At 32.1% G+C, this 72089-nt stretch overlaps 7 protein-coding genes across 8 annotated transcripts in view; 3 read left to right on the top strand and 4 right to left on the bottom strand.

The window, feature by feature from the left end:
• LOC107910514 (paladin) overlaps nucleotides 1-7776 on the top strand; it is a 10676-nt gene extending 2900 nt beyond the window's left edge. For both annotated transcript variants that reach the window (XM_016838372.2, XM_041098238.1), the window contains exons 6-19: nucleotides 22-120; nucleotides 918-1044; nucleotides 1992-2125; nucleotides 2210-2269; nucleotides 2485-2720; nucleotides 3422-3851; nucleotides 4360-4683; nucleotides 4785-5387; nucleotides 5492-5665; nucleotides 5880-6107; nucleotides 6199-6482; nucleotides 6768-7055; nucleotides 7309-7431; nucleotides 7522-7776. In XM_016838372.2, the coding sequence (XP_016693861.1) occupies nucleotides 22-120; nucleotides 918-1044; nucleotides 1992-2125; nucleotides 2210-2269; nucleotides 2485-2720; nucleotides 3422-3851; nucleotides 4360-4683; nucleotides 4785-5387; nucleotides 5492-5665; nucleotides 5880-6107; nucleotides 6199-6482; nucleotides 6768-7055; nucleotides 7309-7431; nucleotides 7522-7654 (3243 nt within the window). In that variant the 3' untranslated portion in view covers nucleotides 7655-7776. The remainder of the gene's footprint in view (nucleotides 1-21; nucleotides 121-917; nucleotides 1045-1991; nucleotides 2126-2209; nucleotides 2270-2484; nucleotides 2721-3421; nucleotides 3852-4359; nucleotides 4684-4784; nucleotides 5388-5491; nucleotides 5666-5879; nucleotides 6108-6198; nucleotides 6483-6767; nucleotides 7056-7308; nucleotides 7432-7521) is intronic.
• An 8775-nt stretch (nucleotides 7777-16551) lies between these two features.
• Nucleotides 16552-18410, top strand: LOC107910524 (putative expansin-A17). Its single transcript, XM_041098237.1, has 2 exons — nucleotides 16552-17895; nucleotides 17979-18410. Exons 1-2 carry the CDS (start codon nucleotides 17543-17545, stop codon nucleotides 18286-18288), a joined length of 663 nt encoding a protein of 220 aa, XP_040954171.1. The 5' UTR covers nucleotides 16552-17542; the 3' UTR covers nucleotides 18289-18410.
• Nucleotides 18411-30567: 12157 nt separating this feature from the next.
• Nucleotides 30568-31829, bottom strand: LOC107910533 (germin-like protein subfamily 2 member 4). Its single transcript, XM_016838390.2, has 2 exons — nucleotides 31412-31829; nucleotides 30568-31322 (listed from the first exon to the last, which is right to left on the bottom strand). Exons 1-2 carry the CDS (start codon nucleotides 31518-31520, stop codon nucleotides 30775-30777), a joined length of 657 nt encoding a protein of 218 aa, XP_016693879.1. The 5' UTR covers nucleotides 31521-31829; the 3' UTR covers nucleotides 30568-30774.
• A 3855-nt stretch (nucleotides 31830-35684) lies between these two features.
• Nucleotides 35685-37193, bottom strand: LOC107918271 (uncharacterized). Its single transcript, XM_016847795.2, has 4 exons — nucleotides 36977-37193; nucleotides 36651-36868; nucleotides 36065-36232; nucleotides 35685-35989 (listed from the first exon to the last, which is right to left on the bottom strand). The coding sequence occupies exons 1-4, from the start codon at nucleotides 37014-37016 to the stop codon at nucleotides 35780-35782; spliced, it is 636 nt and encodes a 211-aa protein (XP_016703284.1). The 5' UTR covers nucleotides 37017-37193; the 3' UTR covers nucleotides 35685-35779.
• A 2286-nt stretch (nucleotides 37194-39479) lies between these two features.
• Nucleotides 39480-41787, top strand: LOC107910542 (peptidyl-prolyl cis-trans isomerase A1). The gene is made up of 7 exons (XM_016838402.2): nucleotides 39480-39876; nucleotides 39955-40140; nucleotides 40313-40454; nucleotides 40547-40635; nucleotides 40730-40784; nucleotides 40920-41005; nucleotides 41394-41787. The coding sequence occupies exons 1-7, from the start codon at nucleotides 39823-39825 to the stop codon at nucleotides 41547-41549; spliced, it is 768 nt and encodes a 255-aa protein (XP_016693891.2). The 5' UTR covers nucleotides 39480-39822; the 3' UTR covers nucleotides 41550-41787.
• A 771-nt stretch (nucleotides 41788-42558) lies between these two features.
• On the bottom strand, nucleotides 42559-43143 carry LOC107907005 (uncharacterized). The gene has a single exon (XM_016834196.2). It carries the CDS (start codon nucleotides 43141-43143, stop codon nucleotides 42559-42561), a length of 585 nt encoding a protein of 194 aa, XP_016689685.2.
• Nucleotides 43144-64795: 21652 nt separating this feature from the next.
• On the bottom strand, nucleotides 64796-66926 carry LOC107907024 (transcription factor MYB61). The gene is made up of 3 exons (XM_016834218.2): nucleotides 66388-66926; nucleotides 66177-66306; nucleotides 64796-66074 (listed from the first exon to the last, which is right to left on the bottom strand). Exons 1-3 carry the CDS (start codon nucleotides 66518-66520, stop codon nucleotides 65111-65113), a joined length of 1227 nt encoding a protein of 408 aa, XP_016689707.2. The 5' UTR covers nucleotides 66521-66926; the 3' UTR covers nucleotides 64796-65110.
• Nucleotides 66927-72089: the final 5163 nt, after the last annotated feature.

Here is a 72089-nt window from a genome sequence, read left to right as displayed (position 1 = left end):
TTTGGGATTTTACCGGTATAGGTGTATGAAGAATTGCAACTCAAAGGGTACCTGGTTGACTATGAGCGTGTGCCTATAACAGATGAAAAATCACCGAAGGAGATGGATTTTGATATTCTGGTGAGTTCCATGTTGTTGACCTCCTTCTGCTTGCTGATTTGAGTAAATTGAACTTTTGTTTGCTTTTGGGGTTCATTTACTTTGTTACATACATCCTACTAAATTTCCGCTAATACATGGACACCCAAATGTCATCACCTCAACTTTTATTTATATAAAAACTTGGGGTAATATGGACAACTCTTCTGATCAGTTTATTTTCTAACTGTGAAGTTTTGTCTTATTTCGGCCCAGTAATACAGTATAACTGCAGCTTATCTTTAATTCAATGGTGGAGGGCTTTTGAGAGATTAAATTTTCTGAGTTTTGCACTTGGGTTGTCTCATTGAAAATCAGAGCATACTATTCCTCACTCTCTGTTTAGCTCAGTGACTTAAATAAAAACAAATTGAATGCTGCAAAACAATTCAAATAGCTAATAAATTTCTAGTTCTTGATGAATTTATTAGATGCTTCTCCTTTTAAGAAAGAAGTAGGATAGTAGGGAGAAGCTTATATACTTTCATGTTTTACATGATATCAGGAATACGGTAACTCAAATTTTGGTTTTAGATTTTTAACTAAAGATCATCATAGAAGTGACTGTATTTGGTGTTTGGGTATTTTTTATATGGAAGCCTTGGATATGACCATGGCGATATTTTTCTGTTTGGCAAAATTCGTGAAAATTGTGACTTCAAAATGATGGTTATATTTAATTTTGCTCATAAGGATACTTGGATATGAAGAAAATCTTGTGGTTTTGTTATCATTGAATATATAAGCATTAACATCTGAGCTTTCCTTTCTGTTTCCAGGTTAATAAACTTTCTCAAGCTGATATAAGGACAGAGGTTATTTTTAATTGTCAAATGGGACGAGGAAGAACTACTACTGGCATGGTGATTGCAACATTGGTTTATCTCAATAGAATTGGGGCTTCTGGTAGTGGTGTCTCCTTTTTTTTATGCAATTTTAGTACGAACATGCCACACATTTTCTACTATTTATGTCATCCCTGTTATCAACATAAATATCTTTACATTGCTGTATTGCTATATTCAGATTTTTGTACTTGGAAGTTTCTCATTGCATATGTTTTGTTTGCACTGGTTTTATTATGCCTATGCCGACTTCATAAGAAATATACTAAGACATACTTCACTGATTTAACTCGGCCAAATCCTTGTAACATTTGTGACTGAAATAGATTAGATGTTGGAAAAAAGAAGGGGATTCCTCAACTTTTCTCCCTTTGCATTGGTCAATAAAATCTAACCAGTGTGTAAATTGTCCTTGAATGTGTACAGAGGCAGAAAAGCTTTCAAGAGGGATTTACAAGGGAGCTATCTGATTCAGTTTTTGTTGTATTAAGTTTTTTTATTTATTTAAAATCTTTTGTTTTCTTCTTTGAGATTCACTTTTGTTAAGAGTTAAAGGTGAGGCTAATTGAGCTTAGGAGCCATAGAGAACCAGAGTAGCATAGAGAAAGAGGAGTATGTGATTGACTAATCTGGTATTGTTGACTGGAACCTGAAAAAAGAAAACCTTTATGAGCTATGAAGCTATCTTGTTCTCTATCAAATGGACTGGCATGGAGCTTTGTTTTGTCCTCAATTAAATAGTCTAGATGAAGCTGCAATAGTGGGACACAGAGTCCTTTTGATCAAAAAAATAAAAATAAAACCTTGCAAGATAATTCTCCAGATTGAAACAGAGGTACTAGGATCTTCTGATTAAATCATTACTAGTTGTGCATCAACTTTGTTATTTGTTATATTCATCAAACTGCTTTATGAACGGCCTTGGAAGATTATTTGACTTGTATGTACTTCATGTTTGTAATGTAGGTTATTCTGATTTTTTTAATGTTCTTATATCTAATAACTTAGGCATTCCAAGAACCAATTCAATAGGGCGAGTTTCTGAGTCTGGTTCTAATGTCACTGACAATCTGCCCAATTCCAAGGAAGCAATTCGGAGAGGAGAATATACAGTCATAAGAAGCCTGATTCGGGTCCTAGAGGTATTTAATACTACTACATGCTCTTGGTTGATTCTTTAACATTCTATTGGGTCTTTTTTCTTATAAATAGTGACATTCCTTTAGGGTGGTGTCGAAGGGAAAAGACAAGTGGACAAGGTCATTGACAAATGTGCTTCAATGCAGGTATGGCTTTCGAAGTATCCCATTTCATTCAGGTTTAGCTTCCAAGTTACTGCTCTAAAATTAATGGAAGTCTTTGTTTGAGATATAGCTTATATCAAACAAACAATTCCTTCCTTCCTTGATACAAGATTTTTTTGTCTTTATCTGCAAAGCTTATTAAGTTTGATCATAGGTCAATACGACTCACAGATGTGTTGCTTTAAATGCAAGTACAGAACTTAAGAGAAGCGATTGCCACTTATCGTAATAGTATACTTCGTCAGCCGGATGAGATGAAGAGGGAAGCATCACTTTCATTTTTTATGGAGTACTTGGAGAGATATTACTTTCTTATATGCTTTGCTGTATACATTCATTCAGAGAGAGCAGCTCTCCATTCTAGTTCCTCTAATCATACCAGTTTTGCTGACTGGATGAAGGCAAGGCCAGAGCTATATAGCATTATTCGCAGGTAATGCTATAAATGAAAATCTTAAAAGAAGTTTCCTGTTTTAATTTCTGGACTTATGCTAAGCCGTCTATATTGAGCAGACATTTTCAGAGTCATGATTGAGAATTGATTAATAGCAATGCATCTGCAGAAGCTGAGCTGCCTGGACAAATAAAATTTGCCTTGTTTTTATCATCAATTCTTACCATTTTATTTCCAGTTATGATAATGTGATAAAGCATTATGAATATTGTGTAGTTGCTCTGATACTTCATGCCATTGCCTTCTAAACTTTCAGTTGGAGCTATTTTAACTACTGCCTGTAGAATAAGTTGCTTTGTTGGTTAAACTGCAAGACTGATTCTAATTCAGCAATTTGATGCTGAATTCATGCGGATTAACCAGCAACAAGTTGCTTCTTCCAGATCCCCCCCCCCCCCCCCCCCCCGCCTTTTTTTTTCCTTCTTTCTTCATTCTTCCAGGAACTGTTTTAGTAAAGAAAGGAACCAAGAAGGGTAAAATGCATTTGTAGCAACTGAATATGCTTAAGAAAATGTTGTTGGTTGAATACTAAAATACTAAACTTGACCAGCATTGTTAAAAGTGATTTTCGCATCCTCAATGTAATACTAAATTTGTTTTCAATTCAAATTTAAAAGAAAACTATCCCAAGTATGGTTTTGTCATTGGTGCATTCATTAATCGACAACGTATTGTTTCAGGCTGTTGCGAAGGGATCCAATGCGTGCTCTTGGATATGCAAGTTTGAAGCCGTCTTTGAAAAAGATTGTTGAATCTGCTGATGGTCACCCTCTTGAAGTGGGTTTAGTTGCTGCTCTCAGAAGTGGTGAGGTTCTTGGGAGCCAGACTGTTCTAAAAAGTGACCATTGTCCTGGTTGTCAAAATGTAAGCTTACCTGAGAGAGTAGAGGGTGCTCCTAATTTCAGAGAAGTTCCTGCGTTTCCAGTTTATGGCGTTGCAAATCCAACAATTGATGGAATTCGATCTGTCATTCGAAGAATTGGCAGCTCCAAAGGTGGTCGTCCAGTTTTTTGGCACAATATGCGGGAAGAACCTGTCATCTACATTAATGGAAAGCCATTTGTTCTCCGTGAGATCGAAAGACCCTATAAGAACATGTTGGAATACTCGGTAAATTATGTTTAACTACAAAAACAACTTGGAATACATGGAAAATTGTTTATTCTTGCTATATGTGATCAAATTTTGTTAGATCTATGTGGAGGAGCTTTGGGGTTAGGCACATATGAAGTAGAAAGGACACTGGTGCAGGCACTAACTTATTGCATTTATGTGTCATCATGAGATAGCAGAGATGTATGCTTTTTAATCCAAAAGGTGGTAAAATCATATGGACCTTCCTATTACTTCCTAGTGGGCATCTGGAACATGCCATTAAGGAATTAAACTGGACCATGCTCCTAGAATGGACAAAACTGAAAGTTTGCGAGGAATATAATCATTTGATCGTCAGAAATTGATTTGAATAATGGTACTTATACCTAAAGCAAACATGGTTTTCTCCAAAAGAGTACCTCTTTCTTTGTTCTGTGCAGATTGTTTTTGAATCCCCCCTGCCCCAAGTACTTTGGAAGAAAAGGGCCACTTCTAACTGGAGTCTTAATTGATCTGCTTTCAGGGAATTGATCGTGAGAGAGTGGAGAGAATGGAAGCTCGATTGAAGGAAGATATCCTTCGAGAAGCTGAACGCTATGATGGTGCTATAATGGTTATTCATGAGACAGATGATGGGCAAATATTTGATGCTTGGGAACATGTCAACTCTGATTCTTTACAAACTCCACTAGAGGTTTTTAAATGCTTAGAGGATGATGGTTTTCCCATTAAGTATGCACGTGTGCCCATTACTGATGGCAAAGCTCCCAAAAGTTCTGACTTTGATACTCTAGCTGCAAACATTGCTTCTGCTTCAAAGGATACTGCTTTTATATTCAATTGCCAGGTATTTCATTGTTTGAATGGATTTGCAGGTGCTTATTAAGTTTTTCTGTTTGCTTCTTTGCCCTGCTTTCCTAAATGTGATTGTTCCCTCTCCTTTTGTAGATGGGAAGAGGGAGGACAACTACTGGTGCTGTAATAGCTTGCCTTGTTAAGCTTCGTATTAGTTACGGGAGACCGATTAAAGTCCTGCTTGATGAGGTGAAGCATGAACAGCCAGATGGAAGCTCTTCAAGTGGTGAAGAAAGTGAAAGTAATGCCACTAGATTGACCTCTAGCACTGTTGAAGTAAGAACTAGAAATGAGCAAGGCTATGCATTTGGCATAGATGATATCCTATTGCTGTGGAAGATAACAAGATTATTCGATAATGGGGTGGAGTGCCGTGAGGCCTTAGATGCAATTATTGATAGATGTTCAGCACTCCAGAACATACGACAAGCAGTTCTACAGTACCGGAAGGTATTCAACCAACAGCATGTTGAACTAAGGGTGAGGAGAGTAGCACTGAACCGTGGAGCTGAGTACTTGGAGCGGTACTTCCGTTTAATTGCTTTTTCTGCATATCTTGGAAGTGAAGCATTTGATGGGTTTTGTGGACAAGGAGAATGCATGATGACATTTAAGAGTTGGTTGCATCAAAGACCAGAGGTCCAGGCAATGAAATGGAGTATTAGATTAAGGCCTGGGCGATTTTTTAATGTCCCTGTAAATCTTCTTCACTGTCTAGAATCAAGTCAAAGGCTTAATGAATTCATTGTTTAATATCATTGATTATGCCTGTATAACTGATTTTGGTTTTCTGCATGCAGGAGGAGTTGAGAGCGCCACATGAATCCCAACATGGTGATGCTGTGATGGAGGCCATTGTGAAGGCACGTAACGGTTCTGTTTTAGGAAAAGGTTCTATACTTAAAATGTACTTCTTTCCTGGTCAGATAACTTCCAGCCGCATCCAAATTCATGGTGCACCTCATGTTTTTAAGGTATGCTCAAAAGAAAGAGACTTTCTTGAGACTGGTATGCCTTAGGCTGTCTAATTGTTTAGGTCATTATAGCATTGGGTATATTAGATTTCTAGGTGTTAGTGATGTACACAACAAACATGCATGTTCTTGGTTCTAAGTTATATAAGATAATAAAATTTATTAAACATTTGCAAAGTCCTTATGTTCTATCCCTTTGAACCTATTTGTACAGGTCAATGGATACCCTGTTTATAGCATGGCAACTCCAACAATTATTGGTGCTAAAGAGATGCTAGCATATCTTGGTGCCAAGTCCAATGCAAGAGTTGCTGGTCAGAAAGTGGTAATAACTGATCTGAGGGAGGAGGCGGTTGTTTACATTCATGGCACACCATTTGTACTGAGGGAGTTAAATAAGCCTGTTGATACCCTAAAGCATGTTGGAATTACTGGCCCTGTGGTATGTCATCATGAATGATGTTTACTGTTTATTGTAAATTATTTAACACCAATTACTTACGCCAATTCCTTGCATTGTGATCATTATGCAGGTGGAAAACATGGAGGCACGACTAAAGGAAGATATATTGTCTGAGGTTAGACAGTCTGGTGGCCGAATGCTTTTACATCGTGAAGAATATTGCCCATCTTCAAATCAGTCCAGTGTTGTAGGGTACTGGGAAAACATCTTTCCTGATGATGTGAAGACACCTGCTGAAGTTTATGCTGCTCTAAAAGATGAGGGTTATAATATAGCATATAGAAGGATACCTTTAACTAGAGAGAGAGAGGCTTTAGCTTCTGACGTGGATGAAATCCAGAACTGTCGAGATGAGTAAGTATCAGTTTATCTAGCTAGTGCTTCTTTCATTTTCTGCAGTTATTCTTACAGTGGCTTCACCATTGTAGTTTTTTTTACAATATTCACCAATGTAGTTTTAAATAGCCAACAACATCCAGTTTTTTTTTTGTCAAGACTAGATTTGTTTACATCAGGACAACTTTAGTCATTATGAAACCAAGCACTTAAAAAAGTAGGATTATTTTCTTGATTGCTATTGCTTGAGTGGTTCCTTTGAATTTAATCATTGTTGAGAAGCTGCAATAATGTCTTGTACAGGTCCTCAGCATGTTACCTTTACGTATCGCACACCGGATTTGGAGGGGTTGCATACACAATGGCAATTATCTGCTGCAGACTTGATGCCGAGGTGAACTTTGGGACATCCACCGTCACACAAACAATGGTTAATGGAGATCCATATTCTACACCTGAAGAAAGCTTGCCATCCTGGACTTCTGAAGAAGAAGCGCGAAGGATGGGTGATTACCGTGACATACTAAGCCTTACTAGAGTTCTCATGCATGGTCCCAAAAGCAAAGCAGATGTTGATATCATTATTGAAAGGTCTGCCTCATATCTTTTCCCGCTTTATTTAGCTTTAATATAAATTGAAATGAAGTTTTTCTTCTCACCATATTACAACAATACCGGCAGTATGCATAAATAAAGTTAGTGATTCAGATGGTCCTTGGAGGTAAAATGATGGATCCAGTTTAACAAGCCTCTCTTGTTATTTGTTTGATTTTTATTTAATTTCATTTTGCTACATTATTTCCCTCTTTGATGGTGCTGAGAGTTAGTTCCAATTCTTGTGAAGGTGTGCTGGTGCAGGGCATATACGAGATGATATCCTTCACTATAGTAAGGAACTTGAGGTAGTCCCGGATGATGATGATGAGCACCGAGCATACCTCATGGATATGGGTATTAAAGCTTTAAGGTTAGTGTTTGCATAGTTGCATCTAAGCAATAGGATTTTACTGCCTTCATCAAGTGGTTTGCCAATTAATATTTGCTATCTTTATTGCAGGCGTTACTTTTTCCTCGTAACATTCCGGTCATACCTATATTGCAAGTCTCCAACAGAGACAAAATTCACATCTTGGATGGATGCAAGGCCAGAACTTGGACATCTTTGTAATAATCTTAGAATTGATAAATAATTTGGCATACCATAGTTGCCTTCAAAATGTCAAATGTATATTTGTATTTATGTATGCATGTATGTATGTAGACTGTATAGGTCTCAATGCCTATGAATTATTGCCCTATCCAGTTTTTACCATCTTCACCGGTGTATGATTGATTGCTTTTTATATGAATATGATGAGGGTTAGTAATTTGATGAGAAACTTCATCACTGGGACCTTTGAATTAGGGGACTTAGCAGGTTAAAAACTCATTGGATCGTAAGGTAAAATCACCGAGAGTGTGCACTTTGCATCATCTTTGTGAAACTTGAAAATGATCCCTTTAACTTCCTACTACTGTTTTTGATCCTTGAAAAGTAACAAGGCAGTCCACCTCTTTGATTTTTCTAAAAAAAAAAACATATCTTTTAAGGTTAAAATTTCTATCAATTAAGTATTTTGATTGTATTTTTATTTTTACTTATTTCCATTACTTGCCACATTAGTATTGTTTCACCTTGCGAAAATTGGTATTTTCCTTTTAAAAATTCTTAAATATCATTGCAAAATTATAAAATTTCATAAAAGATTATAAAAACATTGCAATTATTAAAAAATTATAAAAATATATAAAAAGTGCAAAAAATTATAAATATTATTTAAAAAAACAAAAAATTATATAAGATTACAAAAAAATTATAAAAAAATTTACAATTTTATGTAGTGCATTTGTCATTTGCCCTCAATCCATTTGCATCTTAAAACCCTCAATCTTTCATTGTCCATCACTTTTTATTTTAGAGAAACCTTTTTATATATATAATCCTTTCACAATCATCATTTTATGATCAATATCAACAAAAAACATCAATATCACAAAAGAAAATAGTGAAAACAAAGCTGAAAAATGTTGGCATTATCATTGCTTGCGGTAACACCGTCATTGATGATGGTGTTGTATTGTTAAAATTAACGATAGCTAGTAAAATGGGAAAATTTTGGGTTTTATAATTTTTCATAAAGTTTTAATTTGTTTTATTATTTTTGTAATCTTAAATAATTCTAACAATTTTTATAGTTTTTAAATGATTTTTTATATTTTTCGTAATTTTATATAAATTTTATAGTTTATTTTTAATATTTTTCTTTCTTTATTTTTTGTATATTTTTATAATGATTTGTCATTTTTATAATTTTCTATATATTTTTAAATAATTTTTTACAATGTTTTATGAATTTTGATTATTTTATAACATATGACAAAATCTTGATGTGACAAGTAACAAAAAAAATACTTAAAAAAATAAAAAAAGAAAGACAATGGTTATACTTTAACAACCGTTATTGCTCAAAAAAACACTGAGCCATTGGAAAGTTTAATTGATGAGAATTTTAATGTTAAAGAAGTGAAGTAGGGTTAATTGAAATTAAAAAAAAAAAGAAAAGAAAATGAAGGAAGTAAGTTGTGATCCAAAATGAGTGGTTTCATTACATATTCTGTTCAGAAACTGTTGAGTTCCACAATATTGACGCAGCGGTCCCACTCTTTTTATTTGTCATTAGAAAGGAGTAATATGATATACATTCCTATTACTTGCCAAAGTTAAAATATCTCTTCTATTTGATTGGTTAAGTAGACACTCCGAATCATACTTTCTTCTATATACTTACAATTTCATGGAGTGATGACATGTAATCACCCATGTGCATGTGCCATGATATAAGCTTCTACTTATCATCTGCAAATTCATCATGGCGGTTGCATGCAATGTAACTGCTAGCTGCTATATGTGGACATGAATTATATATGCTTGGGTTTTTCTTGAGGGAGTTGACTACGAATTTTCTTATTGCACTTGCAGAATATAATATCTATTTGTTCTTCGAACCCATTTTAAAAGTTCCTCTTGTTATTTTATATTTGCAAGCTCATATGTACCACAACGTACCACGGATAGTATAATATTTAGTGCTTTCTTCTTATTGTAACGTGAATGTTTTTGTCGGTGTATTTTCTTCACTGTCCTTCCAACTCTGAGCACTATTAATGCAGGGATCTGTCCATATAGATTATATTCTTCTGATTCCCCCCCCCCCATAATTTAGACACTGAGATAAAAGCTTTGTGTTATTATGGTTGATCTTTATACGCAATTTTAATAACCAAATAAATCTATTTTGGAAAAGGAAAATTTAATGATAAAATTTATTTAACTTGCCAAGCTAATCCATTGAGAAGCAACAAGTTCATAATGACTGCCACATGGGTTTGAGTATAAAATGAGGACTTCCATATATATATATATATGAATATGATATCATGCATGAATTACGGTTCTTTTAATCATTTAATAAGGAATGTGGGATAGGTTCATTTAGGGCTAGTTTGGATGGGCGGTGTGTTTACCTCCGGTGAGGTTAAAAACAGCGGTGGCGGTGAGATTAGTTACTGTAGCGGTGAGATTGGGTACTGTAGCGGTGATATTAGAAATAATTGTGGAGTGTGTGTTTGGATTCAAACGCAGCTGTAGCGGTGAGGTGAGAATGAAAAATGACTATTAAGGACATCAGATTAGAATTGATATATAATAGAAGTTATTTAAATTATTTTACTTTTTTAAAATTATTAAAATATGCAAATTCATTTAATAAAATATTAAAATGTATCTTCCAATATTTTAATGAATTATATAATTAATTTAAATTAATTATTAGATAAAATGATAATTATTTTTAATTTTTTTATAGTTATAATTAAATTTTTTTATAACAATGATAAATATTATTTTCATAAATAATAACATTATACTTGGATCTAATTTTGAAGTATCTAAACGGATGATTTTTAATAAAAAAAATATAGTAACATAAGACATAACAAGTTTCATTATTACTAGAAATTAGGTTATGATACAAAATGTGTTTACAAATATTGATTCATTAAACTAGTTGCAATGGTTTCCCTTAACATTGTGATTTCAAGGTCACTTTCTATGTTAGAAGAACTCGATTCACCTCTGTTAAACTGGCTTGAAGAGACTGGCATGTCCGGTATATTCTCAAATTCTCGAAAATCCTCATCATTTGACCAAGCATGTCTTCGAATGTAATTATGCAAAACCATTGTTGCAATAACTATTAAAACTTGCTTGTCGAATGAATAACTTGGAATATCTCTTAATATTGGTTATTTTTTTTTCCACACTCCAAATGTTCGTTCAATCACAGAGCGTAACGAAGAATGGGCATGATTAAAGATTTCTTTTTTTTTTTCCAGATATTTGATGATTACCTCGACGAAAATCAGGTAAATGATATCGTTCCCCCCTATATGGACCTAGAAAACCTGCCATTTGTGGATATCCAGAATCCACAAGATAATATTTTCCTGCAAAAAAAGTAAAACATAATATCAAGTTTAAAAATAAATTAAAAATTTTAATATTTTTATGTAAAAAGTAATTAAAAAATTAAAGTTCGACCTGGTGGAGGGTGTGGAAACTTCAACTCTTGCTTTCTAAGTGCTTGCAAAAAAATTCTACTATCATGTGCTGTTCCTTCCCAACCAGGAAATGCAAAAATAAAGCACATGTTGAAGTCACAAGCTGCCATAATATTTTGAGTTGGTTCACCTTTCCGTCCGATATAAGGTATTTGAGAAGAAGGCGAAATGCATGCTTTTATGTGTGTTCCATCTATGGCCCCAATACAATCCTTTAAAATAAATACAAGTAATGAGATAAAAGTTAGAAATAATTTATGTTTTAAAAATATAAAGATTGTGTAAATTTTACCTTAAAGTGAGGCCAATATCTTGTATCATGTCAAATATGGTTCGGTACTTCCTCGAATTGACCTTCAATGGGTTTAATCGTGTCTATTCCCATTCGAGCAAATATATGCAACATATCAGTAAAAATTCGACTAACAGTTTCCCCAGATCGTTGAAATCGCTCTGTTGCATTTGAATTTGATTCTCTATTTCCAAGCATGTACAATGATAATGCTAACTTCTCCATCGCCGATACTTTCCCATTCTTTAAGCCATAATTTGTTTGCAAATCATGAACAATCTGTGAAATATATTTTTTGGCATCCTAAAACTAATCATGCAACGATCATCGTGCCCATTTAATACTTCGTCCACCCACATTTGACCAGTATAATTTGAATCCATACGCGGTTGCATAGTGAAATAAGTTTCATGGTGTACCAATACACTGCTTAACACATATTCTTCCTCATTATGATAATTGTTGTGCTCAACTTGGGTAACAATTGTGGCTATTCTTCGTTGAGCTTCTTCACTTAATTCAGAGGTATCATAATTCATATCAAAACTATTATACATATTGTTAAATTCATCCATAACCTGAAAAAGTAATCAAATGAAAATAAATCCTTTAAAATCTCGTGACATTCTATACAACACAGAAACTTGATTAAAAGCATAACATAAAAATACCAAACATAAAAAGTAGCATACATTAGTTTTACATATAAAAAAGTAGTATAGTTATATTACAATAATATTTCTAAGGAGCTGATGGTGGAGGTGGTTGATGGTATGGTTGGAAGGGAAATGAGGATGTTGCTACCAAGGATGAAAATGATGCAATTGGATTTTGTTCAACATACTCACGTCGAAGCCACCAAACCCTATCATCTGGATCTAAGTTCAAAAACATTTCTCGTTTCACCGGTATTTGGAACATTTTGGTGGCAAAATAGTATAGTTCATCTCTTTTTGGAATTTCATCTCCCAAAGCACGCAAAGCATCCATTGCATTTGAAATAGTATATTGAGAGTGAGGAAAAATAATTTCATTCACTGACTTCCTTGGACTAGCCATTCTCTCAAACAATTTCTCAATCTGAGTAGTTAATGTATTTCTTGATGATTTTCTACTTGAACTTGATTTTTTCCCTTACCGTGTACAGCCCCAAGTGTTTGTTTTCTTCGATTAGGGATTTCATGAGAACGGTTTGATGGTACCTCATCAGGGGGAATACCTTCATTCTCGTTACTATGTTCATCTGAATCACCAAATCCCTCATAAGGTGCATCATCTCCCATAGGAACCCCACTTGGAAGAACACCAGACGAAGGTGCCCATGCGTTCTCTCCGGTGGCTACAATGCCACCAAACATTTGCTACATTAACTCATTCAATCGTGGCTCAATTCCTTTCTTCTTAAATCCTTTAAAATCAGGATTTTCCTATATAAAATGCTAAATGTTAAATGTTATACTAAGATTTTTATAATTGTAAATTATTAATTTCAATAAACTTTATACATTAAAATAATGATAAAGTTAACACTAACCTGTATTTTTGCAGCCCACCATTCTTCGGTAGCATCGACCGTCTTTTTAGATGGACACCATCCAATACCTGTAGATTCCTTAAGCAACTCCCTCCATAACCTCCATTCCTTTTTTAATGTATCCCACTTATTTTTCAATTGAGGTTTTCCATAATTTTTTTGTGTTTTTGCTTGAAAAAGAGCAATGACATTTTCCCATCCTTTTGAGTTTAGATGAGTTGTCGGTCTATTGCCAGCATTGACTTCATTCACGCAAAGTTCACAAAATATCAACGTCAACTCATCATCCTAAACAGCTTTTGTTGCTAAGCTACTATCTCCCTCCACAAAATTTCGTGTCTTTACCATCTATTATTATTTTGATTTTAAATGTCAATAGACATAAAACCATAAATATATAATTAGATATAAAAGCAGTGGTGATTAATTTCATTGGAAATGTATAACTCTTTAGAAATAAGTCCTACATCATTACACTAAGGGAATATTCGTACTCTAATCACAAGTAATGCAAAATAGCTTTTGTGTTTATCTGCTATTTGAGTTAAAAGTCTTTTATTCTCTATTACTTGTGTACTTAATTTTATCTACCTTTTCCTTTCAATTTTAATTGCTTGTTGATGATGTTCAAGAGGCTAGTATTGGCTAATGAAGTTTGCAAAGTCCTTATTGCATGCAAGGTAGCAAAAATTTAAAAGCAATTGGCTTTACATGTCAGCCACATGCACTTGCATATGCATACATACATGTACCGAATTTGCCAATAAGGGCTCAGTAGCTTTTGTTTTTTTCGTATATGCTTTCCATTATGTTATCATTGCTTAAGCACTTAAAGTTTATGTATGAAAATACAGTAACTTGAACAAACAAACTAATATAATGTATGAAAATACTTATCCTTCAAAATTTTTTTATGAACCTCTAAGTTGTAACCTTTAATAAAAATGTTGGTTAAAACCTTTAATATATGAAAGTGGAGAGTTGCAAATTTTTTAATTGACTACTTTATATTTTTTTAAATTTTTAAAATTTTAAATACAATGCAATTTCTCCATTCCCATCTCCCCTCTTCCACCGTTCCCTCCTCCCATTTCCTATTCCCATGTAATACCCATTCCAATTTCCCATTCCACCGTGCCGTCCTCCCATTTCCCATTCCCATCTCCCCTCTTCCATCGATTCCCCTCTTCCACCGTGCCCTCCTCCCATTTCCCATTCCCATGCAATACCCATTCCCATTTCCCATTCCCATTCCCATTCCCATTTCCCATTCCCATTCCCATTATCAACAATACCAACAGCAGTAGCAGCAATAACAGAAACAACAACAAGGGTGTAAATCGGATGAGGTTAAAACGATCTGGGTTGGTGACCTTGTTCATTGGATGGATGAAACTTTTCTCCACGGTTGCTTCTCTCATACCGGCGAGGTATAAGCAAATACAATAGTGTGGTTATAGCATGAAATTGATAGATGCATGTATTGTCATGAATCTTACACTAGATCTTTTTTTTGTTTTATGTTTTGAGGAATCTGTTGGTTTTAGTACTTTGCTGCCTTTTTTGTTTGCGGGGTTTAAAGATAAGTTAAGGTTTGAGGTTTTTTACTAATATTTGTGGTTTATGTTTTTAATGTAATTACAGTTTTAGAAAATAATCTGCCTTTATGGCCTAAAACTTTTTGCCCAGAACATTAAAGCTAATTAATTTAAAGACAAGTATTGTTTTTAATTGAAGCTAAACAGATGAATAGACCGTATAGTTGATTGCCATTATAAAATAAAATTGGATAATTGCCAAAAGTCAATTTAAGCTGTGTTGTAGACTGCCTGGATGATTAGCTTTTGGTTAAAAGCAGTTTACATCTCGTTTCATAAACATGGAAATTTAATAATAAGAAAAAAGACCTCTTATTTCACATCAAAACTTTGCTGCTGATGCTTTCAAGAAAAAGAACAAGCTTTGCAGTAGTAGGAATCATAGTTGTTAGAAAACTAGACATGTAATGACTTTTCATGTTGGGTGTTAATTAGGGGAGATAGGCTGGATTACGAAATCAATTATGCTTAAAATTCATTTTCCCTGCTACATGGACTCCTCCTCAACACTCGGAATTTTTGTTTAATATAGGCTTTTTAATGTAGATAACTTGTTGAACACATAAAATAGGATCCTTTTGTTTTTGTTTAATATAGGCTTTGGATCAGGTGTCTTAGCTCGCTTTGTTGTGGAGTGGGAATCGGGTAAAGAAGGTTGCACAATGCATGTGTCTCCTGATCAACTTTGGCCTCATACCAAGGTTCGATTTTTTTCTTATTTTGTTTTTTTCCTCTTTCTTTTAAAATAATTTCCTCAATTCTTTTCTCATACTATTTTACTTATGTTCCTTAGTATCATTTGTCAGCCACTTTGTTTCTTCAACATTTCTTTTCTTATGTCATATTAAAAATTTCATGGATTAAGATGCTATGTTGGCTCATTTTGCTGCTTGGTATGGTATCATTTATTTCCTGAATTTTTTAGAATTACTTGTGCCATGGTGGTTTACTTCTATGCTCGAGTAAAATCTTTTATACCTTTGTTAGCTTTTGTTTTTTTTTAAGATTTGCTGATTCTTAGCACATATAGATCAATTTTTTCATCCTTTTTCTTTTTATGCTTTACTTCATTCTAGTACTTCGGCAAACTCATAGATTTTACATGTTCTATAATTTTTGTTAACATCATTAGAAAATCTGAAATGCATCACTGCAATTGTTAAGGTGTATTCTGTTAATATTATCTATTATTTCTGTCTCGATGCTTAAGGCCTGGTATGTTGAAGTTATCTCCATTCCTTATTTTTTGGCAGATTTGTTACTGGAAATTATAGGTTGTAATGACTTTTTGGAGTCCTTTTACTTGATTTATTTTCCATTCATCTTTCTAAAGGACTTAATAATGCAGGTATTTTTAGCTTTTGGATTTGTGCATAAGATTAATACCTTTGAGAAGACAGCTGAATTTCAGGTCAATGAATTAAATCTCCTTCTTCCTAGATTGATTGGTTTGCAATTTTTATCATTTATAGCTTGTTTGCAGTTTTTGATCTGTTTAATTACTTGACTAGTGTTCTTTGTTTATATATAGTCAGGGATATATATATTGAATGGGGACTGATGCTATTGAAGTAGGGGAGACTCCATTTGACTCCTATCCTAGTTCCTTTGAGGTACTATTTTCGACTTTCTTTCACTTTTTTTTTCTGTTCTAACTTTGAATCTATTGTATAATTTGATCGTTATCGGGAATAATTACATGCATTTGTTTGTGTTTTTTCTTTGCTTAAGCAAGTGTTAAAAGCCTTGGAAATTCGATTTGTGCCCTACAAGCTTTAAGTTATAATGTTTTTGAGTTTAGATGTTTAGGTAATTTCATTGTGTATGACTTAAAATTATAGTTAGTAATAATATTACTGTAAACCATGCTAAATTATAGGTCCAAAGATCAAAAGATAAAATGTTGCTACCTATGGGATAAGGTCAATATATCATTTAGAACCAGGCTACTCAAAAGAAAAGCAATAACAATAACAACAATAATAACAGTGAGTGATAGCAAACCATCTCACCTTAAAGGAAGAATAACACTTTCTAACCAACCGTCCAAATGTAGACTTCCCCTGTCAATAGAGAAAAAAGGTAAATGTTGAGCATGAGAAAATAGAGGGAAAAAAACACAAGATATCTCTAACTTGTTAGTTTGATAGAGGAAACATAATATCCTAAGCTCCCACAACCAAGAACAAAGTAAAAAAGAGGGGAGAAACTAGCAAAAACGAGGGACAAACCAGTAAACAAGGGAGAAACCAGTAAGAACGATGGGAGATTTCTGCTGTTTTGTTCCCAAATCTGAAAACAAATAAGATTGGGAAAGAAATTAGTTTAACATCTAAGGATAAAATGGTAAATTAATAAATTAAAGTAATGGTATTATTGTCTCCTAAATATGTCTATTGCCCCAGCTTGTCCTAACTGCTGCTTTATCCACCAGTCAGCCCAAGGCTGTCCAGTGCAGTAGAAATCTCTCACTGTGCTGGCAGCCAACACATCCAAAGGCTGTCTCAGTTGACTCCAGTGCAGTCAGACTGATATTAAAGGAGAAAAAATCCACCGCACTATTGTGCGTTGCCATCCAAAGGGGGCCTTAGTCAACAAAATTGCAATGATAGCTTAATCTTTAAAAAATTCCATCAATAATTGTTTTATACATCAAAGGTCTAACAGTGACTAAATATCTAAGATTTTACTCTTAATTTGCAACATCGAATTCTCTTAACTTTACATTCTTCATCATTTAAAGGAAACAAAACCATTGTATTTAGATGGAGAGTGCCTATCTATTCATTACAGCCTTATTCCTAGTGGGTTTATTTTCCACTCAAACAGATGCTGCTGCAACTTGGTTCTCAGCCCATGCAACATTCTACGGTGGGAGTGATGCTTCTGGTACAATGGGTAAGTTTTTAACCCTTTTCTATTTTCTTTTAAAACTATACTGGTCTCAAGGTATATATACACGTCAATATAAAGAGCTCTTGATCTTGAACTAAGGATGATTATTAATGCTATGTGGGTTTTTTTAGGTGGAGCTTGTGGCTATGATAATCTTTATACAAATGGTTATGGAACAAAATTAGCTGCACTCAGTACAGCTTTGTTTAACGATGGCAAGTCATGCGGAGGGTGCTATCAGATAGTTTGTGATGCTAAAAAAGCACCTCAATGGTGTCTCAAGAGTAGATACATTACCATCACTGCTACCAACTTCTGTCCTCCCAATTATGCACTCCCAAGTGACAATGGTGGTTGGTGTAATCCTCCCCGTCCGTATTTCGACATGTCTCAACCTGCATTCGAGACCATTGCCAAATACAAGGCTGGAATTGTACCAATCCTCTATAGGAAGTATGTTCAAAAGTTTATTCTTTTATTAAAAAAACTTGGAATTTTAAGCATTATCTCTCAATAATTTGTTTTGTGCTTGGCAGGGTTAAATGCGAGAGAAGTGGAGGCCTTACATTCACCATCAATGGAAGAAACTATTTTGAGCTAGTGTTGATATCAAATGTAGGGGGTGCTGGGGAGATTTCCAAGGTGTGGATAAAGGGTTCTAAAACAAATAAATGGGAAACCATGTCCAGAAACTGGGGAGCCAACTGGCAGAGCTTAAGCTATCTCAATGGTCAGAGCTTATCCTTCAGGGTTCAAGTTAGTAATAGAAGGATTCGAACAGCTCTGAATGTGATGCCTTCCAATTGGCAATTTGGACAGTCTTTCAAAAGCAACATCCAGTTTTAGACTTTCCTTAATTAGTACCTACCTCTCTTATGTATTTTTCTTTGATTTAGATTGTGGCTTAGCCTAGTGGTTTACAAAACATTATATATATATGCCATCTATTGAAAAATCTATGTATTGCAATGTTACTATAGGCCTTGTATTGTTACAAGTAACAGTTTTATACAGTCAAATTTCCCAATTATTTACTAGCTAGACATGGTGCTTGAAATTTAAACCCTAATAAAACATTGAAAAAAAATCAAATTAATGAAAATTCATCAAGAACAAGCGACGAAAATAAACCACCAATTTAAGTAAAAGGAAAAATGCCAAAGAGGATTTTCAGTTGTAATGTTTGATGATGATTTCAAAAACTGCGAAAGAGATTATACTTTTGTGTTGAGGAGAGGTAACAAACACCTAATACTCACCGACCAAAATCCCTCTCTAAAACAATCCTAATTGAAATTATTTTAGTTTTCTTAAATAATTACTTAATTTCAAATGGGTCTACATCTATATAGTATTCTTTTTGTACAATTTAAATATCTATAAGATCAAAACCTTACCAGGAAAATTCAATGGGACAAAATCTCGGTTAAGGAAAAAAGAGTACAACGCGTATTTACTCCCTATCATGAAAACATCACATAATATCTCATATTTTACATATTCAACATTGGATATTAGCTTTTCAAATGACCATTTGAACGTATTTGCTAAGAATTTGTATCACCATTCTTTTGAAAGTTATGAGTGAGGAAAATTTTGGAGAAATATATTTTGGTTTCTTCAGGAGTTTCAACAATAATCATAATAAACTTTAATCATGATACTTCTATAAAAATACAAATATGTATTTTAGATCATTTTATAATCTTCCTTCAACTACTATTCACTAAGTTAAATTTATCATATATGTTCAAATTATTTCAATTTATATAAATGAATAATTTTTCAAGAATTTAAATATGCTTCTAGCATTCTAAATCCTTCAAGGATTTTAATATAAACTTTACTATATATTGATTCATAAAAGATTGTAACAACAACCATTATACGTAAGTTAAATCTTTTATGAATTGCCAATTTAATTATATATCTAAAAGTTATTGTATCCACCACAAAATAATATTATAGCTTTTCATAATCAATGTCAGGACTTAGCGAAAAACTTCATATTTTATTTCGTTTTTGCAAAACTACTTCATTTATACCCTCATACTTTAAGATATTTTGACTATTGGTCTAAAAACTCCACGAATTTAATTGTACTTGAGTTGTGTCTTTTTATTTTTGACCAATCCATTCCATATCTATATTTCTTAATAGATTTATTCAAGATTCTCTTTTTATTTCGTTATTTCAACAATAATATTGCATGCAAAACCATTACCAACCACTTTTATTATCGATTTCACATTTTTCGAATTAACATAACTTATCGAGATTTCTTTATTTTCACTATTTTAATCTTCAGTTTCAGGTACTTGAATCTCTTCTAGAATTTTAGTTATTAGTTATGTCTTGGGTTTCTTATAGAGCATCTACCTCCATTATATGACCATCTAGAAGAATTTTTATCTTTGAAACTGATTAACCTATAATTTATTCTAACTGATTGTCCTACTGGGATTCAAATTAGAATATTAGATGATATATAACATTTGGTTATTCTCATTAAGTTTGTAAATACTTAACTTGTAATAAAGTAAGTTATCTTTTTAGAAATTCTAGTTCAAATTACTCTCCATAAGGATCTAGATAATTATAACTCATTACAAGTAGTGATTTCATTCAGCTATTATTTCTCTCCCCTAATGTAGGAAAAACTATCAAATCAAAATAGTTATTACAAATCATGTCATAATTGAATCTCCAATACATTCAAAACATCTAATAATACAAGGAGACTCATAATTAATATATGTTCCCAACTTTCTTTGAAGACTGACTCATCTTTTTGTGTTGTGGTGGATTAATTAGAACATATACGCATTAAAAAATTATAAGATACGAAATGTTTAGCTCTTGACCAAAAACCAATTGTAATGGGGAGTATTTATAACTTATTGGTTTGGTGCGTGCAACACGTAAATCAACATAGTCTCATGTTGAAATAAGAAGTTTAGTTCTTATAAGTAGTGGTTTAGATATTAATCAAAGACGTTGTTCAATCAATAATTTCTCTACAAGCTTTTAAGAAAGTTTTTTCAACTCAATCAATAAAAGACTGAGATATAAGCTCATCAACTTTAGCAATATGAATTATCTTAACTGCATAATTTGAAATTAATTATTTAAACAAACAATCTTGCAAACGACAGGTTTCAAGTTGATAATCCATATGAGATTATTTTGTAGATACATCTACCAAAATCATATAATATCAAAACCATCCACATGGTAGATGAATGAGCCCATATTTATTTCAGAAATGCAAGACATTAAATCTCAACTTTAGCTAGTGTGTTTCTAATAAACAATTTTCATTGAGAACAAGTAGCAAATGAGAATTCTTTAAATTAAATAATATTTTGGTTCTTTAATGAATGTATATATGAATTATCAATTAATTTTTGCATCATATATGATCCGGGATGGTCTAATTGGTCACACCAAGTAGTAAATGTATTTGTATCAATAAATCAATAAACTTCTGATTTACTTTAACATGCATTTCAATTGTGCTAATAATGTCAATATAAATTGTGACAAATTGATAATTTTACTGTAATTCCTTTTACATAGAAGGACTATTGTGACATTTACTATTGGAAATGTCTAAATCAATGTGAAGTCTATAATGTCACTAAATTAACAAAATAAATATAATTTTCAAACAATTATATGCAATATTCGCTTCAGGGAATATGCCAAAATCTTCAAATGTCCAAATTGACTTTAATGATAAAAAAAAATGATTATAAAATTTATTATATTTATTGCAAACACTCACTTTAAGGAATGTGCAAAAATAAAATAATTTAGACAATAATGTAAGCATATATCATATTTATTACCAATAAAATTATATAGATATCATCTGCTTCAAGGAATGATAAATTAATATAAATAATTGAGCATTCTATACTAAGAATAAATATTTGACAACATTTTGATTCATTCATCTCCTTCTTATCTATTTGTTAATAATGACAATAAGTTAAATTTTCATAATTGTTATGTATTGCCATATTCACTTCAGGGCATGGAGCAGAACTGGTGGAATAAATAACTTGTTATTTTGTTTAGCCATGAGAAGATATGAGATCAATTCAAAATACTTTTAAAGTCCATTTAACAAGAGTTTTGTATAATCAGTTAACTACCAAGAATAACTAGCTAAGTCATGTATAGAAACAAGTCTAAATTAAATATATGAATAAAAGTCACATCTCAAACATAAAAATATGACATAATGAAAAAGTAGCATTTTTTCTTTCATAGTCATCATTGTAAACATGCATGAAATTTAATTCAAAATCCAATCATTCATGTAACAACTCGTTTTCAATGAAATCGGAATAGTGGTTTCAGGACCACAAATCTAAAGTCAGAAAATTTATTTTATTGTTATTTTATGTTCTACCGTATGATAGAAATACCGTATAAAAATTTTGTTAAGAAATTTTACCGTTTACATACTTAATTTGATAAAATAGACTAAATTGCGTATAGTGCAGAAGTTGTGTTCTAATAGCTAAAGGTATTAACTAGCTATAGAATTTTAAATTAGAGGTTCTTATATAGTAATTAGCCATTAAAGTTGTTACTGGATCAGCATGAGTAGTCATTATTGGAAATTGAATGAATTATTAAGGTTAATTTTGGAAATTAGTGATTAAAGTTATGATAAATAAAATAAAATAAACTATTATCACCATCTTCCACCAAAGTTAAAAAAAAAACCTAGCCATGGAAGATTAAAATTTAGGCAAGCTTATTTTGCTCAATTAGGTATGCATTTTTGTTCCGTTTTTGATGATTTCTATGTTTTCGGGATTGTTATAGCTTAGTCTAGCTAGTTCGGGGATTAATTTACAAAACTGTTAAAGTATTAGGGTTTTGCTATTGATGAACATACTTGAGTTTTGAATTTTGATGATAGAAAATGAATGGTTGTTGTTAGATAAACAACTTTTGTAAAGAGATTTTTGGTGAAATCATCAATTAGTGGATAAATTGAAAAAGGTGATAAATGTATGGTAAAATTTGTGAAATTGTGAATTATATGGGCTGCTATTAATATGTATAAAACTTTACTAGGCTTGGGTAAGGATTAAATTGCATGAAATTCATTTTTGAGCCTAGGGACTAAATTACAAAGGAATTAAAAGTATAGGGCAAAATGGTAACTTTACAAGATTTACATGTTGGATTAAATTGAATGAGAATTATATTGAAATGAGTTAAATTCATTCGTATAGATCCTGTCAGACCTCATACAGAGTTAGATCGAGGCAAAGAGAAAATATCGGATTAGTTGCCTCCGTATCTACTTACACTTATCGAGGTAGGTTCGTGTAATTAAATTGTAAATTTATATGTTTTAAATTGAATTATATGTATGTGATTTGTATAATTTCCATGTATAAATACCGATCGCATATCCGACAATTACCGAGTCCCGTTTGAACCTTAGGAATTCGTAGGATACAAATGACATGTCATTAGGGTTACCGATTTGGTTGAGGTCCTACATGTGTTGCGGACACACCACAGCTCATATGAGCTTACTGGTTTGCAGCTCGTGAGAGCTTACCGATTTGCCACTCGTGCGAGCTTACCGATTTGCAGTTCGTGAGAGCTTACTGATTCTCAGCTCGTATGAGCTTACCGATTCACAACTGGCGAGAGCATACCGATTCATAGCTCGAATGAGCATACATGTATATGAATTGACGGCTTATAGTTTAGTACACCTCGTGTGTACTACCCGCGTATCCAATGATATTCTAAATGGTTCAACGGGAAATGTTCTGTTATGAGACAATATAAGTTCGATACGAACAATTACAGGTAAATACATGGAATACATGGAATACATGGAAATGATATTACATGATATATTGAAACATGAAATGGATGATACATGCATATGAAACTTGCTTAGTGGTTATGTTCATCCATGTTTATTGGCTATTATATGTGTTTTACATGGCTAACATTTTGAGGATATGTGTTTAGGCTTTTGGCCAAATTGGTTTGGATATACTTTATATGCTTACCTTAAATGTGATTAAATGGTAAGTTAATTTCTTTGTTGTATGAACTTACTAAGCTTAAATGTTTACTCCGTGTTATTTTTCGTGTATTATAATAATTTAGAAGCTTGTTCGGGTGGGAAGCTTGTCGAAGCTATTTCACACTATCCATCGGCTCTTTTGGTACTTTTGGATATTTAAATTTGGTTATAATGACATGCATAGGTTAATTTGGCCAATATTGGCATATAAGTGTTTTGTTGAGATTAGCCACTTAAATGACTTGTGTTTGGTATATTTTGATGTATATATATATGTGGTCTTATCATATTGATGTTTGTTAGAATGATATATTTGGTACTATTTGGGATTATACATATATATATTTGGTTATTTAGGTAAGTTTAGATACTTGCTTGACATGTTTTTAAGTTATCATTTGAGGTGCCTAAGGGCATATTGGTTGCATGTGGTGATAATACATGTTTAAGACTTGATCTTTAGCTTGTTTATGCCTTGTTATGACTTGTTGATGTGCAATATGTTGAGTTTAGGTTGGTGTCAAATTGGGTGAGAAATTTGGCTTGAAAATTGGTCTATTTTTGTCCACACGGGCAAAGACATGGGCGTGTGTCTCAGCCGTGTGTGACACACGGCCAGGTGGCATGGTCGTGTGTCCCTGTATCTTCTTAAGAATGCAAGTCAATATGCTCACACGGCCTAGCACACGGGCGTGTGACTTGGCCGTGTGACCCAAGTCAGAGAGTTACACAAGTACGGACGCGGGTTGGGGCACGACCATGTGTCCCTATTTTGAATGTCCACACGGCCTAAGGCACGGGCGTGTCTCTTGGCCGTGTGAATCACATAGTCTGGCCACACGGCCGTGTGACCCCTACAGCTTTAAAAAATTTCAATGTTTTTTGAAAAATTCTTTGAGTACCCGATCTAGTCCTGACTTGTTTCTAATGCATATTTTGGGCCTTGAGGGCTTGTATAAGGGACAATATGTTTAATTTTGATTGGTTTCTGACATGAATGTATATGATATGAAATGTTTGTTTATTTGATTTGTAAACTCCGGTAATGCTTCGTAATCCTGTTCCGACGATGGATATGGGTTAGGGGTGTTAAAATTCATGCTCATAGAACTTTACTATTGCTTATGTCATTTCTCTAAATAATTAAGAAATGGAATAATATAAAACGTATGAACTATTACATTAAACAATTCTTTGAACTAAATCAAATCCAAATAAAATTTATTGGTTTATTAACACAAATTTACATACTAGATATGTTTTAATCAAATATATTATTTAATTATAAAACCTATTATAGACATAAATAAATCAGATCGTTGATTATAAAACCTACTATAGACACAAATATATTATTCATGGGCCTTTATATGCCTTTGGGTTTAATGGCTCCTTAATTCACAGTTGTTATTGGCTCCATTAGTCAAAATTTCCAAAAGTTCTTCATTTGAATTTTATTTAAAATCAAATAATCTGTAGGAAAAGAAAAACACTGAATTTTCCAAAAAAAACTCAAGAGATCTTTTCCCTACATATTTTTTGAATCGTTTTCGGTGATAGACGAAGGCAAGGCTACAGTTAGTTGATCACTGCAGCTGTGCTACTGCCGTGCTCATCTTGTTGTTGTATCCTGGAAGACAGTCGACCAACGTTTCTCCAACATTAAAGGAGTGGTCGAATCTATCTTACGGAAACTGTGAAAACAGACCTCAACTACCAGTCTATTTTTTCCTGCCTGCCTACGAGTATAATATTTTGATCTAGTCTTTATTTTTGTTTTTCAGATTATATATATATGTATATCTATATTGTTCTGGTTCAATCTTATGATTTAAATAAATATTTTACATTACTGTTTATTTCACTAATGTGTATGCGACATTTATTACATATTGTTACATTCTTTTCAGGGAATAGTTAGGTTTCATGATTAAGAACTTTTGTTCAATCATAAGTAAACATGATATTTAACTCTTGAATTCTTTTTCACGATATTGCTACTATAGGAGTACATTTAAAGTATGAAAAGTTAAATAAGTTTTCTCTTGCAAGTTTTCATCAGTAATATTTTTTCACTTAATTTTAATTGAGAACTTATTCTAAATACTATAGAATTATACTAACAGTTTTAAAAAGTTGCAATTTCATGTGCATCCAACCATAACGAGCTTTAGGTGGAATTACCATATTCAATTGCTCATATTTTTTATAACTCTTGAAAATAGTTATATTTCAGGCTTCTAAACTGAAGTATTTGCTTGTAATTAAAAAAAATGTTTACATTTTAAACTTATTACTAGAGCATTAAATACTAAAGTTTAGATTATATTTTAACTGTAAATTTATGTTACTTTTAATTGTTGGAAAGAGGTTTGGTAGTCTTTGGTAGTAGGTGCGGGTAGGATGAAAGAGGCAAGAAGAGGAAAAGAGAACGAAGGAGGTGAAACATTGCCATGAAAAATGGTGGGATAGATTGCCAACTGAAATGCCATGGCAATTCTAGGAAGATGACGCAGCACTCAATCCACGTCACTCTCAGCCAGTTGTACGTGTACCAGATAAATCACCCTAAAAAAGAGGAGCAAAATATGTATGGTGAGTGGGATATATCTACCCTATAAAAGGAACAAAGAGAAGAAAAGAAGGGCACACAGATTGTGAGAAGAAAAGAAAAGGAGAGAGGTTCCTCTCTCTACAATAGAATCTTGTGGAGAAATTGTGTGGAAAATTTAGAAGAGAAATAGAGGGTAGCAATTAAAAAGAGGAGATCACAGTCGCGAAGAAAGGGAAGAGAAATCTGCCCTATGTTTTGCGTAAAATCTTGAGAAGAAGTTGGAGTGTAGCGAGAACTTCTTGCAGTTATGTCTTTGTTCTATATTTCTTGGTTTTGATTTTTGTGATTCGTAAAACTTGAAGAATGTAGATGAATGATTTAATTTTGGATTTCATTGCCTAACCCATAAGCTAATTATCTTTGGGTTGGAATTATTTGGGTGAATATTAAATTATCTAGGAAATGCCATGGCAACTCTAGGAAGATGACGCAGCACTCAATCCACGTCACTCTCAGCCAGTTGTACGTGTACCAGATAAATCACCCTAAAAAAGAGGAGCAAAATATGTATGGTGAGTGGGATATATCTACCCTATAAAAGGAGCAGAGAGAAGAAAAGAAGGACACACAGATTGTGAGGAGAAAAGAAAAGGAGAGAGGTTCCTCTCTCTACAATAGAATCTTATGGAGAAATTGTGTGGAAAATTTAGAAGAGAAATAGAGGGTAGCAATTAAAAAGAGGAGATCACAGTCGCGGAGAAAGGGAAGAGAAATCTGCCCTATGTTTTGCGTAAAATCTTGAGAAGAAGTTGGAGTGTAGCGAGAACTTCTTGCAGTTATGTCTTTGTTCTATATTTCTTGGTTTTGATTTTTGTGATTTGTAAAACTTGAAGAATGTAGATGAATGATTTAATTTTGGATTTCATTGCCTAACCCATAAGCTAATTATCTTTGGGTTGGAATTATTTGGGTGAATATTAAATTATTTATAATGTCTATGATATGATTTGATTAAAATTACTGTTTCATTCGATTTATGCTTATTTTGAATGCATGCATGCAAGCTCTAGACATAATTGGTTGTATGTTATGTTCTTAGATGGATTTGAATCTGAAAGGATTAAATACATCAGATTATTAATCGATTGATACTGGTGAGTATTTGAAAGAATAATTACAAGACTCTAGACATAGCAGTTGTGATCTATACAGCTGAAGAACGTTAGTGTGGCTATCATTCATGAGTCTTGTAGACATACACAAACTTAGGATAATAACTAAAGTCTGACTTTCGAAAGAAGTAGACTGCAGTACTAATTCTCTTGGCAGTAGTTAGTCAAAATTTTTCCATGGCATTATTATGTTATGAAAATATTCCTTGAGTAATTCCAACCTTTATCATTCAACAACAGAAATACTATTTACTTATTCTTTGTGAATTGCCAAGACATTTAGATTGCTTTGTCATTTTTTCAGTTATAATTGATATTATTAGTTCATTCATTAATTCCTTTCATCAATTTATACTCTGTTTCTTTTGTACAGTTTAATTAGTTAAATCTACAATAAAACTTTACCAATTGTAATCAATTTCTGAACCTTGTGGAGATGATACTCACTCATCATTATATTACTTGAATCGACGAGTACACTTGCACATTTGCATTACATATTTGCACGCAATAATTTTTCTTTTAAATTATTCCACAATTTAAGTAGATCTTTCACATTCAAATATTTTTCTTTCAACCCCTTAATGAGTATGATGACAAAAGAAGATCACAAAGATAGTCACAATCAATTCAATTTAATAATAACAGTAATAAATATAAATCAATAACTCAATCCTCTCTTTTTTCACCATTTCAAAATGGATATTTATAACAATAGTGGTTCATATTAAATGTAATTTGTTCCTTATTCACAATCTTAAAATGAGATCCATTACAATGAATATCTTTTAAAACCAATGTATTAACCATCATAAATTTTGTTCTTTTTAGATATTGATATATTAGCTCTTCTGGAGCTTTCAACTAATTTTGTACTACAAAATATTGAAATAATATTAGTTTAAATTTTCTTTTATGCTTGTGTTCACTTTAGGGAATGCAAAAAATTTAGTAGGACAAACTTATAAACATCCCAATAGATTCTTTATTTCATAATCATCATCGTCTTCACTCTAGTTATTATCACGTACTATTACAAGTATTAAAACAATCTTTGCATTAATGATAACATTTACATTTTTATAATAAAAAATAATTTAATCATAATGTAAACTGTGTATAATAAAACAATCTGTAAACTATATTTTTCTCTATTTTATATGCGAATGATATCTATAATGAAAAAGCAGGTATCATATTATGATGAAATTAAAGGAGATGCATATTAAATACATAGAATACTTATAAGAAAAGACGTAGAGTATTTATACATACAGTATTTGTAAAGCATCAAATCACCTCATCCAATAGACATAAATTTTCATGCATAATATGTATTTTAATCATGCTAACATACGATTATAATAACTGACCCAAATTAATATATGCATAAACCTCAATAGTTTCCGTATCAAAATTAGAGTTTCAGGTATTCTGCATTTCTTAAATAACAATTTAGCATCCACGGAAACATTAAATTCAACATAAAAAAAAATCTTTTGACACAAACACTCCGTTGTTTCAAAATATATTTTCTTATGCAATTCTTAATGTTAAAGACTTAAATTTTTTTTACCAAAGTTTGAGCATGCACAAAATAACAAATACGATTAAATTATTCAAATTTCTTGGTACTGTAATAAAAATTGAGTAGGAAAATAATTAAGATTAACTTAAAGTTTGGGCGTGTAGATACCTTAACAAAAGTTGCAAGCAGATATTATGAAAGTGCTCTTATAGTCAATGTGGGAAAACGTGACACATGATTAAATGAAATTTCTCTTCGTTTAATTTTATTGACACCATCAACAAAACTATCAATTCTTCCTCCTTTCTCGAACTGTTTGTTGGAAGGCCTTGGGCTTATTGCTATATTTCAGTTCCATAAAGCACAAGCCTCAATTGAAATAGCAACAGCTCTAGGAGGCAATCGACAACAATAAATTTGGGGATATTTTTTGTGACTTATGGATAAAAACAATTAAAAGGGAACCATATTGATAACATGTTATAAAATAAAAAGATAGAGAGTAAAGAATAAACAAAATGAGAGTGCAAAAGAGAGAGCGTATTTTATTGATCAATGAGAATAATCTACAATGCTTCTCCAAAGTCTATATTTTGATGGACATCCACTTAATAATAAAATATTCATAAAACTTAAACTTTTAATAGTCTAGTAGTATCGAAAATCTAACACTTTGAAATATCTTGAAAGTTCTAAAGAAATGTAATAATATATTAAATTATCACTCCCCAAACTTCCTACGTTTACTAGCAAAGTTAGGACCTGTAAAAATATTCAAAGATGGGTGAGTTTAACTACTCAGTAAATAACAGGCATTTCCCTTGGTTGGTTTAAGCAAGCACAAAAGCATTTAGGCCATATTTTTTTAATTGAAATGATGTAATTGTAAATTGTATGGATAATTCATAAAAAAATAATTCAAAACATATTCCATATCAAAACTTTAATAAAGACAAATTAATAATTTGTAAAATACTGATAAATAAAAATTAAGCCTTTTTTTTATAGTTGGGGGTGTGGTAATACATTTAAGAAATTATTCCATCGAACATATTCCCCTGGGATCCAGTAATAGCGACATGGGCTAAGTCCCTATCCAAGCAAAAGAACTTACTCCGAATAGTCTTGACAAATTATGATTGAGACAAGATTCGGCTTTTTTGAACCATGAAATGCTCAGTTTCCATTTCGGTTGTAGGTGTAACCAACCCACTATTAAGGATAGAGTAGAAAGAAATAATAGAAAAAGGGCTCCAGTATAAATATTTTCATTAGTACGTAACCCGCTTGTATACCACCACTGATAAACACAAGGGAAGCGATATTTACTGGACCAGGAGCACCCCCTAGTAAAAGCTTCCACCGCTGGTTGACCAAAATGAGGATCCCAAATTGCATGAGCAATCGGCCTTACATGTAAAGGATCCTATAACCATGCTTCATGGTGTTGCTGGTAGGAAGAGACCAAAAAACACCAGCTCCATGGCTAAGAGCAGCAGGATGAGAATCAAAGAGCCTTGGTGACGCCCACCAACAAGCTTCAATATTACAATAGTTAAATATAAAAAAATAATAATTAATACGAATCTAAATTAAGTGAGATGGTAAATATCTCTCTTATCTTAATCAATAGTTAAGGGTACAATCCTCACATTAAGTATGAAGTAGCTTTAAAACTTGTGCCCAATATCTATCCTTAATGGGATAGGTTAAAAATTACCAGGAGAAAAGTAGGTTGAGAACCATACTAATATAAATTATAGATATTTAAAATGAAAATATGGCCATTGCTACATTGCTCCAAACAACCTTTTGGTCTTAAATTTCCATTATTCAATTCCATAGAAATAGAATATGTTTATATACGAATATCTGCACTGATCATTATTACCCACAAAACGTTATGAAATTTGAGATATTATTCATACAAAAGTAGTATCATCCATGGAAACTAGAATTTGATGGTTTTGCCTTAGTTAGCCTCTTCGATGCCTCATTTAGCTTAGCTTTTCTTAGGGGCAAGCTTATTTTTTATTTTGTCGACTTCCTTGGTGCCAATTTGGAAGGCCTTGGTCAATACATTGTTTGGCACTGGGGGTGTCGAAGTAAACAATGTAGCGGCAATAGATTGAGTTCCAGGCAACTGGCTGTTGAATCCTGCAATCACGGAAGCTGGCTTCTCGCCATTGTTCTTCTGGAAATGTACCAGTCCCTTGGGGAAGACAAATATGTCGCCTTTCTTGACGGATTTGGAGATCAACTTGTTTGATGTAGTGATGAACCCAACATCCAATTCACCATCGAGAACAAAGATGATCTCAGTGGCACGTGGGTGAGTGTGGGGCGGGTTAAGGCCACCAGGTTCATAGTCAATGCGAGCAAGTGACACTCCAAGGGTGTTGAGCCCTGGAATTTTCTCCACATTGGCTCCTGTTACCACTGATCCCACTGAATTGTTGATGACTCCTGGATTGGCTAAACCGCTAAAGAAAAAATCAGCTTCCGTAACATTCGCTTCCTCCTTGCAAGGAAATCCATTCACCTTTATTCCTACAATTGTATATATTCCAGTACCATAAAATATACACGATTCCTGAGTAAGAAAACGAACAGAAAACTATATATATATATACATGTACCTGCAGCTTTGTTAGCTACACAGAGATCCTGGAGATGATCAGGGTCAGATGCAACCATGCCAAAGAGAGCTAGAAACACGAAGAAATATGCAGAAACCATGGCAACCATGAAGATAAATTACAAGCAAAAAAGGGACAATTGATAGGTAAGAGAAACAAAAAAATGCAGAGAAAAGTTTGTGTTTTGATTGTTGGAAGAGAAGGGGGCTGTCTATATATATGGAAACAAAATGGGTAAGCATTGAGTGGTACAGATAAGAGATGTGACTGTAAAGTTTGGGGAAAAAAACAGGGTACTTCAACTTGAAAACAAAGCAATTAGTTTAAATGCAGACAAAATTTTCAGGTCGTAATTCTTTTCTGGAACATACATTAAACTATTAATAGGACATTTGTTCATTTACAATCTTAGTTTTGGCAAGTCAAAAGAGAGGGAAGAACAATACAAGTGTCCTTCACGCCAATACCTACCACAAAGAAAGCGATAAATGGCCCCCATAGGATTTTTTCTTTTTGTGTCTCCAACCTCCTGGTTTAACGATAAACAAACATAATTAATCTAGATTCTTAGCAAAAGAAAAAAGGTTGAAATGGGTTGGTTTAGCAGCTGTTGTTGCAGTGGTTGAATTGTCGTATCGGCCTTAGCTTACCTTAAAGCCTTTACAAGATCATTAGCAGTTAGCTCATGCATGCTTTACTTTGGTTCAGGCTATACTGTAAGCTTTAGATAAAGTAATTAGTTGCATCTTGACTTTAATGAAAAGTGAAGGGAAAAAGATATGCTTGTACATTTACTTGATAATTACCAGAGAGAAGTGGGTTATGATGTAAAACCTGCAGTTACCATGTTTCTTTCCTGCAACTACTGTACTAGAAAGGCCTAGGCATGTCTACCAGAAAAGGCCTGGAAAAGGTTGAAGCGTGCATTTTTTGTAGTCAAAGTAAATAACTTCATTGCTTAAATCCGAACTATAGCATATATAGTTGGTGTTTAGAATGGACATTCTCAATCCTCTCGGTATCCTTATTCACAGCAAATTGGACCCCTAAAAAAAATTAAGATAATTTAATCATTATCAATTTCCAAAATGAACTATTAGGCAGCTGTATATAATTTCGACTGGTATAATAATAATGTAGTCCTCAAAGTTTATACATTTTGTCAATTTGATATTGATTTAACAAATCTAGCCTACAAAAATGTGTATAAATGTTGAGATTAAATTTGTTGAATCTTTTAGAATCGAGACTAAATCGACAAAATATATAAGCATCAATGGCTAAATTTGTTATTATATCAATCAAAATTATGCATAATAACGGAAGACATTAACAGGGTGATTAATTGTCTTTAGTGACACATTTTCAAAATTGACAAGGACTAAATTACTCCGATTTTCTTAAAGACACCAATTTGCTCAATATCGAAATTAAGAAGAATTGAAGAGGTCTTTTTACTGATTAAATTATAAATATATTAATATAAAAATAATCTTTAATAAATTAGAATATATGAAGGGTAAAAAATTGGATGATTGGGTGAAGCCGAAGTGAATTCAGGTATGAAGACGAAAATGTTTTACTAGTGCCGCACACTTCAAAATCAATTATCTACTCAGCCAGGGGAAGGAAGTGAAACCAATTACGATATGCAGCCTTCAATCACCATGAATCAAATTATCCATCAAACTTCAAATGCAATAGAAACTATGAATGGACTGAAATGTTAAAGATTTGGCCCATTATATGTTTTTAAATGAATTTCTTAGAAAACAATTCTGGGAAATATTATAATTCTAATTTTCATATCTCAATATTTCAACTCAAGAAAATTACATCAAACATTTTCAAGTAGATTTTTATTTAAACTGTTAATATAACAAATTTTTAAAAAAGGGTAAACTACAAAATAGTCACTTACATATGGTTTAAATTATGTTTTTGGTCATTCAATTTTAATTTATTATACTTTGGTCACTAACATTATCAATTTGTAATATTTTAGTCACTATGCCATTACCTAACATTAAATACTGAATAGATTCAAAATATCTTTTGAGTCTGATTGTGAACTTGACGAGTCACAGTTTTTTAATTCATTTTGAACTCTTCAAATTTTTTTATCAATTCTATTAAAACATTAAATGTTAAAAAAATTATTTTTATTTTTTAAAAGGTTTTGAATAAATTCATTAAATTTCAAGGACCATATTTTTAAAAGAACAGGAGAATTGTAACCCTATGAAATTTTGTCTTTTTATATATTTAATAAAATTAATAAAAAAATTATATATTATGAGATTTTAAATCAATGTGACCAACAGTTCACCTTATCAATTCAACCAAGGTTTCATTTTTTATTTTTTTTAAAAGAAATTTAATATTTTTACAAAGAAAAAAACTTTTTCATCCACGTCGTTTGTATCAATAATGTTGTTTATTGAGTTTGTATTATAAGTTAACTCGACACTAACTCAAGATTAATGAGGAACCTTTTTTATAAGTAAGTTACCACTTTACCTATGAGTTAATTGTTAAATAAATCTTTAACCAACATGATATCATTTTGAGAACATGTTAAATAATACTTCCTAACATAATAACATTTTAATGTGTTATAGAAAAATTGTACATACGAGCTAGAAAGTAATTGGAGCTCATTTAATATTTTTTAATTAAATGTATTTACCTAATTAAATTTCTTTTTACTCACAATTTAAACTAAATTGTTTTATTTTAAATTCTTACATATTGTATATATGTCATTATTATTAATTTTAAACCACATATTGTTTCATTATTTATTAAATATTTTTTTGAATATATACATATAATTTTCACCTGCTTATCCAAATACTAATGTCCCTCATGAGATGCATGGGTTTAGCTGTATGTGTCAATATATATTATATTTATTTGTTTTGAAATTTATAAAATTTCAAAAATATTATGATTGAGAAAGTAAAAAAATTCTTAGAATTACATATTTAAATTTAAATTTTTAAAGAGTAAAAATAATAACAATTTATGTGAAAATTTGAAAAGTCAACTATTCATGAAATAATTTATAAAAAATTGTAAAAATTTATTTAATCTTAAAATTATTTATACATAATTATTTCTTAGTATATAATAATTCAATAATATAACATAAAGTATTTTGAAGTAATTTTAGAGCATATCATAAGAATGGTTTAAAAGGAGAAGTTGATATACCATCAACTATTGATGGGGTGGATAGGTCTAATTTTGTAATTAATTTCAAGTTTGCTTTTCAAAGTTAAATTGGAGCGTCCCACCCTTAAATTAAGTTGATTTCTTCTAGGATCGGTATAATAACTTTTTTGTCCTCTAATTTTATTAAAAAATTATTTTTTTTGGTTTTTTTAATCTTTAAATTTATATTGTTTGTTAAATTATTCTTAAAATATATGAAAAATTTAATATTTATTATTTTTATTGACATGAAATATACATAGATTGTCATGTGTATATTGGATAAATAATATTATTTACGTATGCTATAAATAAATATAAAATAATATTATATCAATAAATTACAAGGATAGCATGAAATCAAAATCAAAGTTAATTTGTCACACTTGTAGTCAAACCACTTTAATTTATGATATTTTGTGCTAATTTTTTGCTTGATGTTTGTACGCCGTGGCGCGGTTACCATCCATTGCGCAAGTGACCTCTCAGCCTACTAGTGGCAGGTTTACTGTTCAGACGTTTTCTTAGCTTGCCACATGTCCTAACGTGGATGGGGTATAACACTATTTTACCATCAGAGTTAGAATATTAAGCTTACACGTTGTTAACACTCTTTCAGCGCTCAATCTTTACACTCTCTTCTCCACTACTCTCTATAACTTCCGACTCTCCACCTCGATTAGATGAACCGACCTTCATAACAATTACTCTCCTTTTCTCTCTACTCCTCCCTTATTATACACAATATCAAAAAGTTTATATACCAAACATTTGGGTAAATTTTATTTAATATTATGGTGTTCCCTTCTTGATAAAAAGGAACATGAAACGTGATAAAGTTTGGCACATTAAATGTTTTAAAATGAATTTCTTTACAATAGACAGAAAAAAAAAGTGGGAAAATTGTAAATTTTATAGTTTAAGCCAAGAAAATGCCATGAAACATCATATTTTTACTAAAATTGATTTTTTTTGTTGATAGATTTTTGTTAAAAGTCAAGATTGTACAACCCATTCCCTGTGGATAAGAAATATGTATTATACATTTTCATCAAAGTGATCATCATACTCAGAGAAATTTTATTAAACATGTAAACCAAAAAGTAATTGATAGGTAAAAAATTTGTTAAACATGTAAACAGATAATGCTAATTAAAGAGAGGTGAAAGCAGTTATAACTCTCTTGGCTTCAGCACGTATACAGGAAAGGTTGGTCTTTATCTCCTTACGAAGCCTGCCTTCAACAAGACGAATGGGCAACCACAGCTTGGGCTTTACATCAACCAAATACGAAAGTGTTGTGTGGGAGGATTCTTCACCACCAATTACTTGATGATTGTCTTCATTTTTTGTTTTACTAAACTGCACAATCCCGTTATTAAGAAAGTTTTACTGCAATGGAAATGCAATTAGATGATGGAATTAGTATGTTGTTACCTGTTCAAGCAACCATGTTCCTTCAAACTTTGTGAAGTCACCTTCAACCATCTTGAATTGAATTTCACGTTTTTTACCATGAGGCAAAATCTCAACATCTTTCTCATAACAATCTAAAACTCCTTTAGCATTGAATTTCAAACCCAATGGCAAGTTTTGCTGTCCAATCTGTTGAAACCAATGTGATTAACCACACCACTTTTCAATCCATCAACAATTATATTTAAACAACACAGTTTGAGTGTGAGGGACATATATCATCACTACCCACCCTCATATACGACTACTGTCTTCAAATTTAAATATGACTGGTATTATAAATCGACCTACAATTGTATGCTTGAAATCAAGCCTTTTTTAACTCAAACCAACTTTTGTTTCCTTATATTTATTGGGTTACGCAAGACAAGTTGATCCTACATGCCATTGTCGCCTGTCTCCCAATATATCATTCCTATTACTGCAGTAGCCACAACATCACTTCCAAATACTTTTGCTAATAAAACACGAATCAGAATATTTCTTTAAAAAAAAAAAAACTGATTATGGTAACACAATAAAAAGTGGAAAGGGATAAATAGTTAACCTGAAAAAGTCTAGCAAACTTGTCATTTTTTTCAACAACTTTGCTGACAGCAAGACCCGGAATAAGATCAGCCAACTTCTCGTAGTCAGTCAAAATGTCCCAAATAGTATCAAGGCTGGCTTCAATTCCAATTTTGGACCGAATTCTACGACAGTTCCCTCCAAGCTTTTTTATCTCAATGAAGACACCGTCTTCAGACAACGATTCTTCCTTCTCATCTGACAGAACATAACCATCACCATCACCATCATTTGTGTTGGATGATGTACATATTCAGACCATCGATGCAGTATGTAGAAATGAAAGCATATAATATATATATTCACCTTGAATGATGGTGGCTCCCCCGTCGTAGTGGAGAGACATGGTCGGTTGCCGTCGATCTATCTATTTATCTTCAACTGTGCATCTTCAATAAATAAATTATGAACCAAATATATGCTAATATTATCCTAAGCTTAAAACGTATAACAATATAGCATTACTTGGAAGTTATACCTTCCTTGATGGAAGTCTGAAATTTGGGGTAATTCGAGGGATAGCTTTTCTGAGGATTTAAGTAACAGTAATACATACTCTATTTAAAGCTACGCCTAATATTTCTTATTTTAAAAATTAAAGTTGATGCATATAGTTAGATTAAAAGATCAAAAGGAATCATGTTGGATCTGCATCTGATTTTATACATTAAAATATGTAAGTTGAAACATGGGGATTTTACATGATCACGTGCTGCATTCATCAACTTCTTTTTTCTTTTCCAACGCATCTGCATCTCAGGGTTTTACTATCGTCATTGTTATTATTTAAAGGAAATGGTTTTTTGGTTCAAAATTATTTGACTCCCAAGTCGCAGGAAATTAAGAAGTTTCACGAGTTTTTTTATCTGCCATACATTCACCTTTTGCTTTCCTCTCTCTATATAATATTCAGGTTGCCATGGCTTATAGCTACAAAAGGCTCATCTTTGGATTGAAGTAACTGCCGACTAATCTTTATGCATGGAAGCTGATCATCGGAGTATAATTTGTTTATATTCGCTTTAATGGTCTTTAATAACTTTGGTTTTACGTTAGTTTAATGGCTTTCATTGCATCATTATTAATCAATGTAGTTTATTTTTATACACTTGGTTGATATTTAAATTTGTATTTCGTCACCCTGATTAGTACCTTTACACTAATACTATTAATTTGTGTCAAAATGACACTGATGATCAATTTTATAGTGACATGTACTGGTAGTCTCTTAATATAATAAATGACGAATATAAATTAAACATCTTTCAAATATATAAATTAATTTAAAATATAAGTATTAACTAGATATATACTTTTGGATAAATTACCAGTTAACCTTTAAAATATTAAGGTTATTAATAAATTGGGATAATGTGTGTAACAAAATATAAATTAAAATATCAACAAATAGATACTTTTTTAGATAAATTTAAGGAGTAAACCTGAATCAACTATGGAATTGGTTAAAATTAAAAATAGCTGATTATTTTTTAAGTTATCCAGAAGGTGTAAGTGGAACGAAAATCAGGGACATTGTGCCCCTAGAACGGTAGTGTCATCTTTTATAATGCAATGCATAATGCCACATGCTCTTAATAAATAAAGCTTACGTGGATATTTTGTTCAATTTCGAAGGGAATAATGGATGATAAATCTTTAAAAAGATTATAAAATGATAAATGTTGTTTTTTTAAGGTTTTCGATGAAGATAAAATTGTAGTAATAATTGATGGACTACAATTTGGTGAAAAGTAGAATGAAAATAAATTTCGAACTAACATACATTTCTCTTATCTCATCCTCACAAGTTTAGAGTATTATTTTATGCATTAAGATAAAAAAAATAATTTTCATTTTGCTTTCTTTTTTACTAAATACATTCAAAATTTATTTTTATTCTTTTTTTGTCTCTACTTTTTCACCAAATCAAAGAGGTCATTGCTCAATATCACAACCAATTTAAAAAAAAAACTATTTTCAAAATAAGTAAAATAAGTAATCACATATATAATAAATAATACAAAATATTAATCCATTTATTTTTATTTTTTTATAATTTAATATAAATATAATTTAATTTTAATTATATATTACATCTGCACTATAATTTTCAATATCACAACATTTCAAAAAACTATTTTCAATCTCATTGTCCATTCAAAATATATCAAACACCCAAAAATAATAAGAATAAAATAACCAATTCCCACAATTACACACCCGAAAAAAAAAAACCAGCATTACATACACTAAAGGCCAAACGTCCAAAGAAACAAAGCCACCATCATTCTCGTCAAATATGATTGAAAAGTGATTCCAAGCTAACATCCAAAATCATGTAGGAAAGAAAAGAGGGCCAGACCAAAGCTCAAATCAAAACAACCATAGCATCTCAGAAAAGCACCAAACAACAATGCACCATTGGGCTTATCGTTAGATAACCGGAACCTATACCAAGCGATGAAGCAGAAGGATACAATGGAATTGGGAAGAAACTGAGCGGTGGATAAGATGGCAAACTTCGCATATGGGTCTTCATCGTTTCAATAGTCTCCCTGGTGAGCTTTAGTAGATATTAGAGGAGCATAACATGGGTTTTTCAATTCCCAAAGGCTTATAGTTTAATCTTATTAGATGTACAAAAAAAAAAAAACATCATTAGGGGGTAAATGCAAGGAGGGCAAGGAGGGCAAGGAGTTGAGTTCACCCTTCAAAATAAAAGTCAACTAACAAAGCATAGAGGAGGTATTAAATTTACGCAAAACGATAAATAATGGGCTATCCTTAGAATTTAACCTTGTTTATTATGTCTCTCCTGGGCTAGCCCAAACAAAGTAATATATAATGTTGGGCGTGGGCCGCGTGCGGCGGATATTTTGAAGATGATGCCGGTGAAAACAATGTGCAAATCTAAACCAACCCACCAAACAACCAGTCCCTGCAGCTCTCTGTTTTTTGTTTTTTAATCCCATTCCCAGCTAGTTTGTGCACCCGAGGACACACCCACAGAGACTCCCAAAATCTTATCTAATAATTTTAGTTTTCTTCCTCCTTTTTGCAAACCACTACAAACCACTAGACGTCCCCCCCGCCCCCCACCCCCCCTCCAAAATAACAGAGGACCTTTCCCACCCTTCAACCTCTGAAAAAAGATGGCCTCCACCTTCTCATTGCAGATGGTTCATTGCCCTCGCTTCAGTTTCCAGGTCAGTTCTGTTTACAAGATTTTTACTTCAACATCCTTCTCTCCTTGTTTTTCATTGTTTTCGGTATTCCTTCTACAGGGTCAAGCTGTTTCAAATGCTCATAGCCCAAATATGATCGGTTCATGGTCAGCTTACTCCCAACCTAACTCATCTGCTACCGTCTTAGCATCGAAACTAAACTATGCATCAGGTTTGCCTGTAACCCAACTTTCTAAATCCCCTTCCGTTAAGTACCGAAGAATGGTCTGCAATTCCATGGCAAATGTAAGTCCTTTATTATTATCTTCTATAGAGTAGATAAGTAATTTGAGGTCTATTTGGCTGCCTTATCGTATTACATTCCAAGCAAATAACTACTTTCGATCTTGTTTTCGTTCCTCTTACCGGACCGGTAACATAGATTCTGAATGTTTCACATATTTGGGGTTTTGTTTAGGATGTAGAGTTGCAAGCGAAAGTGACGACCAAGTGCTTCTTTGATGTTGAAATCGGTGGTAAGGCTGTTGGCAGAATTGTTATGGGCCTTTTTGGGGATGTTGTTCCTAGAACTGTTGAGAATTTTCGTGCTCTCTGCACAGGCAAGCTAGGCTGAGTCTTTTACATTCACTTTTATTTTTGTTTTTTCCTTAATATTTTTCTTAATTTGGTCCAACATTTTTATTTCTTGCAGGAGAGAATGGATATGGTTTCAAAGGATGCTCCTTTCACCGTATTATTAAAGATTTCATGATCCAGGGTGGTGATTTTACTAATGGAAATGTAAGCCCTCTCTTTCTTTCCCCTTTTCCTTTGGCTTTCTAAAGAAAGAAATTTCCATTACTATGTAGAAAACTGGTGCATTTGCTGGCTGTAGGGAACTGGTGGAATGAGTATTTATGGATCCAAGTTTGAAGATGAGAGCTTTGCTTGTGAGTTGTTCTCTAGTAACTAAAACCCTTCAAGTTTCGATATTTGAGAGTTTATAGTTGGGGTTGATGGGTTTAAGTGGTATCTGTAATGAATTGCTAGCTTGATTTCTAATATTTTGAGGCTATTATCTGCAGTGAAGCACGTTGGACCCGGCGTATTAAGTATGGCCAATGCAGGTCCTAATACCAATGGGAGCCAATTCTTTATTTGCACAGTAAAGGTGAGCTATGCAGCCTTATTCTCTTTTGTAGATTATGTATCTCATTCTAATTTGATATCATGATTTGCTAATATCACCGTTAGATATAGCTGTAGTTGTGTTTTTATTATGGTATTTGGGAACAAAAAAAGTATAAACGTTTACTAGAATACTAGGTTTTGATTTGTGATTGGAATTATACCTTATTAAGTATAAACTTTGAGTTGAATAGCAACTGTACATGTGCTTGGTTTGCTTATAGCTGAATGCTGACTGGTGCTGCTTATATTTCTTTGGATAATTAATCATGCTAGCTATTTACTTCAAGCGTGGATATTCATTTTCTTATCATGCTAGCTATTCATGTGCTGCTAATATTGTTCATTTTCATTGTTTTTGTATTCTACAGACTCCATGGCTGGACAACAGACATGTTGTTTTCGGACATGTGATCGATGGAATGGATGTTGTGCGTGAACTAGAGTCCCAAGAGACAAGCAGGACAGATGGCCCTCGAGTACCATGCAGAATTGTCAATTGTGGGGAGCTGCCTATAGGAGGCTAATATCCGATCCGTTTAACCACTACCACAAATCTCCCATTTTATCATTTACTTTCTCTGCTTCAAGATGATTTTACCTGGTAATACCTATAACAGTCGGTGTTAATTATAGAAGAGAGAATTTTGGATGATACTTTATAAGCTCTTGGCAGGGGTGTGCTATTATCCTTATCATTTTTTAGGGTTTAAGTCTGCAGATTCCATCAAAACTCTTCTCTTAATGGAACATCTGATTTTTCTAGTTTTGATCTATTTCCTTCCAGCTGCTTTAATACATGGATCTGACAGATACTTGACCATTTCCTATATTAACGTGCGTAGTCATTCATATAGCAAATGTACATAATATTAACAAGGGGCGACCTTTTCTTAAAACCTGTAATTTTCTATTTGAAGTGAAACCATGCTCTGCCTTGATGTTGCAAAAACCAGGATCCGAACTCTACACTTGTTGAACGTAACCTCTTAAGAGCGGTTTACATGCATTAACTTGACTAAACCTTGGGTTCTGGGTGTTGCTTATTTGATGTTCTTGATAGCACGATGCCAACCCCAACGAAACCGCTTGAATAACTTCCTCTTTAGGAAGCAAGATGCAGAAGAAAAGGTACCAAATCACACCAAAAGGGTTCCAATGGATGGAAGCAAAAATAGTAGCCGATGATGATAGTTGGGAGATGCTAAGCTTGTCAACCGCAATGCATAGATGCAGATGCAAGTGCCACTGCTTGTGCCCACACCTTGAGTCGAGCCTTGACATCTCTTGGATCGTCACCTAAATCACATAACATACCGTCAGATTCAACTGAAAATGTTAAGCCCTTTACATCTTTCAATAAAACATTCAGTCATTTTTAAGGTTTATACTACAGAGAGGTTGGGAAATATTTGGACTCACCAGGGCCAGAGATAAGCCAATTGGTGATGGGAGAAGTGCCATCACTGCATGTAGCATCAAAACTGGAAAAGCGACTTGGCATCTCCAACTCGAACCCTAAATCCCTACACGCCTTCACTTCATATCCATACACAATGACCTCTTCCCTCCTTTTGGCCTGGTGATCACCACCACCTCACCCTTACTCTCCCCGCTAAAACTATTCCCATTATAACCCACCATTAAACCCCCTTCTTTCTTTTCGCTGCTGCTTTTAATCTCCTTATCCCAACAACTTCCACTCCTCCTCACATTCTTGCTCCCTTTCTGCCATCCAAAACTACCCTTTTGAGCTTCATTTTCACTACCACAATCTTTGTCTGCTCCCTTAGACAAGACCCGATGAGGTGGGACGGCGGGAAGAGAGTAACAATAAGGTTCTTTGTAGTAGTCGGATAAAAGTTGAAGCGACTCTTTGATGGAGAACTCTTCATCAACATCTACGTCAAAGTTTTCAATTGACAATCTCGACATGTTCTTCCCCATATCATCATCATCACCATGAAAGTTCGTGTACGTTGAACTAGTAGACATGGAAAAGCTAGACAAGTTATGTGGATGAGATTGATGGTCATGAAAATGATCAAACCCAACATCAATATCATCATACTCAACTTCTTGTATAGAAGAAACAACAGTCATACTTCCGTATGAAGCCATTTTTTTCTCTTCTTCATGTGATTTTGCAACTAAAAAAATTTAAAAAAAATGAAGAAGATAGAGTGTTCTTACGTTTACCAAAGTGATTTATTTTATCAGAGAGAGAGAGAGAGAGCCCGGCTGCATTTATTTATAACATACGGCATTTGACTTTGTTAAGGTTTTTTCCCTTTTCAATAAACAACACATTTTGGGCATGAGCTGAATAAACTATTTATTTAATTTCTCCAGTCGTATACCATATTACATATTCATAAGTTGTTAAATTAATTAAGTGTTCTTGTTGTGTCTTATTAGTGGGGAAGATTGGTTATTTATATGATATATTTACTGTTTATGGAATTAACGTTTTAGGTAGGCTCCATGCATGTCGACATGTATGCTACCCTAAACTTAACACGTGTTCGCCGGTCCAGGTATTCACCGGTTCATTCATTTTGCTTCGTTCCATGTGCTCACGAACACTTAGGGAAGTGCGAGCTAAACTCGCGAGCTCCTTAACAACTTCTTCTGTTGGGATCTAAACTCGGGTCACAAGTCGGTAGTCTAGATTGTGATCGGATTTCGGGTTGACAATTAGATACCTCATAATAATATTATAATTATATCTATAAGTTTAAAAGTTAAAAGTTCTTTACATCAGTGGAGGTTGACACGTATGTTGTCAGCCTAAAAATGTTTACATTATAGTTCTAAATGTGAAATGGTTTGATGGTAACCTTGCGCAGGTATTTTAATATAAAATTATCTCTTTTTAATATAATATACATGTATGATTTGATGCTAATAATAAAAGTACATATACAATATGGAGTAAACTATACAGATAGTCGCCTAACTATAAAAAAATTCTCATTTTAGGTATACAAAATAAAAAGTTTATAATTTAGTCTCACACGTTACATAATTCGAACATTTTGGTCACTTCTGTTAAAATCACAAATGACAAGTTCACATAAATTTTTCTTTTAAAATTTGATTTTCCATGTAATTGAAGTAAAATCCATGTCATTGTTATTCATTAAAAATTTATCATTTTAGTCTCCAAACTTTTAATTTAATTTAAATGCGGTATAACCTTAAAAAATTTGGAATATTTGCATTTGTGAGCCTCTGGTGTCAGTTTCAAACGCAGCAGTGAAAAGGAAGGAATTGAGAAGGCAAGACGAATGAATATGGGGATTAATGCAATAGTGAAGCGGAAGGAATTGGAAAGGGAAGACGAATGAATTTCGGTTAGGGTTTCATTTTCAAATCCAATTTGGGAATTTCAGAAATGGATGGAGAAAGGGCCTTGTTCAAATTCCTTAAGCGTGGGCAACTTCTACAGCCCATTGACGTTCATGTTGATACAATGTGGGGCGTTATTGCGACTCTCGACGCTCTTTGGCTCATCCAAGTTTCTTTAATTTTCAATCATTATTTCTTTATTGCTATTAGATTCATAGAAAAAATCGCTTTAATTGTTTATCATCTGATTTCTTCTTGTATATGTATTGAGTTGTTTGTGGATCTGTCTTTGTGAGATTTGAGGAAGAAGATGACAGTTGAGATTTCTAGGGTTTTTTAATTATTATTATTATTATTTTATTTTATCTTGGTTAATAGTTGGTATTGGGCATGTAACGACCCAATTTTAGTCAAAGCAAGAAAATGTGGTCTCGAAATCTAATTCCGTAAATTGAGTTTGTAAAATCTTGAATTAAAAGATTTACGTATTTACTATGAACATATATTAAAGAATTGTCAAATAATTAAATTGAGAAAATTATTAATTATAGTGCAGGGATTAAATTGTGAAAGTGCAATCACTATTGAATTTTAATTTAGTAAATGCATGGGAACTTGAGTAGCATTTAATCAAGGGACTTAATGACTATTTAATCATTAATGTTATATGGACAGTGGAATGTGATGATCATCCACTCACTTTTAATTAATAATACTTAATTAATAAATAAAACATGGTTAATAGTTAAAACATTAAGTTAATTAAGCTTAATGACATTACTAATTAAGGTATATATAGCAAAGTGAGTGGGAGACGAAAATCATTATCTTTCTCCAAGCTTGAGCCGTCCAAATTAGGGAGAACAAGAAAGAAAAAAAATACTCTCTTTTACAATTTGGTCCCAAATTCTCTAAGGTAAACATACTTTTCTTTTGAATTTTTTTATGTTTTCATGATCATCTAAGCTTGATTATTAATACCCATGCTTTATATTTTTAGATCAATGAGTTTTATTCAAGTTGTCATTAATGGATATTTGATGAAATTAAGCTTGAAGTTGATGAAATTGTTAGTTCGTAAGCTTGGGGTGATGTTAGGACTAAGTTAGAAGGTAGTGAAAAATGATGGACTTGATTAGAAATTTAACTAAGCTTTATAGTTAATTTTGTGACATGAGAGACTAAATTGAAAATTGTTAAGAAATTATGCTATAGATTAAAAATACAAGGTCTCTAATGAAAGAATATGAAATTTTATTTTGATATGATGTTAAATATAAAAAAAACATGAGCATTTCGTATATAGGGAGTAAAATGAATAGAATGCAAAATATGTTTAATTATTGTGTTTTCATGTGTTTATGTGAAACTGATACTATTTCTATAATCAAATTATAATGCGTAGATAAAGACAATGTCGGACTGTCTCATGATAAAGTAAAGGCTAAGGCCGTAGACAAGTAGTTATCCTAGTTCGTGCTTTCATGATTTTGATCCAATATACATATAACAGTTAGATTTGGTGCCCTAAGTGTAGCATATTCATATGTAAACTTGTAAATTTTTTGAATATGTTAGTTTAGTAAAAGTATTCATGAATTATATTAATACCCTTTGTATATTTCCCTCAATGGTTTTTGCATGCAAAGTAAAGTTGAAGCAAATATTAGTTCAATTGTGGAGATGAACCTAAATATGTCTTTAGTCTAAATGGAAATGAGCAAACCAATTAAAAAACTAATATGGCGTCTATCAAGTTCAATTTGACTCTTGGGCATCGGAGTGGATGACTCCTAGAAGATAGAGACATAGATGTGACTAATTAGATTGATAGGACCCAAGTAGAATAGATTCTAAATCTATTTATGGATTTATTCACTTGTGACGTTTATAATGTGGCATACCTTAATCCTGAGTGGATGATTGATTATGTATGTGTGACTCATATACTTTGATGTAAGTAAAAGTTTGAGTTCGAATAGATAAGGAACCGAAAGCTGGTGCATTGGGTATATACTTCTACAGTATGTAGCATCATTCACAATAGTGGAATTCATAGCCCAAGAAATGGGTAAATGATATCCTCTCATTGGCATTACATGATAGATGGGAAGTAAACGTGGCCATGGGTCGTTTGTCTTTGTGATGAATGACTTAATTACTATTTGATAATAATTGATTTTTCATGAAAGAAGATGTAATGGTTATCGTGAGATAAAATAAGATCATATTGGGAGAACAAATTTATCCCAAAGAGATTAAGAATATCCTATAAGGGTAACACACTTATGACAAGGTCATTGGATGAGCATTAATTAAGTACTTTTCCTAATGGCATGTCATTTGGGAGAACTCAGTCACGATACTATAGTGGAACGATTTAGTGACTAAATGAGTTTATAATTAATTTGTGAAAAGCTAGAACTTAATTATAAATCATTTGAGTCCTAATCACATATGTCTAATCGGTCTCTCCGCTAGCTTGTTGAAACCAAAAATGAATTGCATGATGAATCAATGAACATAAATGGATAGAAATGATAAAGTTAGAGAAATGAGTTATATTCAAAAATGAATGTGGTTTCTTACTGACTATGGAAATGACTTGAGAATTAATTTAAGTTTTTCAAATTATTATTTAATTAATTAAAGTTTGGAAATGGAATTAAATTAATTGATAATTGTGAATCTCTGTTGAATGTAGAAATTAAATATATTTTCTCATAGATTCTTTTACGGTAAAGTTGCGACTCTCCTTTGTTGAGGTCACGACATCAAGTCCCTATCATCAAAGTCGAGACATGCCTCTGTTGAAGTCGTGAAACTGAGCCCTCTACCTTTATGGTCACGACATCAACTTACGACCCTCAGTATCTTGACATTCATTCTTCGATGTCACGACAACACCTGTGTATTAGTCATTTATTACGTTTTAGTCCCTCAATTATTACCAGAGTTTCATAAGAGTTTTCGTAAGCCTACTTATAACCCAGATTTTTAGCTTCCAGCTACGTATCAGCCACCTTCAAACCTTTTATACTGCCCTCATTTCCATGCTAAGAAGAGAAACGACCCACTATATTGTTGAGTGATTTTGATATTAGCACCCGAGTGCTGCCTAACAGCTTGATACGAGTCCCTCGATCCCGTATTGTCTTACTAAGCTTCCTTCTATTTTTGGTAGCATCGGCTTTACCTCTAACAAACCGCCCTTTAGAAATTGTCTCATCACTTCCACCTGATCAACTTCCACTACCTCAAATAGATTTGGGTGAATGTTTTCTTTAAAAATGATCATTGAGTGCTTTGACGGGTCAAGCACGCCTTTTTTCAACATCACAACGATTTCCAAATGAGCCTCAAAAGTCGAATTAAAATAGGTAGTTAAATTGGAGTTATTACTTCAACTGGCTGATCGTCGTTTGCACTGCTTGACTCACCCGGTTGTTTATTGAAATCTGTAAAAATGACAGCAGTTGCATCATTTTTTTTAATTCCCAACTGGACCTCTCCAGAGTTACCAAAACATCTTGGCCCTCTTTAGCACCAGCAGGCCTATAAGCCTTCCCAAACCCAACCAACTTAACCAGGTTGACAAACCCCAATTCGTTCACCTGGGCCAAATCCTTATCATGGGCTTTTGGGTTAAACCTAGACTCCCCCAACGATAGACCACCCAGCTCAGCTTGAGATCCACCTTTGGAACTCACTATCCCACTCTTATTTCCTAGGCCTAGTAAAACGACTTGCCCAAATCTCTTCCAAATGAGATCAAATATCTGATTGTTGCCCCTAAACCTAGCCTCATCTCTAACCCCCTTCCCTTTAATGCTTACCTTTTGTAAATCATCAATCTCTGATCCCTTTCCTTCCTCATTTCCATTAATGACAGTAAGAACATTAAATCTTGATTCTCCAAACTTAACCCTTAGATTTTCAGTTACGTTTCTCTGTGAATCCTTGGAATTATGTCTTTTCTTTCTCTCAACAAGCATTCATGGTCCATATACGCCTACTCCCTTTGCCCTATCATCATCCCCCTTCCATCTGCCCTTGGACAAAGTTCTATTTTTGGACATAATTCCTTTACATACCCATATTGACCACACGAGAAGCAAACCATTGGCAAATATTCATACTCCACCCGCTGGAGTATTCCATTGATCCAGACCTGGGATACCAATGGTTTATCTAGATTCACGAAAAGCACCATACGAGTAAACTAACCCCTGCTCTAATATCAATATTAAAATCTAATTTCGCAACTTTCCCCACCATGGCTTCAATCACCCACAAAGTTATTTGATTATACATGTGTCCTAAGAGCCCCAAAAGCTGAATACAAGACATTATAATGCTTGGAAAGGGTTAAGCAGGATTAAAGTCTATAGACCATGGTTACACTGTCAAATATTGTCCATAAATGACCCAAGGACCCAAAGAGCGCACTTTTTCAAAACCATCACTATTTTGGAATTTATCTAAGAAATACTCGTTCTCAAGGTCCATAAGTTGGAACGACATAGAAGGTTTCCAAGGAATTGAAATCTTGTTTTGTATAGTCGCATGCCTAATGTTCTGACCTAAAAGCTTAATCACTATTGTATTAGCATGTCTTTAACTAATAAATGCCGAACCCTCTTCGAGAAGACAATCGAAGGAATGCCATTAATGATTGATATCGTGATGTCCCCATCCACAAAGTCAAAATTATCCTCCACTCCCAATCTTGTTACAACACTCCCCTTCCTCGAGTCAATGAGACCCTTCCCCACTAATCTCTCTTTCCAGGATAACGATGGGTTAGGGGTTGGATCAACTACCATCCCAACATCAGAGTCAACTCTTTGCTCCTTAAGACGTACTTTCTTAGGGAACTATTCTCAATCGACTGAACCTCGTCCCCATCACCCTCACAAAGAGAAATTGTTTCCACATTTTTGTAAATTTCAATTTAACCCAATTTTAAACATTCATTCTTTATCTATTTTTTAATTATTCCGTTTAGACACCTTTTTAGATCTTCTAAACCTTTTGGTTAATTTTAGCATTCATCCACAGATTATTTCCCAAACTTTAAATTATTCCTTAAAATTCAAATATATTCTAATTAAGTCCTCAAAGGTTAGTATCTTACCTATCAAATCTTTCTATTAGTCTATCCATTAGCTTGGATGATAAATTATTGCTCAAATCTAATGCAATGCATATTTAAAACACGTGATAATTAAAAAATAGATATTGTATATTTCTAAAATCAAATTAAAATTAAAATTAAAATACAAACATGTGATAATTTGCTCAAATCAAATTACGAACCCGTGTGCATTATTTTATCAGATGAACGACTTGAATCTAACATATTAAAATAAAATTAACTTTTATAAAGTTGAATGATATCGTATATTTCTTTAATGTCAGATCTAACATATTCATACGACAAGTACACATGTGTTTTAAAAATGTTCAACATTATATTTGAATTAGACCTATCCATGGGTTGGGCCACTCGGCCCAGCCTAAAAGCCCCCCCCGAAAAGTGGGAGGGTTTGGGTAAAAATATAGGCCCGAAAAATGGGCTTGGGCAAAAAAAATACTCGTTTCGAAAACGGGTCGGGCCTTGAGTAAGGCCTTTTTGGCTCGGGTCTAGCCCAAATATGCAAAAAAAAAAAACCGTTGCTTTTCCTTGTTATTAAGTATTTTAAGTTATTTAGGAGTTTTATGTTAATAAGAAAGTTTAGTTTAAAACTACTTCTTGTTTAGATTAAATTAGAGTTCTAGTATACTTAAGAGTTTTATTTAGATTTATTTAACTAGCCTATATATAGGTCTTTGCATTGTACACAATACATTCAATTCATTATTCTTCTATTTCTCTTTTAAGTTAATAAATTCTCTTTGGGTTTTTTCTTTTTAAGAATTTCTCTTAAGTTTCTTTTAGAAAAGTTTTAACAATATTTTTAGATTGTGGGGATCATCTTCAAACTTTTTCTTGCCAAAATTTCTATCTTGGAGGGGAAATTAGAGCCGCTTGAATGGGGTTGTGGATTCTTCGTGTTTCCAAGGCTTCTTAGGAATTCTACACGCCACGTTCTATCTTTCCATTTATCTTCTTTATTCGCTTCTTTAATCTTTAATTTATTATTTTATTTTAGTTATTTTTTTATTTTTTTATCTGACTTGAATTCAATTTCGTTTCAGGTTGTGTCAAAATCCAAATTTTTTTTCCGAACGTCTAGAGCCCTAAGTCAAATTCGCGACTTTTACAAACTTTACGACCCGCTTTCGAATTCATCCTTCTCATCCTTTATCATTTTTGCTAGTTTCTTGTTATTTTTTTTCACTATTTTGCTACCATTTCACTATTATGTTGGTACTATTTTGTTGTTATTGTTTAGATATTATATAACTCTTGATTTATTGTTAATTTTGTTACTATTTTAGAGGCATTTGTTTATTAAATTGTACCTATCTTAGTGTTATTTAAGTATATATATATATTTATTTTAATATTTTTAGTATTTTTGATGCATTATATATATTTTAAAAATTATATAAATAATATAAAAAAATTAATACGGGCGAGTTGGGCCTGGGTTTTAGCATTTTATCCAAGCCGAGCTTGGGAAAAATCTTAGGCCCATTTTTTGGGTCGGGCCCGAGCCTAGAAAACGAGTCTAAAATTTTGGTTGGGCCTGGTCCGGATCATGGACACCTCTAATTTGAATTGATATTTATTCTTTAAACTAATAGTTAGCCAAACAAAAGCGCCTAATTGGTGTAATATTGATACTTTAAAGACTCAATTAAAATGCTTTAAAATACAATGATCAATTCAGAATGTAGGTAATAATTTTAGGATGTTTGATGCAATTATCCTAAAGCTTTTTCAAAATAATAATTTTATTTAATTTCGTTAGATAAGATATTATTGGGTAAGTTTTCTTTAAAAAAATTTAAAGGATGAATTGATACTTAAACTTGACATTTTTTTAAATTTAGTACTTAAGCTTGTTTAATCCAATTTGGCACTTAATCTTGACACTACTTAATTTGGTACTTAAATTTTTTTTGTCCAAATTGATTACTTAACTTGTCAAACGTTATACAAATTACTCTAATATACTAATAGTGTTATTTTTTTATGAGTTAAGCATAAATAATTGATGTATGATGAACATGCAACATATGACAAGGATTTTCTCTTTTTATTTTTATTCTAAATGTTCATTTACTTTTATTTTTATTCTAAATGTTCATTTACTTTTACTTTTACTTTTATTTTATTTTTTTATTTTGACATAATGAATTTATTTTACTTTAAGTTTTTAAGACGGTTGTTTTCTTCTTCAATATTCGTTCATTAAGCATAGCTCAAAACACAATTTTGAACATGAATTTATTATGATACTAACAACATTCTTGTGAAATTGAGGGGTAATAGGTGTCGAATCCACCAAAAATAATATTCATACACCTAAATAATAAATAAATAAATAAATAGCAATATAAGGAATAGGATCGATCCCATAGAGACAGGGATATGTAAAATTGTTGTTCGGTTCAACTAGATTGTTCATCTAGGCAACTGTTGTTTCCATAACGTGTGACAATCTGTGCAAAAATAAGAAAGAAGAATTTAAATCTAATAATAAGTAAAAATAATAAAGATAATTGAAATCGAAATAACGATAAAAATAAGAAAAAAATGAAATTTAATTAAATAAATCGATATGATGAAATTCTAGGTTCAAGCTCAATTTTGTTCTGATTTTGAATCGACCCTTGATAACAAGTCTTCTCTTTCAATTGATAAGTTAGTTATAGTGATCAAGGACACATCATACCACCAACCCTTCTGCGTGTAAATTAATATTATTAATATTACTTTCGTTTTTTTTTAATATGGTGGGAGCTATATATTACACTGTTTAACTCTGATTTTTTTTAATTCTTTGCTAAATTGCTTGGTGCTAATTGGCCCAATGGTGTTTTGTTTCGTATGATTTCCTTGAATTTGTTATATCAATGAATACTTAACTTACAAACCCAAATTTAATGTTTGAATTTTAGAATTTTGATTTGTATTTAGAAATGTAACCATTATACATTAAAAAAAATTACACGTACAATTAATAATATTAAATTTTTTTATATATTTAAAAATATTTTTTTAATTTTTTATACATTCTAAAAGATGCCAATAGAATTTTTTTTTTTGAAATAAAACAGCTGAAGTATATTAATAATTAAAAAAAACAATCCAACAACCGTAATAAATGGAAACTAAAAACCCCCTAAACAAAAAAAAGCTCATTTCCTAAAATCAATAACTATACCCTAGCCAAATTAATGGACTCTACCATTTGAAATTAGGGGTGACCAAAATTCGATTCGATTCGAAAAATTCGATAAAATTTTTAAATTTTGAATTAAATAGTGTGGGTTATTTGAGCTAATCAAGTTATTTGGATCAAATCGAATAAAAAATTAAGTTTGTTGGTTTAACTCGAATATGAATTACACAATTCGAGTTATCCAAAAATCCGAATAAGAAAAGGCAAAACTACGTCATTTTGATAAATGTTTATATTTTCTATAGTTACAAGTCAAGAACATTAAGTTAAAAGGCAAATCTACGTTATTTTGATAAATGTTTACTCATTAAGTTAAAAGGCAAAACCATTATATTGTTTATGTAGTTAAATAATTTTTATACTTCGTTTACTAGTTAAATAATCGGTTTATGTAAACGCAACATTGAGTATAAATAATAGGATTCGTTAACTCGACTCAAAATTTTTTGACTTGATTCGATCCGATTCGAAAAAAATTCAAATTGAGTTCGGTAGCTAAAATAGGATTCGTCAACTCGACTAACTCGAAATTTTTTGACTCGATTCGACTCGACTCGATCGAATACTCACACCTATTTGAAACGACATAACACAATCAAAAGTCCATTCCCAAATATCTTTTTCCCCAAAACCAGACCCTTATAGCTCTTAGAATCGAAAACATTTTACGGTGGCTTGAATATCACCACTTCCTATTTTCTCCTCTTGACTCTTACTTCCCTTCACTACTATTTTCCATGATCGGTGAGTAGCCCAACAATACCATAAACCCGATTTTCATTTCACAGTCCAAAGGTACTCCCCCTAATCGTTCCCCGTCGATCTTTCTCCACCACCTCCTCTACAAAATCTGGCACCCCGTCAAGAAGTGTTCATTTCCTTTCTTAATCCTTCAATAGTCAAAAGATGAGCCACTTGGTTCCCTTGCCCTTGAATATGCAAGAATACACAATTTTTAAATTTCTTCTGCAAAGAGTTTAGATTTGAGATGTAAGCACTGATGCATGAATCATCTTTCATGTTTGCTTGCAGTTTTTTTATCACCATAAGATAATCGACTTTGATCACCACATCTTGAAACCTCAATTCAACACCTAATCAAATTGCTTGGAGACATGCAATAGCTTCCGCAGTAAACCCCGTTGGTATGTAATTGTTAATAATTGTTGTTGACCCCAGAATAACTCCCTTTTGATTTCTGATAACAATCCTCAAACATGATTTCAAGGAATGGACTTAAAAAGCCCTTATCAAAATTTATCTTTATGAAAGCATTCTCTGAAGGCTTCCATATTACAATCTCAACTCTAATAACAAGTAACATTTCGTTTAAAGCATATAATTCTTCTAATTGAGCTTGAATCCTTTCTACTATTGCTTGAGCCTGATTTTTAATCTCATCATGCATAAATTTATTTCTTTCAATCCATAACACCTAAAGGGTACATCCCACCATCTTGCAAATCTGGTTAAATGAGGTAGAAAATAAATTATCAAGCCAATCTTGAAAAATAAGATCAATGAACTTCATATGTCAATAAATATTTAATTTGTTCCACACTTCTGCTACAATGATACAATCCTGGAATGAATGCTTGGGAGTTTCCAAACCATTCAAAAATCTTGGGCAGACCGGTGACCCTACTAATCTTCTATTGTAAAGGTTGTAGAAAATAGAAATATAGTTTCGAAAAATCCTCCAAACTGTAATTTTTATCTTCTCCATCAGATTAAGTTTCCATATCTTATTGAAAAAATTGTATAATTAATTTGAGTCTAATAAGGCCTAGATAAGAATGTACTTTGTAGAAGAATGCCGTACTCACTATGAACCGAGAATACCTCAAAATCCTCACTTCACCAGATAATCGAATCCTCCTGAAGTGTCTGTGCTAAGAGAATACACAAAATTTTCCTTGCTTCCTCTGTTGGTAAATGTGCCCATATTGTAGTAAACATGTAACTACTTTCTATTTATTTGAACGATTAATAAATAAATAAAGTTAATTTCACATTTCACTATTATGTCTTTTATATTTTGCATGCATAGTGAAATTGTGACAAACAAATATTAGCTCATTGATTGTCTAAGATCAAACTGAAGATAAGTGGCATTGTAAGAATGTTTACATTGCGAGAAAGGCAACTTACTTCAGTAGATAATCTAAATAAGTCCGTAATCTCGCAAAAGAATCAAAGTTAGCATTTGATTCAAATACTGAGAATGATTATTATGTTGTCTACAATTCTAATTTGGGAGATGGCTAGTCTTGGCTATCGGAGCAGCTGACTCTACGAGTAAAGACATAGATGTATCCATTGGTAGAATGATACATTGGACTGGACCTAAGACGAATTAATTTTGAATCCACTTGTGAATTAATTCACTTGTGACGTTCATGGTGTGGTTTACCTAAATCCTGAGTTAGTAATTGGCCATGTGTATGCAACTCATGTGTATGCAACTCATGTGTATGCAACTCATGTGCTTTGATATAAGTGGAGGCTTTTGCTCTAAAGATGATCGAACCCATAGCCGATATGTTGGGTACATGACTTGTGTATGGTATGGCTTTACTAGCAACAGTGGAATTCATAACTCAATTAAAGAGTTAATAATATCCTCTCATTGGCATTATGTGGATTGATAAATATGAAGCGCGGTCACGGGTTGCTAGTTCTCGAACGAGCAATTTATCACAATCATTTGTTGATAGTGATCAAATTAATCATTAAGAAGACACAATTGTGACAATTAGATAAAATAAGATTGTATTGAATGAATAGATTTAACTCAAAGGAATCAAGGATATCATATGAGGGTAACACACACATGATGAGGTCATTGGACAAAGTAGTTGGATGAATTGCTTTCGTAAAAAGTATACAATAAGGAGTTTTCAATCATGATACTTCTTATGGACTGACTCCATGATTAAGTAATTGCGAATTATAGAAACGATGCTCCTGGACATAATTGCAATCACTAGAGCCTAATTGTATATGTCTGATTGGTCCTTCCGCTAGCTCAATAAAAGCTCGATCGGACTGCATTTGAATTAGAAGAAAATTCTACAACTTTGGGAATTATTTAATTGAGTCGATTTATTCGATGTGAAATTAAATTAGGTGGTCGTGAGAATTATTCAACTAAAGAATTTGATTAAAGAATTTTCTTGAAAAATTAATTTGGAAAATCTAAGTGATTTTTGGAAAAATTAATTTTGATCAAGTAAATTTAAATTAATCAAATTAATTAAAATTAATTTGATATTTTTGGAAGTTAATTTTCAAGTCAAACAATTGGATAAATGGGTAATTGAACTTGAAAATTAGACCTGAGATCGTAAATTGGGCTTGGGAGCCCAAAACTGAGACCAAGACTCAAAAATTGGTCAAATCGGGCTCGGTATGTGAAATTAGGTTGACGGTCCAATTGATGGCTAGATCGGACTGGTCAGGTTGTCATTGACTCGAACTGAACTGACAGCAACCGAACCTACTCGGGGTGCTTAAGGGTGTCGCACCTACTTCACCGGACACGACGGTGCCGATGGTTGCGACGGCGATGTCCCGATGGCTGGTGGCATTTGGTCGTCGGTGATTGAGTAGTGGAAGGGTTACATTCCTATTGGAATTCCACCAGGGAATTTGATTTCAGCTTAATTATTCCAAAAATAATATTATTTTAATGGTTTAATATTAAATTAAATTAAATACTTATATTAATAGTATTTTATTAATTTAATATTAAACTGATTATCTTAATATTAAATTTAATTTAATGTTTATCTTGTAGATAAACAGTTTATTATTTTAATAAGATTTTAATATTAAATTTAATCTATTATTTATCTTGATAAATATTATATTAAAGTGATTAAGTTTAATTATAGTTAAACTCTCTAAACTCTCCCTATATAAAGAGAGCATTGAGTCATTATTTAAACACTTGAACTCAAGAAAAAGTTATAGAGAGAAAATTCTCTAAAGAGATTATTCTAAAAAATTTATAGAGATATTTTTTATTTACAAATTGACCCTAAAGTTTAGAAAAATTTGTAAAATTACCCCACTGGTAATTTTTGTGAAAAAATTCTGATTCGAAATGTGCTTACACTCGGCAGACGTGAGCTTGAGGATAGCGGAGAAGACTACTCGGTTGAAGCGCTCATCCTAAACGAATAGAAAAGGTACAATTTTGATTAAGTGTTTATTACTTTAGATATCACAACTAAGATCTTGTTTTGGAAAAATTTTAAAACTTTGGTTTTCCCTATTTTCTACTGCGTTTTCCAAACCTTTTTTTTTCCAACATCCTCAACATTAAACATATTGGCAATCAACTGTGGATTCCACTGCCCAGTTTATTGATCAATTAAATCAAAGACATTTATTATATTTTGGCCACTAAATCTTCTCTGAATTATGTGCCCTTTCAATCCAGGAACTAATGCCTCTATCCAAACATTAGTTCTAGAACCAACACCCACATGGCAGCACAAACCTTCTTAGAGAAATCCCTTTGCAGATCGTATACTCTTCCAGGTATAAGATGGGTAAGCTCTTAAATTTGAACTCATAAAATTTGACTCTGAGTAATACTTTGTTTTTAGCCATATTTAGTCAATTCATACAATATGCTCATACTAGCATACCCTAATTTTCTAAGCCATAACAAAAAAGTATTTTCATTTTTAATCAAGAGGCAAAATTTTGAATCATACAAGTCTTCTAAGTGCACCATGTATGCATTTCCTATTCTATGACCAACAAGCATAATCTTATTAGACACAATGCTTGCATATCATTTATCTTACTTTCAATTTCATGATTGGCCTTGGAGAGTGAATTATTTTCATCTTTTAGTTTTTAAATAGTTTTCCTATATTTTGAAACCATTAAATCAAACTCCAAGCCTAATTCATCATAGGCATCTTGCAACTCAACAAAAGAATATGAATTTGAAGTAGATTAGTTAGAAGTTACTTTAGAATCTTATATGGTTGTAAGGCAAAAGTAAGCTTCTTCTTGTTCTTCATGAGTGACCTCAAGCTTATCCCATATCCCCTCGGCATTGAAACAAGATGACACCCTATTAAACTTATCTGGACCAAATGTACAAAATAGAATGTGCATGGCTTTAGCATTAAGTTGTACATTCCTTTTAGCTTATTCACTCCATTCTCCTTTACTAATTAACATTAATTGCTCTCATTGTTTTTGAAAAGTAAAAGGACCATTCATGATGATATCTCAAGCCGCAAGATCATTCGCTTAAACGAAGAACATCATTCTTGTCTTCTAGTAAAAGTAATTTGCTCCACTAAAGTATAGATGCTTTGAGATAGACTGAGATTCTTCATAGAAATTTGACCCGGAAGTGGACGTCATTTTTGTAGAAAGTGTTGATGATTGTTTGAGCTTCTCCGAAGATCTTCTCTTGGTTGTTAAACTGTCTTTAGAGACTAGCTCTGATACCAATTTCTAGCTCGATTGATCATTGAAAATAGCCAAGAGGGGGTAAATTAACCTTTTAAAAATTTGGTGGAAACAATGAAAGAATATGAAACAATGAACACAATGATTTATAGTAGTTCGACCCCAATTGCCTACTCTACTATCTTAGCTTTCCACAACTAAGGATATTTCTCAAATTCACTAATTTGATCAACCTTTGAGGATAAGGTTTAACCTTACAACTCCCTTAAGATTTCTATCCAAATCTTAATACACAAACTCTCTCAAAGAGAAACAAATAAGCAAACAAAGAAATAATCCTCACAAGATTAAGACGTTTGCCAATTAAGCACAAATACAAGGGAAACATTTGAGCTGATAGAAAATACAATGAATGCTCACAAGTGTTTACAAGAAGAAGAGAAAGAATTGAAGCACAAAGTGATTGGTAATGGATTTTTTTTATGTATCTTGAAGCACTTGATCTATTGTAATCTCACTTTCTATTCTAGGGCCTTCAAAAGTTGGTATTTATACCATCTAATTGATTTCCAACCGTTGTGGTTGTTGATGAATTGAATAGAATCGTTGGGGATGAAAATGCCATATCATTAAATTCATTTGCAACAAAAGGTATCGATACTTTTTCTATGTGTATCGATACTATTAGCATTTAATACATGATTCAGTGACTGTTAAAGTTAATTTACCACGATACCAAAGGCATTTTATCGATACCTCGTAAAAGGTATCAATACTTTTTGAAAAGACTATTGTAATCTCACTTTTTGTTGTAGGGCCTTCAGAAGCTGGTATTTATACCCTCTAATTGATTTTCAATCGTTGTGGTTGTTGAAGAATTGAACAGAGTCGTTGGGGATGAAAATACCATATCATTAAATTCACTTGCAACAAAAGGTATCGATACTTTTTCTATGTGTATCGATACTATTAGAATTTAATTCATGATTCAATGACTGTTAAAGTTAATTTACAACGATACCAAAGAAATTTTATCGATACCTCGTAAAAGGTATCAATACTTTTTGAAAATGTATCGATACTTTTTGTGATTGTTTGAAAAATCATCAAGTCAGAATGCAAAAACGTTATCAATATCAAAGATTGTATCGATAAAAATACAATAGGTATCAATACTTTTTGAAAGGTATCGATACTTTTTGTAAGGAGCAGTTTTTCAATCAATTTAAAAAAATGTTTCAATTGAGTTAAAAGAGTTTAAACCATTTTTGAACTTTGTCCAAAATTTTTCTAAGTGTTCAAAACATTTTCTAAGATGTTTGGAAGTCTCAAAACGATTTTTATGTTTTGAACTTTATAAATTCTTTATTCAAAAAAATATTTTTGTTTGTTATATCTAAATAATTTATCAAATAAAGCTAGTTTAACACACATAAATTCAACCACTCACCCCAATGAATCTTTTTCTTCCCCCCATGCTTTTGCCATCAAAATTATCTTGAAATGAAATTAGACAAATGGTTGTGTAGAGTCACGTTGCATCTAGACAACCATATGTCTAGATTCACTCTTGACTTAACTTTTAAATAGTTTTTTAATTAATTTTTTTAATTTTTTTGAAATTTTTGAAATTTATTTGATATTTTTCTAAAGTTTAATAATGTTTTAAAAATTTATAAAATTTTAATTTTTTTTAATTTTTTTAAAAATAAGCTTTGAAATGAATGAATTCGGACAAAAATATGTCCAAGTTCATTCCAGTAAAAAGATTTAAATATTCCTTCTAATTTTTAAGTTTTGTAAAAAATATTATTTTTTAGTGACATGCCAGTTGACATGTCGTTAACATGGAGTGACACATATGCATCTTTAACAGCTATGTCACCACAATAACAGTTAAAGACAAAAAAATATTGGTAAATGGGCTTAATTGATGCAATTTGAGAGTTTGAAGGTTTAATAAGTGTGTTTTCGTATAAGAGCTTAATTAATTTTTTGCCAAAGTTCAGAGGCTTATATATTTCTTTTAACGTAAAGTTAATATATGCAACCAACCCGTAGATCACGTGGATATATTATATGTACTATAATAGGATTTGAAGAAAATAAAGGTATCATTTGTGGAGTATGACAAGTGAATAACCTCTTTGATCCACACGTAATCATTTTATTATAAATAAAATATGCGTGCCCTATTATTGATGACAAATATTTAAAATTTTACTATAATAATTTAATTTAATTTATTTTTGTATCAATTATATTTATGTTGTAACATTAAATTTAAAATAAATGGCTTTAATTCTTTTTCTAAAATCATTTTTAATATCAAAAGAAAAAAAATTGTGTCAATAAATATATTCTAAAAATTATTAAAATTCAAATAATTTTAAAATCATTTCAATTAATATGAGATCATTAAAGTGGAAACTAAATATTTGAATTTAAAAAATTGTTACTCCATATAATTGTTTTTTTAATAATCGCTAAGCTATATAATTGTTATATATATATACACACACTTTTAAAAAAAATCCATATTTTTTAACAAAATGGTATACCATATAATAATATAGCTTGACTCAAAATGTATGTTGCAGATGATTTAGACATTCTAAAATTTCACCAGCAAAGATTTAAGTTAGAATGTGTTGGATAAATTGAAAATTTAAGTGTTAAAAAAGTTAAGTATTGATTTTTTATTGTTAAATTTTATAAGTGTTGAATTTATATTAAAAATTATTTGGAAAAAATAATAGATGAAGTATTGAATATAGTTATATTGTTTGATAAAAATAAATATTTATTTTTAAAAGATTAATAATTTTTTAATTTTAATATTGTTAATATAATATTTTATATTATTTTGGATGAAAAATAAATATAGTAATTTGAATATATCATTTTAAAAAAAAAGATAATTTATTTTAAATTTTAATAAAATAAAGTCAACTTATATCTATGTGCTTATCTTATTCTAACATGTTTTTATTGAAAATTTTATATCAAGTAAAAAATTAAAATGATTATCAAACACATTTAAAATATTAAATATTTATTAAATACACTCAAAATTTTCAAAACACGTATCATATATATTGTTTTTTTAAAAAATAAAAACAACATTATTATTATTGAACGAATATCAAAATCATAACAACGAAACCAAGAAGTAATAGACAAAAACTAATCTAGACCATCAACACCCATCCTAACATCTATCGCTTGTCAAGGTCGAATCATGAAATAAAATTCGAGATTAAAAAAGGTGGGATTGATTCCCAATTATGTACATGAGCATGGAATAAAGCTAACTGAGTTCACTTGTGAACACTCCAATCTAATTAAATGTCACGTGACTCAATTGATTCTTTAAGAAAAATTAAGCTTAGAATTGTCGAGTTCCTTCCACCACCACATTGTTGACGCCACCGCCCTTCAACCATGAGAGGACCTCTCTACTGGCGAGAGCTTCCGTTAGAACGGGTTGCTCCACCCTCACAATTCGCACGGAGACCCCTTAATAAACTCACCTCTGCCATTTCGCACGACTTTTCCAATCAACTGCTGTTTGAATTTCCAGCAGCAACATCGGTGTTGCATTTCCAGCTGTTCACTGTAGGCGCCGTCCACCTACAGCCTGCTGGAGCACGACCGACGGCTTGCGGCAACCGACTCCACCGTCCCTTGGCTTCCTTCCAATCCTTCATATATATCACCTCGATTTAATTCCTTTAGTCAAGTTGCGTCAAATGCTTTATTTGATGAGTCCCCTTATTACATTTAATATTAAAAAAAAAATCTGAAAATCTTGAAATGTTTAGGAAAAACACGAGTTTTTTTTACTGACACAATTAATTTAAATAATTTAATTTTTATGTTTATAGTTTGAGTTTGAGTCATAATTAATTTCCTTTAAAACTTTACACAACAATATTATATTATATTTATTAATCTAATAAATGATTTTTCTTTTACTAATACTATTTTTATCCTTGCACAATTTGCACTCTTTGTTTACCTATATATATATATATATGTATGTATGAAATTGTCATCCATATATTTTAAAAGTTTTTAATTATTAAATTAAAAACATATAAGATCTTATAATTGATTTTCTAACTATTATACTAAAATTTATACAATTTTCTAACAATATGTTTCACATCATTAATAAAACTATATTAAATGTTACAAAATAACTTAATAAAATTTCATTATTAAATACAATTAATCTATATATTGCATGGATAACTAGTTTTATATAAAGTAGACAGTTTGGGAAGAAAAAGATAGGTCCATTTATATTTGTGTTATACTTAAAATTTATATTGATCTCACGATCGAGTTATTTATAGATAATTAAGTTAAAAAATGATTAAAATAACTTATTTATATAAAGAAAATTATATTATTACGAAGGCGTTTTACTTATTTTATTTTATAATTTTATATAAAATCAATAAAATCTTATATATGATGAAAGTTAAACTTAAGAATAATAAAAAATATATTTTTAAACTGCATCATAATCTAATCATTTAATACTCCAATTTATTTTCTACATGCTTGGAATGACATAAGAAGTTTGACAAAGCCAAGTTGAAGGGCTTAGGTGAGGCCCATTACAACAACCTTACTTTGGTTAGGCAAGGCCCGGTAGCTTCTGTACCCATGGATTGTTCCTGGCGGGGTTGAGTTTAGTCAGATTAATGTATAATTGAATATTAATATTAGCTTAGTTTAGTTGAAAAGTCAAGGAGCAAAATAATTGCTTTCATTATTGGGTTAAAGCAAATTAAGTTGGATTCAGTTAATTCAGCAAAGTCTCTGATTTTTGCAATTCCCAGAATTAGGTAAAACGAAGAAAGAAAAGAAAAATGATCAGCAATTATGAGTTGTGCTGAGGCCCTATCATTTCTAATATAGATGAATGAAATTTGATTTGACGTGTTCATTTGCTTGGGGTTTAAGATTACACATACCTACCTTTCATTCATCTTTTTAACTAAGATCACCAACTGCTTAAAATCATGTTCCTCGAAGTAGCTTGGAGGAGGATGATTACTGCCTCACAATCATATGAGTATTTTCCTCTAACTAACTCCCATCATACTTTTTTTTACTTCTATGTTGGTGAATATGGTGAAATTAAACTTACAAACCTTTTATTTTGGACTTCATACAATTAATATCATTACGTTGGAGATTTAGGTTTTGTTTCTAAATTTTACTCCTTTTAGTTTTATTTGTATATTTTTATCTAATTTAATACTTAAATTATTATTTTGTTCTCTTAAGTCCAAAAAGTATTATAACGAATAATGTTATTTATCATTTGTAATGTTTTTATCGGTTAGCGTTGAGCTTTTTAGAGTAATCTAAGATAAATTGATAGTTTAAGTATAAAAGAATAAAAAAATTTAAAAATAAAAAATAGAAAAATAAATATAATTTAAGAACGAAATGAATTAAGCCACTTTTGAAAAGAGAAAAAAATGATTTTAAGGTCGGATCAATTTAGATTGAATTAATATGTGGGTTATTTTAAATTGGATGGTTTTTTATTTAAATTTTGATTAGTTCAAATTTAGATTATTTTAGATTGAAATTAATTTTGAGTTGCGCTTGGTTTAGATTAAGAAAATATTATCTTTTAATCAAATTAAAATCGAATTGAATTTTTTTAGATAATTGTTATCGATAGGGCTGGCCCTTCTATGATGACCAAACTAGAATTATTGCAGTGGGTCCTCTAAGATAGATTGGTCCACTCATGTAATTATAGGAAAATTGTAGTAATGAAATTGTTTAATGGTAGTACATTTTGTTTAGCTAGCTAAGCTCAAAACTGACTTTTATACATATAATATTCCCGCTTTCATTGATCACGCCTTATCCAAAACACATTGGATTTAGAACCCATTTAGCCTTACTTCCCAAACATAAATTAGGACCATAATTGGTCTGCTCTCCAAAGCCACTAACAAAGGGTAAAATGTTTCCACAGTCAAATATCAAAGGTTGGAACATTTTTATTTTCTTTATTTGTTCTTGCTATATGAAGTGTTCCTTAAGATAATGTTTAATGTCCCAAAGGAGCTACAAGATAGCACCACCACTTACATGGCCCTTATTAGATTCACAGTCACTTTCCTATGTACTACTTTGAAATTGATGAACTCCCCAATTTTTATTTTCTTACCTATACATTTATATCACCGTCGTGGGGCAAACCAAAATGAGAAGTGAAGTGGTGTGGGGAAGGGTTTTAATAACACTTGAAAGTCAAGCAAATGAAAATGTGATTTGAAGGTGTTAAGATTGTTTAAGCCAAAAGGCAGCAGCTCTCAACTCACCTAAATTTAAAGGGGAAGCCAACAGGAAAGAAATATATATATATATACATATATAAAGTTGATAAAGCTGTTGTAAAAGCGATTACGATTTCTTTGTGTCCTCTCGACAGTGATAGGCAACCAATTTGGAGTGTGTTGGGAACTGAAAAACAAAGGTGATGATGATAGAAGTTTCATGTAATTTTCAATTATTATCTAAACAAACCAGATGCATGGCACTAAGTAGTATACAAAGCTGAAAGTGATACTTACGGATGGATGAATAAGAAATGTACTTTTGTTCTTTTATAAACAATCGTTCACATATAGAATTGCAACATTCTAATACACAAATATGGCCATATGCAACCAGGCAATGAAGAGTAAAAAGACACTAAAACAAGCCTTATTCTGCAGTTCTACCTCACACCCACACAAAAGAATGGACGAAAAAGCTTACAATATGATTTTTTTTTTTTTTTGCTCACAAATAGTCCAAAACCAGAGGTGATGAATTTTGTGTATCATACTTATATACACTAGATATGAAGGAAAAAGAAAAACTATGGTACACACCTGATATAAAAAAAGGCAGAGCTAAATATGTCCATAAGCTGTCGTAAGTCTCTGGATATCCTTAGCACACATATCGGAATTTTGTAAACCTTCTTGTTGCTGCTGCGGCTGTTGATTTTGAGGCCACATACTGTTTGATAAACTCTTAGTATTCGTTAAGCAATGTGTTTCCGATTTTATCTCGATATTGTATAAGCTGGATTGTGGTGCTTGATTTTGCAAAGCAGCCGCCATTAATAATGGGTTATTGAGATATTCCGGCCATTTCATTTCGTCGGGTTGGGTTTCCATTAGATGGATTGGAGCTTCTTCTTTCTCTGATGTGCTGCAATCTGCCATTCCCCAAGCGTAACTGTTGTTAACAGTAAAGGAAGGCATTGAAGGAGTGTGAGAGGGAAGTGTGACAGAAGGGTTGAATCCTATAGGAGAGGAAAGGAATGGTGAGGTTGCCAATGGTGGGAGAAGTGTAGACATGGAACTTGAAGAAAACTCAGACTGGGAGAACCAGGGTGAGAGCCTTGGGTTGGTTGATGCGTAGCTCAATTGCTGAACCGGAAAATGAGGCATGAAATCACAAGGCTGGCCGTTGGTAGTGGTGGCTGTGCTTGCGAATCTATCGAGGAACAAGTCTTTGCGGGTTGTAGATGTCATCAGATTGTTGGAGCTGGAACAGCCTTCCATTTCCAACTGATAACCTGGTGCTGGTGCAGTAATTGATGATGTTGGTCTTTGTTCATATAAAGCTGTTCCAGGTTTAAGGTTGTCGGTGTTGAGCTTCAATTCACTAGATGGCCCGGAAACCATGTCCAGGCTGTTTGTGTGTTGACTCTTGTTGTTGTCTTCTCCATTTTCAACCTCAGAGAGTGGCTTGTGAGTGACAGGGTCAATGCCTCTCTGCCTAAGCTTCTTCTTCAAGCAAGAGTTCCATAGGTTTTTAATTTCATTGTCGGTTCTTCCTGGCAATTGCGCAGCTATCTGGGACCACCTGAGGATCCAATTCCAACCAACATATAAAGCAAAGAATGTTTTACTGATTTCTGTAAAAAAAATCAACAGAAATTTAATTCAAATGAGAGAAAGAAAATACCGGTTCCCCAAAACTGCATGAAGTTCGATTATGAGATTCTCTTCTTCTTGTGAGAATGTGCCTCTCTTTAAATCAGGCCTTAAGTAATTAATCCACCTTAATCTGCAGCTCTTTCCACACCTCTGCAGGCCTGCCATGGAAGCGCCAATTCATGAATGTATGATTTAAGGAAGAACACAAACATGAAAAAAGAAAAAGAAGTTGAATTTACCAGCTTGTTTAGGGACAGAGCTCCAGCAACCATGGCCGTACTTTGTAATATGCCTCAACAGCTTCTCATCTTCTTCAGGGGACCAAAGACCTTTCCTTAGCTTCTGCTTGTAACAGCAGGAGTGCCTCCCCATTTTGAGACCATACACTAATTGTAAAGGAGGGAGAGCAAAAGACCTTTCCCAAAACAGAAAACTTTGGTGAATCCTAGGTGAAAATGGTAGCTATGAACATTTGTTTTTGGAATGCTTTGGTAATAAAAAAGAAAATGTAACAGACAAAGAGAGGATTTTGATATAAAAGAAGGGATCGAAAATGAAGTAGCAGCTGTGAAAGGAGTTGAATTTAATATAAAGAGAAAGCTCTCCCCAAGGAAAAGTCGTATTCAATATGGTATTATACTTTCTCACAACCCCACCTTGGTTGATCCAGGGCTAGGTAACTCAATTTCCTTTTTTTTTATTATTAAAAAAAGCAGCTTTAACTTGGAATTTCATCTCAACTAAAACAACCATAAGTTAGTAGACTTAAGGTTGCATATGTCTCTGAGAATTAATGTCTTGTGAAGGGATGGTGGGGGCATTTTTCCTTGTATTATATTGAGATGAAAACAGAAAGTTCTGATTATAATCATGAACTTATAACCCCATGCTTTTAACTTCAACCCTAGTCCACATGGTAAAAGTTTAAGTCAATGGAGACTGATCACAGTAAATTCTGTTTTAACCCCGGCCCCCAAAAGTAAAAACATTGTTGATAGTTGATACTGGTATCAGCTGCTTTCTTTTACCGTACTAGCTTTCTTTTCTTTTGGAATCATAATGGCATTGAAAAGGCTTCATCATTACGTGGAAAGAAAGAAATTATTTTGTTCATTTTCTGAGATTTAACAATGGCTTTCCTGAAACTGATGAATCCCACTAAGTGTTATAAACTTACTCCACAAATACCTTCTTTCCGGATTGTGATATTTGAGACTAGTTCTCATTTGTTTCCCTTTTTCATCCTCTCTCATTAATGGTTTTCTTTGACACGGAAATGACCCAATTCAGAAACAGATGAAAAAAAGCATGCTGTCTTTCATCTATATTTTATACATACGTTTGTATTTTACCTGCGAACACATTCCCAGTAACACAAACTGCAACTATATTAGACCAAAAGAAAAGGCAACACCCAAATTTTGTTACAAATTCATAACTACAATTCAACTCTTTTTACTGACATTGGTAAATAAAATTAAAAAAATCACTATTTCCAGGCCACCCCCACCACTTTTGTACATGTTTCTGACCTTACTGCATCACCCTTTCTCCAATCACTACTGTTTTTGACAGATTTTGCTATATATTGCCATGTTGTCCTAGTTTCTCACTTCATACTTCACATATATGTATGTGGCCTAATAGTGGTGCTACATTTGAATGCAGAAGGTACACACACTACAAAAACTTCTGGGACCAAAGAAACTGTCAATATCAAACTAATCATGAATCAAAATCCAGCCGTAAGGTTGGACTTTTCAAGATTCAAAGCATTTAGCAGATAAATCATAGGACAACTTTTTCACAAATGCTACTTGTTTATCATAGTTTTTCTAATTAATGCAGCCTTAAACTTGGTTTCTGTGGCATTCCTTTCATTAAACCTACCCCTACGTCTTCCACACAAAATATACAAAGGCTTCTTCAAATATCACCACGTTAGATTTAAATATACATAAATTTGATTAGGGTATTAAACTATATGAAGTTAATTTCTGGAAGAAAACTTATTTAAAATATCAATATGAACATAAAAATTTAAGTACAAAAAATGATTGGGTTTGGAGGTTAATTTTATATTTATCTTTAATGATTAGAAGTTTACAGCATGAGTGCATGACAGACGGAATAATTCCCAGAAACTCAATATTTTAATTCATAGGAAGAGTAAAATATCAATAGTCTGGACCATTTTATATGTAGAGATTTTAATTTAGTGAATTAATCCAGATTTAAACCTTCCTAATCCTTGCTGTTTGCACCCTTTTCTTTAGCCATTTACGACAAAAACGAAATTCAATTGTTTTTTTTTCTAAGAGATTATCAAAATCATGAACAGATAGATTAAACTAAAATTTCCTTTAGTTTTTAATTAAATCAAGCTTATGACTTGAAAGATAACAAGGAATTCCTCAAATTTTTATTCCAAATCATTAGCTGTCCTGGCCATGGCCCGCATTGAAATATGAAACCCATTGGGGGAATCTTGATAAAAAAGATTACAAAGTATTGATCACAGGAGGCAATACAGTACCTTAACATCAATTATACATTGGACCCATTTATAAATAATCGAATTTGACAATTATTTTTAATATATTCATCCATATTCAGCTTTTATTCCCATAATTCTTTTTCTTTATTCCTGGATTTGAATTTGAAAGAGATTATTTTTAATATACTAAATTTACACAATTCGAAGGACTAATAATTGCGTCTGCGCAAGCATAGCGTTAAATTAAATTCATGTAGCAATAATGCCAAATCCTTTATTTTTCTTTTGAAGACAGGTGAAGAAGTTCATGGGAACTTGGGGTTGGACCCATCATTTGAAAGGAAACTGAAGCTTGGGATGAATGGCTGATAAAGACATTGAAAGGGTGTGAAGAGGATGATGGTCTGAGATGGGGTGAGAATCAGTGGATTTTGTGTGCATGCAAAATTTGTCCAGAGAGGAATGGACCCATTTACACACACACCACTACACTGCATCTGCTATGATACGCTATACAAATTAACAGATCACTACGCCATCTTTCTGGGTCCCAAATGTCTCAAAATTATGCAAGGGACACTCTCCTCCAATATCATCATTCCATCCTCACTTTTTTTTAAACCTTACAATATACATATATGTATTGCCCTAATATTTAGTGCATGAGCCTTTTAACCAGGCATTCAATTTTCTTTTTCCATTATAGCCAATTCAACCATTGGTTGAGTGGTAGAAGATTTATTATTAAATTCAGTTAACACCAATCTCGAGTTTTATTCATTGGCCACTTTATTACATATCGTTGAAGCATAAACATTTATGATAAATTGAAAATTAAAAAAAATTGGAATATTTTATATCCTTTTTATAATAATTTAAAATATGATTATAATGTTAAATTTAAAGTTTATTAGGTGTACATAAATTTATAAATTCGTATATTGTTAAATTTTACCTCATGGAATTTACTTTAGTTAAGCATTTCATCTAATTTCTTTTGACTGGGAATAAATCTAAAAGCAAAGGAAGCTCTCATAGAGATAATCGGAGAAGTGCGGGACCGGTAGCCAGCAGGTTATAGCCATAAGTAATGTTCATAGTCATACGTACTCCTCCACCGACAAAATCAAACTATTCTTTTTTTTCTCTTCCATTTTTCCAATCACCAAAAATATCATTGAAACCCATTTTTAATGTTTTAAAATATTATATAGTGTTTTTTTTTCCTTTTAAACGAAGATATTTGTGGTTTTTAGCAAAGTTGAGATTGTTTTTCATCAAGTAATTGATTGGAGTTATAATGAATATTTCTCTACTTGTAGAGGTTTTTATTTTTTTTTAATTTTGTGAATTATCCATCCTAATTTGATTCCGTTTTTGGTTTTCCTATATTTTGATAAAAATAAGCTTTATTTTATGGTTTTTGAAGTTATTTGACAAAATTTCAATATCTTTTCCATAAATATTTTTAAAAATAATAATTTTTCAAAGAATTTTAAATTATTTTCACTATTTTGAAATATAAAAAATTAAATTATATATTAAATAAAAAAACAAAATTCTATTCAATTTTGGGTAACGTTGATTTTTGAACTCGCATTCCATAAATTGTTCAAATACCTCAGTTCAGGTCGGTTTTTGGTTTGATCATTTTTTTTTGCTCAACCCTAATTTCTACATATTGTATCATATACCTTACGTGTAATATCAAATTTGAAGAGTATTTAGGTTTGAGTATAATTTATATTTGAGTTTTCTCTCATATTTATTTTGGTTCTTATTCATATTAAAATTCGAATTGAATCATTTATTAAATTCAATGTTTATAAGAACCTCATGTAATGGTCTGACGGTCAATGATATTCACCGTCTCAGGTGTGGCCTGAATTCAAGCCGCACTAATTACATTTGTTATTTAAATTTTGTCCTATTATTGTAATTCATTAAAAAAATTCGGATTGAGATTAAAAGTATTAGGGTGATGAATGTGTGAAGTTTATATTTAAGAAATGCTAGGTAGTTGATGAGAGTTGTAATAAATGCTGGACACTTTTACTTTATATTAATTAGAGTCGTTTGTTATCCGCACATTTTTTGCAGACTGGCTTACAATTGAAGGAGATATTGATTATGGTAATAAAATAATTGGAAAAAAAATTGTGAAATAAATTAATGATATAATTGACAGCCTAATTCAACTATTTTTGTTTGTTTGTTTCTTTTGGAGATAACAGAATTCAATCTCTATCAATATTCCTTAATGAACGTAATTATTAAACCAAAAAAAATATTCTTACATTACACAAAGACTATGTCTCTTCTGACAATTATGGTAATTTCTTATTAATTTCTATGGAAAGATTCCTTTATTTTATGTATGTGTGTCATATATATCAACCCTTGAGCATCTTCATCTTCTTCTTCTTTGAATTTTCCAATTTTCCTTTTACACCAATTTTGTCTACATTCTAACACTTCTTGACATTAGCAATGTCCCAATGCGCATATACACCAAAATCGTTTTAAAATCCATTTTTAAAAAAATACTTACAATTATTGTATGTCCATGCCTCATCATTGAATCGTGAGCTTATCATATGCACGCACATGAGCTGTTTCCTATAGTCAACCATTTTCTTTCACCGTTAAACATAAAACTATATATGTGTATATACTGATATACATACAATAAGGAAGGTTTATAAGGAAGAGAAATGCGATATTGGTAGTGGGTCGAAAGTCGAAATAAAGATAAGAGGATGATTGTTTAGAGTAATTTTAAAGTGTTAAGGAATCAATTCATTCTGAAAGTATTTATAAGAAAAATTTTCTTATCTTTTACACCAAATCGTTGACTTGAGTTTCCGAGTTCCATCCTTTTCCAAACTAGGGATTTTGTTTCTTCAGTTTTGGATTGATGAAAACAAACATCTTGCAGGCTTTAATTTGACTGCATGTACATCATGTACACTTGTTTTTTTTAAATCATGGTCGAGAAGTGGTTGGGTCTCGTCCAAATACTAATAATAATAGGATTCAAATTTTCCAACTTCAAAAGTCTAATTTATTATTTAAAAATATATAAAAATTAAAAATAATTTCATATTGGTATTTAAGGTTAGGAGTTGAGACGCAATATTAGACGGTGGCGTAGGAGGAGTAGAATCAAGAATGGCATTTAGATTGGGATGAAAGCAAGGGTGTGGCCAAAATCTTTTTTAATTTCTCTACTTTGCTAATTGTATGAATATGCTAATAATCGGATCACTACTTAACTTTATATTTTGTTTTAGTTGAATTGACATAAATTTAAATTCTACAATATTTTTTACTTTAAAAATTTAAAGAAATTATCAATAATTTATACCTCCAAATATATCCATCACTTCGTAGTGGAAAATGGGAAAAAGGAAAAAAAATAATTGTGAAATAGACAAGGTTTTC

The sequence above is a fragment of the Gossypium hirsutum genome, chromosome D08 (genome assembly GCF_007990345.1).
Source record: "Gossypium hirsutum isolate 1008001.06 chromosome D08, Gossypium_hirsutum_v2.1, whole genome shotgun sequence".
NCBI classification, from domain to species: Eukaryota; Viridiplantae; Streptophyta; class Magnoliopsida; order Malvales; family Malvaceae; genus Gossypium; species Gossypium hirsutum.
The sequence above is the reverse complement of the archived record's forward strand: the minus strand, read 5'-3'. Positions and strand labels throughout refer to the sequence as shown.

Coding starts and splice junctions, on each gene's coding strand:
- LOC107910524 (XM_041098237.1), top strand. CDS start 17,543: ATGATTATTAATGCTATGTGGGTTTTTTTAGGTGGAGCTTGTGGCTAT. Junction 17,896..17,978: donor GTACCAATCCTCTATAGGAA/GTATGTTCAAAA, acceptor TGTGCTTGGCAG/GGTTAAATGCGAGAGAAGTG.
- LOC107910533 (XM_016838390.2), bottom strand. CDS start 31,520: ATGGTTGCCATGGTTTCTGCATATTTCTTCGTGTTTCTAGCTCTCTTT. Junction 31,323..31,411: donor TGTAGCTAACAAAGCTGCAG/GTACATGTATAT, acceptor ATACAATTGTAG/GAATAAAGGTGAATGGATTT.
- LOC107918271 (XM_016847795.2), bottom strand. CDS start 37,016: ATGTCTCTCCACTACGACGGGGGAGCCACCATCATTCAAG. Junction 36,869..36,976: donor GGGAGCCACCATCATTCAAG/GTGAATATATAT, acceptor ATGTTCTGTCAG/ATGAGAAGGAAGAATCGTTG. Junction 35,990..36,064: donor GAACATGGTTGCTTGAACAG/GTAACAACATAC, acceptor GGGATTGTGCAG/TTTAGTAAAACAAAAAATGA.
- LOC107910542 (XM_016838402.2), top strand. CDS start 39,823: ATGGCCTCCACCTTCTCATTGCAGATGGTTCATTGCCCTCGCTTCAGT. Junction 40,785..40,919: donor TGAAGATGAGAGCTTTGCTT/GTGAGTTGTTCT, acceptor TATTATCTGCAG/TGAAGCACGTTGGACCCGGC. Junction 41,006..41,393: donor TCTTTATTTGCACAGTAAAG/GTGAGCTATGCA, acceptor TGTATTCTACAG/ACTCCATGGCTGGACAACAG.
- LOC107907005 (XM_016834196.2), bottom strand. CDS start 43,143: ATGGCTTCATACGGAAGTATGACTGTTGTTTCTTCTATACAAGAAGTT.
- LOC107907024 (XM_016834218.2), bottom strand. CDS start 66,520: ATGGGGAGGCACTCCTGCTGTTACAAGCAGAAGCTAAGGAAAGGTCTT. Junction 66,307..66,387: donor CTCTGTCCCTAAACAAGCTG/GTAAATTCAACT, acceptor CTTCCATGGCAG/GCCTGCAGAGGTGTGGAAAG. Junction 66,075..66,176: donor CATGCAGTTTTGGGGAACCG/GTATTTTCTTTC, acceptor TTGGATCCTCAG/GTGGTCCCAGATAGCTGCGC.